Source organism: Arachis hypogaea, chromosome 19 (genome assembly GCF_003086295.3).
Source record: "Arachis hypogaea cultivar Tifrunner chromosome 19, arahy.Tifrunner.gnm2.J5K5, whole genome shotgun sequence".
In the NCBI taxonomy this organism is placed as follows: domain Eukaryota; kingdom Viridiplantae; phylum Streptophyta; class Magnoliopsida; order Fabales; family Fabaceae; genus Arachis; species Arachis hypogaea.
In genome coordinates, this window is record NC_092054.1 from 139,460,778 (window position 1) to 139,532,866 (window position 72,089).

General features: G+C 38.7%; 5 protein-coding genes across 9 annotated transcripts in view; 3 read left to right on the forward strand and 2 right to left on the reverse strand.

Annotated features, from left to right (window-relative positions):
* Nucleotides 1-12,530: 12,530 nt before the first annotated feature.
* LOC112778868 (uncharacterized) lies at nt 12,531-14,372 on the reverse strand. Its single transcript, XM_025823146.1, has 2 exons — nt 13,896-14,372; nt 12,531-13,805 (listed from the first exon to the last, which is right to left on the reverse strand). The coding sequence occupies exons 1-2, from the start codon at nt 14,370-14,372 to the stop codon at nt 12,531-12,533; spliced, it is 1,752 nt and encodes a 583-aa protein (XP_025678931.1).
* Nucleotides 14,373-33,342: 18,970 nt separating this feature from the next.
* Nucleotides 33,343-38,385, forward strand: LOC112779934 (probable protein phosphatase 2C 1). Of its 3 annotated transcripts, none has more exons than XM_072228727.1 (5): nt 33,347-34,555; nt 35,592-35,846; nt 35,933-36,050; nt 36,128-36,351; nt 36,766-38,385. In XM_072228727.1, exons 3-5 carry the CDS (start codon nt 35,978-35,980, stop codon nt 36,826-36,828), a joined length of 360 nt encoding a protein of 119 aa, XP_072084828.1. In that variant the 5' UTR covers nt 33,347-34,555; nt 35,592-35,846; nt 35,933-35,977; the 3' UTR covers nt 36,829-38,385. The 3 variants fall into 3 exon arrangements, with proteins under 3 accessions (XP_025680068.1, XP_072084828.1, XP_072084827.1); XM_072228726.1 differs by having other exon boundaries at nt 33,347-34,128; nt 34,390-35,846; XM_025824283.3 differs by having other exon boundaries at nt 33,343-35,846.
* LOC112778870 (chitin elicitor receptor kinase 1) lies at nt 38,385-42,765 on the forward strand. Its single transcript, XM_072228725.1, is given in 11 exon segments — nt 38,385-38,952; nt 39,269-39,297; nt 39,394-39,671; nt 39,748-39,935; nt 40,167-40,223; nt 40,226-40,256; nt 40,350-40,442; nt 40,520-40,671; nt 40,762-40,856; nt 41,150-41,465; nt 42,242-42,765. Coding segments are annotated over 9 exon segments (1,290 nt in total). The 5' UTR covers nt 38,385-38,952; nt 39,269-39,297; nt 39,394-39,616; the 3' UTR covers nt 42,545-42,765.
* Nucleotides 42,766-43,405: 640 nt separating this feature from the next.
* Nucleotides 43,406-45,949, reverse strand: LOC112778871 (SH2 domain-containing protein B). Of its 2 annotated transcripts, none has more exons than XM_072228728.1 (5): nt 45,607-45,949; nt 44,738-44,941; nt 44,094-44,190; nt 43,832-43,910; nt 43,406-43,734 (listed from the first exon to the last, which is right to left on the reverse strand). In XM_072228728.1, the coding sequence occupies exons 1-3, from the start codon at nt 45,622-45,624 to the stop codon at nt 44,173-44,175; spliced, it is 240 nt and encodes a 79-aa protein (XP_072084829.1). In that variant the 5' UTR covers nt 45,625-45,949; the 3' UTR covers nt 43,406-43,734; nt 43,832-43,910; nt 44,094-44,172. The 2 variants fall into 2 exon arrangements, with proteins under 2 accessions (XP_072084829.1, XP_072084830.1); XM_072228729.1 differs by having other exon boundaries at nt 44,094-44,323; nt 45,607-45,842.
* Nucleotides 45,950-70,006: 24,057 nt separating this feature from the next.
* The window catches only part of LOC112776657 (MLO-like protein 14), a 6,740-nt gene continuing 4,657 nt past the window's right edge, over nt 70,007-72,089 (forward strand). For both annotated transcript variants that reach the window (XM_072227052.1, XM_072227051.1), the window contains exons 1-3: nt 70,007-71,321; nt 71,752-71,809; nt 71,924-72,089. The exon at nt 71,924-72,089 is cut by the window's right edge and continues 70 nt beyond it. The gene's annotated coding sequence lies outside the window, so the exon portion shown is untranslated. The remainder of the gene's footprint in view (nt 71,322-71,751; nt 71,810-71,923) is intronic.

Sequence of the window (72,089 nt, forward strand, 5' to 3'; positions counted from 1 at the left end):
GGTGACTGCTAGTTCTTTTATCAAGCCTTGGATGAGAGATCGGCTTCCTACTCTCGGCTTTGTGCTTGCCAGCTTTGACAAGAGGTCTGTTCGCATGTTCCTTTCTCTCGGGGTGTGCTGCACGGAGACCTCCTCAAATTGCCTGGTCAACTCTCGGACCTTCTCCAGATATCTTTGTAGCAACGAGTCTCTGGCCAGATATGTTCCATTGATCTGCGAGGTCACGACCTGTGAATCACTACATATTTCTAATCTTGTGGCTCCGACCTCCCTAGCCAGGACTAGGCCGCCTAACAGGGCCTCGTACTCTGCTTGATTGTTTGATACCGAGAATTCAAACTTGATCGACTATTCATATACGACTCCCGTCGGGCTCTCCAAAATTATCCCGGCACCCCCGAATGTCTGGTTGGAAGCTCCGCCCACGTGGAGTTTTCACCGTGTACTCGGTGTCTTGGTCGGGTCCCTCGTGACTTCTACTAGAAAGTCGGCTATGGCCTGAGCTTTAATCGCATGCCTGGGTTCATACCGCAGGTCGTATTGGGACAACTTAATAGCCCAAGTCATCATTCTTTCCGCTAGGTCGGGTTTCTGGAGTACCTGGCGGATTTCCTGGTCTGTCCTTACGATCACTTGGTGGCATTGAAAGTACTGTCGCAATCTATGGGATGAGGTCAGGAAAGCGAGTGCCAGTTTCTCTAGCATGTTGTATCTTAAATCTGCTCCCTGCAGTGCTTTGCTCACAAAATAGATCGGTTGTTGGATTCTCCCTTCCTCTCGCACTAAGACCGCTGTCGTCGCTTCATCAGTAATGGCCAAGTACAAGTGACAAGCGAGACTTTTGTTGATAAAGAATTTCAAAATAAATCCTCGTTGCAAGTATAGTTTCTAAACCAACAAGAATCCCTTCGTGCAAAAGTTTTGGTTGCCACAAGTAACAAACCCCTAATAAATCAATAACCGAAGTATTTAAACCTCGGGTCATCTCTCAAGGAATTGCAGGGAGGTGTTCTTATTATTGGTTATGTAAAGGTATAATTTAGGATTTTGTGAATAAGAGATAAGAAGAGTGAATTGCAAAGGAAACGAACTAATAATTATAAAAGCTCATGGCAAAGAATGAAAATTGGAAGTCCTATCCTTGTTATCGCCCTCAATAGTGATGAGAATCGTTAGTTGCAACCACTTAGTTAACCCTCTAATTGTGAAGGAAAGTCAAGTGGATGAATCAATTTGATTCCTCAAGTCCTAGTCAACTCCTATGGAAAGACTAGCTTTAGTGGAATCCAAATCAATTAGCAACCTTCAATTGTCAATCAACTAAGGAGTTTGATAACTCAAGCGTCACCAATTACTCAACCAAAGCCAAGAGGAGAAAATCTAACTTAAAACTCTCCCAAGCATTTCATCAAACACTTGGAACACATAACACAAAATAGTAGAAAGGCAATAAGAGATAATAAGATCCACACAATCAATCGCAAGTATCAAAAACATAGATCAAAAAGAGCAATCTTAAATATGAAATACCTCAAATTGTATTAAATAGAGAAATCAACAAAAGGAATGTATAAACCAAAGTATTAGAGTCAATAAGAGTAGAAGAGAATTAAGTCAAAGAACATTGAACCTGGAGTTGAGGAGAAAATATATCTAAAATTAAGAGAAATCCTAAATCCTAAATCCTAAAACCTAGAGAGAGGAGAGAGAGCCTCTCCCTCTAAAACTACATCTAAACCTAAAATTATTTTAATGATTGTATGAATGTTCTCCCCCTTCATTCTGCTTCACTCCCAGTCTCTAATATGTGTTTTCTGGGCCTGAAACTGGGCCAAAAGGAGCCCAAAAATTGCTGGGGATGATTTTCTGCAACTGCTGTATGTCGCGCATATCACGCGTACGCGTGGGTCACGCGTGCGCGTCATTTGGTGAAATTCTTTATCACGCGTACGCGTCAGTCACGCGTACGCGTCGCTTCTCTTTTGCGCTATTCACGTGCGCGCGTCACTAGGGAATGCTCCGGATCACGCGCATGTGTGAGCCATGCGTGCGCGTCACATCTCGCTGGTCAGCTCCATTGTTTCTTTGTATTCCTTCCATTTTTGCAAGCTTCCTTTCCACATTCCAAGCCATTCATGCCCTATAAAGCCTGAAAACACTTAACACATAGATCACGGCATCGAATGGTATAGAGAAGGATTATAATCTAACAAATTAAAGGCTCTGGAAGCAAGTTTTCAATCATAGTATTAAATCAGGAAGGCAATTGTAAAACCATGCAATTTATATGAATAAGTGGATAAAGACTTGATAGAAACCACTCAATTGAGCACAAGTTGGACCATAAAATATCGGTTTATCAACCTCCCCACACTTAAACATTAGCATGTCCTCATGCTAAACTTAGGAGAAGCTATTAAGGAGTGAAGGCAAAATGGTAGGATGTATGAAATGCAATGCAGTCTATCTAGATGTGAGCTACCTACATGCATCATGCTATTCTAATTACTATTTCTCTCTATATATATATAAGCATACATGTGGTCAAAATTAGTCAAATTTCTAAGAAATCATAGGTATGCACAATCAAGGGCCAATTCATATCAAAACACTTTCACAATTGAGTTGAGTTAATCAGAAGAGTTCACAAACTTGCAAGACAAACAATGGTCAAATGTGGACAGAATGGAATGAGCAGTCGAACCCTCACTGGAATCGTATATGCACTCTAATCACTCAAGTGTTTGGGGTTAAACAACTCAAATCTCCTCCAATCATGCTTTCTAAAACTTGTTCTTCATCTAACCAATCAACAAAAATTTAGTGTACAAATGCAGACATCATGAGGTCTTTTCAAGGTTGTAATGGGGCTAAGGTAAGGGTGAGGATATATGTATGGCCAAGTGAGCTATAATATGAATCTTTGATTACCCTAAGCTTTCACCTAACACACACACTTTATGTAATTCTAAAATCATGCCTAGCTACCCAAGATTCCCATTCTTGTATATTTCACATATTCATGTACCAAATTTTCTTTTAATTTCACCATATATGCATTGATCTTTTATTAAACTTAGCATTGGGGTAATTTTATCCCCTATTTATTAAACTTAAAACTCTTTTTTTTTTTTGAATGCAAACACAAAATATCAATGCATATGGTTTTTCTGGTTTCACATTGGTAAGCACCCAAAATCCCAATAACTTGTCAATAAAACTTAACATTCTCTTATCAACCCAAGTTCCCACAATTTTCCCACACTTAGTTGGCACGCAATCTCTATCTTAAGCTAACCAAAGATTCAATGGGATAATCAATTGTTTTTCCGCTTAAGGCTAATGATGTGGTAAAGTACAGAACAAATGGGGATTAAAAGGCTCAAAGTGGCAAACAAGGGTAGTTGAAGTGGTAGGCTATTTGGGATAAGTGAGCTAATAACAATTAATGGCCTCAATCATATGTAAACATGAAAATACACTAAATAATGGACATATAGAATGGAACAAATTATAGAATACAATCATGGAGAAGAAAACACACAAGAATAAAATGTTATGGTTAAATAATGTAACCATGTAATTAAGCTCAAAACTCACGGATTGTGTGTTCTTAGCTCATAACCATGTTCCACTACATATACATGTCATGCAAATTACTAAGAAGTTTTAACTCAAGTCAATGTGAATGAATTTATGATTGCCTGTTCTAAGAAAAGGATATATTTCTTGAAAATTCATCAATTGACCAACATCTATTATTATATATATACTAAATGAGATGTTGTGAATATGAAAAACCAAAATATTTTAGTTTATCCCTATTTTCAATCATACCAAATGCTCATATGTAAAGCGCTAAACCAAACTTAATAATCTACATTTTTCCATATCACAACTAATATATATATATAGCTCAAAGTGTAAAATGCAACAAAGTAAAAATAAATAAGAGTACAATAAGGTAGAAATGTCCAAATACCAAGAGAAAAATAAAATAAAATAAAGAAAAATAGGATAAAACGGGTCTGAAATGGTTCACCAAAATATAATCAAACGCCAGAGATGGCGACCTCCCCACACTTATATAAAAGCATCGTCCTCGATGCTCAATCAAGCTGGGTGTGAGGAGTCGTCGTCTGCTGACGGGTGTGCTGCTGGCTCTGTATGTGCTAGTGGCTCAGGTTGTGGTGGCTGAGCTGGTGCCTAAGGCTCTGGTTATGCAAGCTGCTCAGGCTGAGGCTCCTCAGGCTGGGCCTGCTCCTGGTCCTCTGGCTGAGCCTCTGCCTCCTGCTCATCCTCTTCCTCCTCAGAATGCTCCGATGGTGTGTCAGGTTCAGAGGGGATGTCAGTGTGTCCTGACCTGATCATCAACTTCAGATGCTCATAGCGTCGCTTATTGCGACGCTCCATCTGATCAAGGTGCCTAAAGAGGCGGTGCACCAAATGGTAGATAGGTTGAGAGGCGAGTGATGGTGCTGCAGGAGAAGATGGGGCTGTAGAGGCTGAAGGTGCTGCGGAGGATGTGGCGGCGTCAGTAGGGGCGGTAATGGCAGGTACTCTGTGGCCTAGAGGACCGAACCGCTTGTCGTGTGGTATGATCTTCCTGCAATCGGCAGCTGGTGGTCTCTGATCCTCTGGCTCCCAAGGTACTGCAGCTCGGCGAGCCATCTGGGTGATCAGATACGGAAATGAGAGGGTGCCTCGAACATGCACTCTGGCCATATACTGCCTGATAAACCGTGGAAGGTATAGTTCCTTTCCTTCTATAACACACCAAGTGAGTATGATCATAGCAGCTGGCACCTCGGACTTGTGAGTGCTAGGCATAACATAATTGCTCAGTATCTGTTGCCATAGCCTAGCCTCATCATTAAGATAAATGATCTTAATACCTCTAGGAGTGACCGTCGATTTTCCCATAGCCCATGGAGCAGCAGGATCAATGGCTATGGTACATCGGACCGCATCCCAATCAAAACTCATGGTATTAATGGATTCAACAGCCTTTTGATAACCATCTGGACCATCGAGTTTAGGCTGGAAATGGAGGATATCCTCAATCGCCTCCTCAGTGACCAATATCTGCTTTCCTCTAAGCTGAACAGCATCAAAGGTCGTCTTATAGTAATTGCAGTAAAATTCACGGACCCATGATGCGTTTACCTCTGTCAGATTCCTCTCTAAAAATACCCAACCCCACTGTTTGATTTGCTCTTCAGTGTACTGCTTTAATTCATCAGGTATTTTGAGGGTCCTTTCCAAATGTAGATGCCTCTTTTCTGCAAAGACTGGGAATTTGAGTTCACAGTTGAGGTTTACAAATTTGATCGGGTCATTGGCTTGCATAGCCTGATCAGCTTTTTCTTGGGGGCTAAAGTTCTTCTCCTTCCAAGAATCATCAGAAAGGATATCCGTCAGAGAAACGGATGACTGGCCTCGCTTCCTCTTTCCGGTGGTGACCTTGGCCTTACCCTTTCCTTGCGGATTAGACATCCTAAAAACAGAAATTCCAGGATACAATTTATCAAATTAAAGCAAGGAAACAGAGAAACAGATAATATGCAAGCATTATATGCAGTGGATAGGAAAAAGAGGAATGAAAGCCAAAGCAAGAAGTGAGTCATGAAGTGGTAAAATCTTAGACTGAAAGAAATTTAGGATCCAAAGAAATCAATCAGAAATTACAATCCAAGAGTTTAAACAGTGAAGTACATAATGCTTGTTGGCTAAGAAATAACAATTAACATGCCAAGAAAGGGATCAAAAGAGTTAGTTTGAGAAAAGGTGGAAATGAAAAAGAAAAGTGAAAATGTCAATTCAGTTAAAAGTCAGAGAAGTGGGTTAGGATTAGTGGCATGGTAATGTAATTTCTAATTAAGAAAAGTTCAAAAGTTTAGAAACAAGCAAACTCACATTCAAGCATACAGAGCAGATTATTGATGATAAAACATGTAATGAAAGAAGCACAAAGAGGAATACAATCATCAACACTGCACGTCAATCAAGAAGGGAACCAAACGGAATGGGAATGCTAGCCCAGCATCTCATGAATTTTGCTTTGGTTTAAAGTCAGATAAGTCACAAATTCAAAAGCACCAAAGGCAATTCATGAGTGGAAGTTAAGTAAAACAATTTTTAGGAAAATTTGGGCAGCATTCCGGCAGTAAAATGGACATTCCCGGAAAATCAAACAAGCAGCAAAACTCATATGAAGTTCAGCAATTTGGCAAATAGCATGAAGAACAAGGCAATTCATACGGTTTAGGCATTATAAAGCAGAACAGAATGGGTAAATTTATAAGAATCTATCAATTGAGTTAATCAAGCAGTGATAAGCAATGATGTAATAATCAATTCAGCATAAGCAGCATGCTTTATTTGAGCAAGGAGCAATCAGGGGTAAACCATGGCACTAATGCAGCAAAAAATTGATTAACGAGGTTCTCATTAACTCAGAATTACGTCAATTAGGTGTGTGATTTTAGCAATGATGAATGTGCATGAGAGGGTACCAAAATAAGGCGGAAGCTAACCAAGTGACTTATGAATTGACTTTGGTAAGAGTCAAATAAGTTTCAAGTCCAAAAGTGTCAAGCTCAATTCCTAAGTTGCAAGTTCATTAACATTATATTTTTCAAAAAAAATTTTGGCAGCATGCCGGCTATAAATTGGACGTTCCCGAGTAATAAATAGCAGCAGAAAGATTATACATATGAACCAGATAGCATCGAACAAGCAAACAATCAACTAATTCATATGGTTCAGGCGTCATCAAGCAGAAAACATAAATTGATGTAGCAAGGCAACAGTAAAATAATGCATGTGAATCACAATTCATCATGGTAGTAACAAGATATACACAGAGCAACAATACCAATCTGCAGCAGTAAATACGGCTCAAGTGGAATGATGGCACTAAGCAAAGCAGCATTAAACAGTAGTGAAACAACATATTGGTAGCATCAGCAGCAAAGTAATTTCAAAACAGATAAATCAAGCAGCAAGAACGGCGCAATTATCAGACCTAAATCTACTAACCACATCCTAACTACCTAACCACCTAAAATCCACTAAGAACATGCATCTCTAACTATCCTAATGCTAACAGAATTTAACTTCAACGAACTAACTTGAATGAACAGAAGAGTGAAGCTAAGATGCAGAGATGGAAGCAGTGAAACCTAGTGAAAGCAGAAACAAAATTGGAAACAGAAAGGGGAAGAAAGGTGGTGCACGGTACTGCCAGCCTGAGAGGTGGTGGTGGCTCAACGGCGCAATGGCTACCGCGACGACGTGGGGTGGCGGGGTGTGAAACGGGCAGAGAGAGAGAGAGAGAAGGAGAAGGGAAGAAGGAAGGGGAGTGGTGGTGCTACCCAGTGACGGCGGCGACTCGACGGCGGCAGGGCTTCAATGGTGGTGATGGGGTTTGCGGCGGGTAGGAAGGGAGGAGAGGAAGGAGAAGAAAAGAATGAATGGGGAAAAAAAGGGTGGTCGGCGGCGGGTTGGCAGGGGCGGCGGCGATGGGTTTTGATGGTGGTGGTCGCGGTGGTTTGAATTTTTGGAGGGAGGGAAGGGGACGTTGGAGAAGAGAGGAAGAGAGTGGTGACGCGAGGGAGGATAGGGTTCTCGCGAGGTTAATGAAATCTAATCCACGCGTATGCGTGGATCACGCGTGCGCGTGGATCAAGCAAAAATGCATTGACACGTACGCGTCATGGACGCGAACGCGTAAAAAGGGATAAATGAAAATGACGCGTAAGCGTGAAGCATGCGTACGCGTCGGCTGAAATTGTGCTAAACGCACAGTTCCAGCGTCGTTTTCACATAACCCTCTGTCTTCTTCGAAGGGAACAAAATTCTTCATTTTACGTGTGCGCGTCGCACGCCCCCGCGTGATGTGCTAATAATGGAAGTGACGCGTACACTTCAGGGACGCGTACGCGTGGTGTGCTAATAATGGAAGTGATGCGTACGCTTCAGGGACGCGTACACGTGGCTCGAATTGTGCTTCTAGCACACCAGCCGCACAATTCCATCACAACTTTCTGGTCGTTGGATGGAAGCGTCGATTTGGTTTCGACGCCCACGCGTGCCTACGCGCACGCGTGGATGGCTTTTTTTTATATATGAAGTATGCAGAATGCAATGCAGGTGATGATGCATGAGTTATGATTTCTAAATTTTGACGAGTAAGCATGAAATAAAATAAAACTGAAGGTGAAAAGGGATGATCATACCATGGTGGGTTGTCTACCACCTAGCACTTTTAGTTATTGTCCTTAAGTTAGACATTGGATGAGCTCCCTGTCATGGTGGCTTATGCTTGAACTCGTCCAGGAATCTCCACCAATGTTTGTACCTCCAGTAACCTCCGGGGTCCCAAATCAGACGCATAACGTCTTTAAGCAAGTTGAAGCGAGCAACAAGACCCCAAAAATGTGGAATGCCAGATTGAATTCCGGGATCCCAAACCTTGCTTTTGCACCCATCTTTGCATTGATCTTTATTATTCCAACCGGGTGGCAAGAGAATTGAATAATCACTAGAATGTCCAAACAGCCTTCTAGAACCATGCATTCGAGCTCTGCACCAACCTTTGTGTCCCAACTTGAAACTTGTAACCGTACTAAACCTAGTCTTATTTTGCCAATCATTACTCTTAAAGCCACAAAGGGCTCGGAGTTGTCCATCCGTCTCAAGCAAACCGTATTCAAGTGGGAAAGCAAAGGTCGAGGATAGGGACTTTACACACTTGAATATCGTATTGGATGGTAATGGCTTAGGGATACGTGTTTCTAATGATTGTGCAAGCTCTGCTTTATGATGCTCATCTTGGAGTTCTTCTACCTCTTTGCAAACTTCTTCAACTTCATCTGCACCCTCACCAAATTCTTCAGACTCTTCATCGTCGCTCAGGTCATAGGTTAGAGGTTGAGAGAAATCTACCTCTATATTGAATTCAAATTCACTTGAGGAAGGTTCTTCAAACTCAAAGGGTTCAAATGCGGATACAGAGTTGTCATGAGGGGGGCTTAATGCTTGATCATCATCATCAAGGAAATTTTGTTGCTTGGTCTATTCCATCCAGTTCTTCATAAAGAGCATGTCTCGGAGGTTGTGCACTATCCTCTTCAACATCAATTTCAGGTTTATCAGGTGAATGTTCCACATCTCTAAATTCCCATGGAGGTTCGGCATCACCTAGGTCCTCAACCACTTCTTCCTCCTCCTTGGGAGGCATAGCTTCTTCCAATTCTTCCAACACAAAGTCATGCTCCTCACGGTCCACCGGGATCTCTGGTGTCTCCATCATGTTGCGTTTCTCATTAGATTTTCCATATGAGGGCATGGGGGCTTCTTGAGTGTCCAGACATCGAGAGTTTAATTGAATTACCACTTGCCCCAGCTGTTGAATGGTTGCATGAAGTCGGTCCACTGTCTCCTTGAGACGATCCTCCGACTCTTGTCCCTTCCGGATAACACAATTAGGTTCATGTGACTTTTGGGCCGATGGGTATGGACAAGATACATATGGAGGTGGTGGTCTTTGTGAGTGATTGCATTAGAATCTGGGTGATTGGTGATATGGGTTAGGTCGATATGGAGGTGCTTGGTGAAAAGGGGCTTGCGAGTGCGGTGGTTAAAAGCTACTTTGGAGAGGGGGTTCATAGACGTGTTGTGGTAGGTGTTGATTGTCACGAGACGGTCCACCATAACCATTGTCTTGGTATGCATCATGGAATGGTTGTTGCTTGTAGTACATTGGAGGGGGTTGTTGCCAAGAGGGTTGATCAAATCCTTGTGGCACATTCCATCCTTGATTGTTCCAACCATGGTGCATGTTGGCACTATAATCTCCTCTTCCTGTAACATAATTATAACCACGCTCATAGCCAGAGGGGTGAGAAGTCATAGTAGAAAAGAAAAACAAAAACTAATAAAAATAAGCAACTAAGTTCTAAACTAACAAAGACTAGCAAACAAGTAAAAAGTAAATATTTACAATAACCAATAATAAGGCGCACGTTTGCAATTCCCCGGCAACGGCGCCATTTTGACGAGCGAGACTTTTGTTGATAAAGAATTTCAAAATAAATCATCATTGCAAGTATAGTTTCTAAACCAACAAGAATCCCTTCGTGCAAAATTTTTAGTTGTCACAAGTAACAAACCCCTAATAAATCAATAACCGAAGTATTTAAACCTCGGGTCGTCTCTCAAGGAATTGTAGGGAGGTGTTCTTATTATTGGTTATGCACAGGTATAATTTGGGGTTTTGTGAATAAGAGATAAGAAGAGTGAATTGCAAAGGAAACGAACTAATAATTATAAAAGCTCTTGGCAAGGAATGAAAATTAGAAGTCCTATCCTTGTTATCGTCCTCAATAGTGATGAGAATCGTTAGTTGCAACCACTTAGTTAACCCTCTAATTGTGAAGGAAAGTCAAGTGTATGAATCAATTTGATTCCTCAAGTCCTAGTCAACTCCTATGGAAAGACTAGCTTTAGTGGAATCCAAATCAATTAGCAACCTTCAATTGTCAATCAACTAAGGAGTTTGATAACTCAAGCGTCACCAATTACTCAATCAAAGCCAAGAGGAGAAAATCTAACTTAAAACTCTCCCAAGCATTTCATCAAACACTTGGAAGACACAACACAAAATAGTAGAAAGGCAATAAGAGATAATAAGATCCACACAATCAATCGCAAGTATCAATAACATAGATAAAAAAGAGCAATCTTAAATATGAAATATCTCAAATTGTATTAAATAGAGAAATCAACAAAAGGAATGTATAAACCAAAGTATTAGAGTCAATAAGAGTATAAGAGAATTAAGTCAAAGAACATTGAACCTGCAGTTGAGGAGAAAATAGATCTAAAACTTAGAGAAATCCTAAATCCTAAATCCTAAAACCTAGAAAGAGGGCTACATCTAAACCTAAAATTATTTTAATGATTGTATGAATGTTCTCCCCCTTCATTTTGCTTCACTCTCAGCCTCTAATCTGTGTTTTCTGGGCCTGGAACTGGGCCAAAAGGAGCCCAGAAATCGCTGGAGACAATTTTCTGCAACTGCTGTATGTCGCGCATATCACGCGTACGCGTGGGTCACGCGTGCGCGTCGTTTGGTGATATTCCTTATCACGCGTACGCGTCAGTCACGCGTACGCGTCGCTTTTCTTTTGTGCTATTCACGCGCGCGCGTCAAGTGCGCGTGCGCGTCACTAGGGAATGCTCCGGATCACGCGCATGCGTGAGCCATGCGTCCGCATCACGTCTCGCTGGTCAGCTCCATTGTTTCTTTGTGTTCCTTCCATTTTTGCAAGCTTCCTTTCCACATTCCAAGCCATTCATGCCCTATAAAGCCTGAAAACACTTAACACACAGATCACAGCATCGAATGGTATAGAGAAGAATTATAATCTAACAAATTAAAGGCTCTGGAAGCAAGTTTTCAATCATAGTATTAAATCAGGAAGGCAATTGTAAAACCATGCAATTTATATGAATAAGTGGGTAAAGACTTGATAGAAACCACTCAATTTAGCACAAGTTGGACCATAAAATAGCGGTTTATCATCAAGTATAGCGGTTCGCCGTTCTTGGGCTTCCCGAGGACAGGTGGTGTTGCGAGTACCTCCTTGAAATGCTTGAACGCCTCTTCGCACGCCGGTGTCCATTTGAACGCTATCCCCTTCTTCATCAAGTTGAAGAATGGTAGTGCCTTAGCAGTTGACGCCTCGAGGAATCGGGAAAGCGCAGTGAGCCTTCCTGCCAACCTCTGGACGTCTTTGATGCACCCTGGGATCTTCATCTGGAGTATTGCTTCACACTTTTCCGGGTTGGGCTCCACCCCTCTTTGGGTTAACATAAACCCCAAGAATTTTTCCCGCTTCCATGGCAAAGGCACACTTAAGCGGGTTGAGCCTCATGCCGTGTTGCCGGAGGGAGGTAAATACATTCCCCAGATCGATTATGAGGTCCTCAGGTCGGGTGGTCTTTACTAGGATATCGTCCACATATACTTCCACCGTTTTGCCTATGAGGTCGTTGAATATCTTGTTCATCAACCTTTGGTAGGTAGCCCCTGCGTTCTTTAGTCCGAACGGCATTACCTTGTAGCAGAATGTCCCCCCTGGCGTTATGAATGCCGTTTTCTCCTCGTCGGGCCGGTGCATCGGTATCTGATTGTAGCCAGAGTAAGCATCCATAAAGCTCAGATACCGATATCCCGCTGCCGCATCGACGAGCACATCTATATTGGGGAGGGGATAGCAATCTTTGAGACATGCTTTGTTAAGATCAGAGTAATCCATGCACATCCTCCATTTTCCATTGTGCTTTCTAACTAGAACTACGTTCGACAGCCAAGTTGAGTAGTCGAGTTCCCAGATGAATCCGGCTTCGAGGAGGCTAGCCGTTTCCCTGGCCACCTCCTCTGCCCTTTCTTGTGACATTTTCCGTCTCCTCTGAGCCATCGGCTTGGCTTCCTTCTTGACGGCCAGGTAGTGTGACATGAGCTAGGGATCTATCCCCGGCATGTCGGCTGGCGTCCAGGCAAATAGGTCGCCGTTAGCCCTAATCATCTCCATCAGAGGTTCTTTCAGGTCATAGGGGAGGTTCCTGTTCACGAAGGTGAACTTCTCTTCCGAGTCGCTGACCCTGAACTTTTCCAGATTTCCTTCTGGCTCGGGTCTGGGTTTGTCGTCGACCCTAGCGTCCAGGTTGGCTAGGAATACTCCTGATGCCTCTTTGGATATCTTTCTCAAGGAGAGACTGGCATTGTCGCATGCGACTGCCGTTTCCAGGTCTCCCTTGATGGATCCCACTGATCCGTCATCAGCGATGAACTTCATTATCAACATCTTTGTACTAATTACTGCTCTGAGGTCGTTGATGGTCTTTCTTCCTAGGATGACGTTGTAGGCCATGGAGTCTCGCAGGACTACGAACTCCGCCATTACCGACCTTTTCCCCTGTCCCAGTCCTATGGATACTGGTAGAGAGATTATTCCATCAGGCTTGATAAAGTGGTCGCTCAGCCCTACTACCCCGTGCTGGTGAGTCCTTAGATCGGCATCTCGGAGACCCAAAGCATCGAAAACGTTGCGGAACATGATATTCAAGTCGGCGCCGGTGTCTACGAGAATTCGCTTAATCAGGCCGATTCCTACCTTGGCCGTGATGACCATTGGGGGGTTTTCCATGGCTTCGTCAAACCATTGGTCCCCTGGACCGAATGATATGGACGGAGTCTTCTTGAAGTTTGGCGCAGGGTGGGATGACGAGACCGCCAGAACTTTGGCGTCCTTCTTATGCGCCGATTTCGATCTTGGAGCCGCATCCCTTTCGATCACTACGTTTACTATCGTGAGGCCGGGCTCTTGGCGTCGCTTTACCGGGCGACTCTTGTCCTCTGCATCTCGGTCGCGATCTCGTCTTCTCGGCTCCCTGATGAGGTGGGAGAACTCGCTTAACTTTCCATCTCGGATCGCTTGCTCCAGCGCGTCCTTTAGGTCAAAAGAATCCTGTGTTTTGTGTCTATAGCCCTTGTGATAATCACAATATAGATTCTTGTTTCCTCCTGTTCTGTCCTTCAGAGGTCGGGGTTTCGACAAAATTCCCTTCTCGGCTATCTGCTGGTAGACTTCCACAATAGGGACTGCGAGGGGGGTATAGTTGGTGAACTTTCCAACTCGGGGGAACGGCTTGAAGGTCTTGGCCGGCACTCCGTCTTTGGGGTGCTCCTTCAGTCTTTCCCTGCTATCGTGTTGACGAGCTTGGTTGTAGGCGGGCTGACGTTTATTGGCCGCCACCACCTAACTGACTTCTTCGTCATTGATGTATTCCCTCGCGACGTCTTGGATTTCTTGCATCGTCCACACAGGCTTGGTGGTAAGATGTTTCCTGAAATCCTCGTTTCGGAGTCCATTTATCAAACATAAACTGGCCACCAAGTCGGTTAGACCGTCTATCTCCAAACACTCGTCGTTGAACCTGTCTATGTATTTTCTAGTCGGTTCGCCGGATCTTTGCGTCACCCCGAGCAGGTTGATCGGGTGTTTCGCCTTTGCGATGCGGGTGGTGAACTGGGCCAAGAAGGCGCGGCTGATGTCGGAAAACTTGGCCACGGAACCCTGCGGGAGGTTGTTGAACCACCGGATTGCAGGTCCTGCCAAAGTGACCGGGAAGGCGCGACATCTCACCTCGTCGCCAACTCCTTCCAAGTTCATCCTGGCCTCAAAGGCCGTTAGGTGCTCTTGCGGATCTTGGGTTCCATCATACCTCATGTCCGTTGCCTTATCAAAGTGTTTTGGCAGCCACACCTCGAGGACTGAGTGATGGAAAGGGGTTGCTCCCATGATCACGGGACGCCGGGTTGTTCTAGCCCTTTCTTCGTCGCGTTCTTTTTCCTGATTGTTCACGGTAGCTCCTTTCCTCGAAGATCTCGCGTATATCAAGGGATCGCGTCGCCTTCTCAGCGTCCCTCTGTTCTCCCGAGGGCTATCCGATTCCGATCAGGGGCTCGGCGTGCCCCTGGAACGACTTCTTTGCCGAGGGGACCGCGAGTGGTCGGGCTCGGGGGTTTGCCGACGTTGCCCGCGGTTCGCGAGCTCACGTTTTAGGTCGCGCTCCAGGTTCTGTACCCTGTGTCTCAGTTCCTGCATTATCCTGGTACTATCACTGCCTGTTCCCCCAAAAGGGCGTCTCTCCTGGGATCGCGAGGATTGCTCGGCTTGTCGCGGGGGGGACCTCGTGCGTTCACGTGAGGAAGCCACGGAGGCGTCCCCCCTTGGTTTGGTTGCGTTCCCTAGCTCCCCAGGGACCAATACGAAGTCCATCTATTCGGTCCCCACAGACGGCGCCAATGTTCGGTTGGTCGAGTACCGGACGGATCAAGGACGTTTCTCGGGTGAGCGGAGCTCTCGACTGGTAAGGGACCAGGGGGTTGGGTGGTGATGACGGGCGATGTTCCGAGCTTCTCGCAAGGGAGGGGTGTCACCTGCAAAGACACTCCGACGCTCAAGTCAGTCAGGTGTGCAGGTGAGAAAGTGGTAGAATAGTGTGTGACGTACCTTGGGGAGACGGGTAGGACCCTCCCCATATATACCCTGTCAAGAGTGGGTCTCGCGAGAACAGACCCACCTTCCTCGAAATTTCCCAATACAGGTGTAGCGGTGAGCTGTAAAGGACGCGTGTTCAGGTCGGTTCTCGAACGTCTCGTGCCCGCCCGTTCGGGTCGAGTAGCTTGTGGATTGGTCCCCAGCATGTCGTTTGGGTTGGGCCGTAACATAATTTTACCTAAATACTAAATTAAATCATGTAAACACTCAACTTAAATATAAAGAAAAGATACTAAAAGTACAAAACCAATCATTTCTAAAAAAAAAAAGAATAACTAAAAAATTAGTACACAAAATAAATGTGGAATCACAATACTCAAAATAGAACCTTACAAATTTTACTCTCAACAACTCTAACTATGCCTCATAACTCTTAATTAAAATGTCATACATAAATTTAAAACTAGACCACTTATTTATATTATTCTTGTGGTGAAAAGAAGACATCCAATCATGCAACTCTTTTATTTTTTTTAATTGTTTCATGCTTACACTTTGTACACGACTAGAACTTGTTTACAAGTTGGATATTGTTGATCATAATAGTTATCAGGATTAGTTATTATTTTCAACCATATCACAATATGATACCATTTTTTTAGATAAATTAGAGTAACTATTGACCACCTAAATAGTGGGAGAAGGACAAAGGTTCAAAACTATAACAAAGCAAAAACCAAACTAAAAATTTCAACACCAAAAGACCTAAATAACACCTACATTTCTAAATATTAACACCAAAAGAACATAACTCCTCCACTGCAAAAACAATCTAGAGCACTTTTTCATGCCTATGCCAAACTAAACATAATCAAACAAAAAGAACAACCCCTAATTACCATTTAAACCAACCTAACAATCAGTTATTTTCCTACGACATCGCCATCGAGGAGCAAAGATTTTGGTCTCATAGAAAGCAAACATAAATAAACATAACCAACACCTGATCAACACGAGTAAGCTCTATTACAACTAGGGGTGTGCATGGCCCGGCCCGGTCCCGAACACTTTAGGGGCTAATTTGATGTGATTTCATCGGGTCTAGGGCCGGGTATGGGTCTCAAAAGTAGACCCGGTCATTATTTCAGATTGGGTCCGGGCCATAGCTCGGGTCACCCGAAATGGCCCGGTGGCCCGGTCATCATACACAATTAATATTTTGTGTTATTAGTGATGGATGATGGCTATTATTATGTGAAATTTAAGTATTGTAAACTTTAATATTTTGTGTTATTAGTCATTATATATAAGACTATAAGTTAATGTTTTATGTTTAAAATGCATAAGACTTTAGACTAATGCATAATTTTATGTTATTTGTATTGATTTAAATATTTGGTGTTATTAGGCAATATTAGTATTGATTATGGTTATACTTTAATTTTAGAGAAGAGTTACTTCTTATTATATTTTTCTAAGTAAATTTTACCATGTCAAATAATGATTGGAGTCTTGGAAATTTGGATATTTTTACATGCTAACTTACAAGAAGGTATCAAGGTAATATAATGTTAACGGCCCGGTTTTTACCCGGTATAATCGTAGCCCGAAAGTGCATAAGTTTCATCGGGTCTAGGGTCGGGTTCGGGTCTAACAAATAGGTCCGGTGTATATTTCGGGCCGGGTCTGGGTCACATCAAACCCGGTTTTACCCGGCCCATGCACACTAGGGGTGGCAAAGCGGGCCGGCCCGCCCCGCCCCGCCCCGCCCCGCCTAGGCCCGCCCTATAAACGGGGCAGATCGGCCCGTCCCGCCAACTAAAATGGGTTCAAAATGCTAGCCCGCCCCGCTTTATGGCGGATTTGCGGGTTGGCGGGCTAGCCCACTTCTTTTTTTTTTTTTTAAATCAAATTCATTAAAATTAACCAAAAAATAATAATTAAAAAATCAAATACAAATAAAAAATAGTCAAATTATAATATAATTTTTTTACTATTTTTTTTTTAATTTTTAACTTCAATAAAATTGTTTAAAATAATATTTGTCAATAGAATCATCTTTATTTTAAAAAATAAGTCACATAATTTGAGCATATATACAAAATTGTAAAATAAAATAAATAAAGTTAATAACTAAAAGAAGAATAAAAACAAAAAATGAAAAAAAGTGTTTAAAAATTTTATAATTATTAATTTTATAATAGTCATCACACTTTTATTTAATAAAAAAAAAAGAAAAATAAAAATCTTCGACCCGGCGGACCGGCCCGCCCCGCCCCGCCAAAACCTGTCAATTTGGCGGTGCGGGTTTGGCGGGTTTTTTTAATTTGGCGGGCTCCAAATCCTAGCCCGATCCGCCTTTTTTAGCGGGTTTAGCGGATCGGCCCGACGGGCTCGACCCGTTTTGCCACCCCTAATGCACACCCCTAATTACAACTGATATCATACACAATCATTCTCCATTCCTCAAGCCAAATTGGACCATACCATCCACCCTTTTTACTAGCGCAGCAGTTATTGGACCTGTTTTAAGGACCCACTCTTCCTTCCACGTCTTCTTATTCTTATGCTTATCTCTTATTGCTTCTTTGTTTCTGTCAATGCTTTCTTGATATAGTCCATTATTGCTTCTTCCTCATTACATTTCAACATCAGTTGAGAGTGCACTCTCCACGTCCTTATCACTTCTTCTTTAGTGTCTTTAGCTTCGCTTTCGCTAATAGCTTTTGGCTTCGATATAGTTTGTCTCCCCTTCTTCTTGGACTCGTCTATACTGTGTTTTCTTCTCTGACCTTTCCCTTTCTTCTTTTATGGAGACTCACAGGAGATCTTTTTTTCTTTGCTGATTTACTTCTTTCTCTTATATCTTTTTTACACTCTCTTCTTTTCCTTTTTCTTACAGTACCCTTTGATCTTTCTTTATTATCCTTACAGCCACTTGATCCAAGCTTCCTCCCCATCCTGGTCTTGTTTTTCTGAGAAAGATTTTTTTGTATTACTTTTTCAAAGTCTAGTGAGTATTGCGGACCAAATGAAGATTTACTATTCTTATTCCCCTAATTCTCATTGCCTATATTTTCTTTCCCTTTTTCATATTTTAGTTTTTGGCCAAATTAAGATCTCATTCGAGTTTTCTAGATCACCTCCTCAAATATTCTATCATCCAAAAATTATTTTGTAAAAGAAAAGGATTTTTTATTGAGTTTTCTATGTGTTGTATGTCTAAGTAATGTATCCTTCTATCATGCTCTTCTTTCTCACAATACATCATCGTTTGCATTTCATATTTTGTGTCCATCATCTTATTATACTCTCTAATCCTCCCAAAGTCTTGCCTTTCATCATTTATTTCAGTCTCATGTTTCTGTAATTTTCTCTTTATTTCTTCCGGTTACTTGCCTATTTTTCCATCTTTCATGACTCTCATATTCAATGAGTTCTGTGATGGCCATACTTACGGTGGCTAAAGGTGACTTCTGTTTAATCAGCCAGTGGTAATATGGCACATGGTTGTGAAGAGCATCTTTTGAAATTTACATAACAGATAATAAATGCGACCAAGTTACTAAAAGGTCAATAATGTAAATGTAAGGGCAAAAAATATTTTATCTCATGTGGGCCTCATTTTATTTTTCCATAAGAATGATGCGGAAATTAGTGGACCTAAAATAGGAAAGAAAAAAATAATCTAGAGAAATTTCAGTCTTAATGTTAAAATGGAATAATGGAGAGTGACAGAAAAGAAAGTCGTAGAAAATAAAATATAAAAAAAAGTTGTGAAAAATAGTTTGAATTAAATTTATGATTTCAAATTCATTTCTTTTAAGAAGAGTTTTTAAATTAGATGTAAAACACAATAACAATGAGTTATAATGAAATGGTACCATTTTAACTCCAAGTGACATATATAGACACTATTATAAATAAAACATGAGTTAATTGTTACATGGTTTTTTTATTTTAAATTTGTCTTCTATTCCTATTCAGATGATTGCCATGAAGATTTTATTATTAGTCATCCATGTTGATAATAATCTTTAGATTTCTATTATGATAGTTTTGACTATAGATTTTTCTTTATTGCTATCATAATTCATAGATAGTTGCCTATGAGAACATACAACACGTTGAGCAGAAGCAATTATGCAGTAGTTGTAGAGAAGTGAGAGAACTATAGTTGAATTGTATTTATTGTAATGAATGTGAATGAATAAACTATTCTAATAATGACATGCATCTGATCTCTATACAACACTGGTACTAACTAATACCATAGCAGAACTAATAGAATTCTACATCAGTAACTATATAACAAAATAGAGAAGAGTAATCTTGATTATCTTGCTAGCTACGTAATGTTCTTTATATCCTTCTTATTCTCAACACCCTCATGGCAAACTCATGGCGTTTTAGGTAAGACCCTGAGTTTGGTTCTGAATTTCTGAAAACTTGTATAACAGAGAGGTTTGGTGAGAAGATCTATGACTTGGTCTTCTGCTGGGATGTGCACAACAATTAATTAATGCTGGTTTATTTTTTCTCGAACTGAATGCATGTCTAGATCAAAATGTTTGGTCTTGTTGTGCAAAATAGGATTTTTAGTGAGAATAACTGCACTAATATTGTCATTGTATAAGATTGGAATGCTTGAGCATTGAATGTGTAGTTCTATGAACAGAATTTAAACCCATCAAATGTCTGTTTTAGCAGCAGCTATGCTCTTAAACTCCACTTTTGCACTGGATTTGCTTATTGAGTGCTTCTTTTGGCTTGCCTAAGAGATTAGATTGGTTCTTAGATAAACACAGTATCTTGTGGTTAATCTTCTATCATCCATATCTGAACCTCAATTTTAATTTGCAAAGGCAAATAATTTAAAATTAGCATTGGGTTGAAAAAAGAGCCCTTGATCCATGGTACCTACCAAGTATCGAATGATTCTTCTAACACATTTCCAGTGGGATAAAAGAGGGTTATGCATGTACTGTAAAACTTTATTGAATGCATATGTAATATCTGGCCTGATTAAGGTTGCATATTGCAATGCACCAACAATAGATCTGTATTGAGTAGGATTCTTATATATTTCACTACCATGTGTAGATAATTTAGTAGTAGTGATCATGGGTGTTGGCATAGAATGTGATTCATGCATATGAGATTTAACTAGCAATACTTTGATATATTTGGTTTGAGAGAGGATATATGAACTAGATTCTGTCTTAAAAGCCTCAATACCTAAGAAGAAATTGAAGTCTCCTAAGTCTTTTAAGGCAAATAAAGTATGTAATTGTGATATCAATTTGGTGATTTCATTATTATCATTGCACGGAACAAGTATATCATCAACATAAACTAAAACATACATAGTAGAGGTAGAAGTAAAACGAATAAACAAGGAAAGATCTGACCTGGTATTCTTGACGTCAAATTGTGACAAAGTTGAAGCTAATTTAGTAAACCAAGCCCTCGGGGCATGCTTTAAACCATAAATAGATTTATTTAACTTGAAAACTGATATGATGGACCTTGAGGGAAGGATCATGGTTGCTGCATGTAAACTGTCTCTTGAAGTTATTCATTAAGAAAAGTATTGTTGAAGTCAAATTGTCGAATTGTCCAGGCTTTAGTAACTGTAGTTGTCAGAATAATTCTAATTGTTGTTGCCTTAATGACGGGACTGCACACTTAATCATAATTAATACCCTCTCTTTGATGAAAATCTTTAGCTATTAGCCTTGCTTTGTATTTTAGAATGGTACCATTAGGATGCTTTTTAATAGAATAAACCCAGCGATAACCAATAATGGTACTGCCAGGAGAAGGATCAACTACTATCCATGTGTTGTTTTTATGTAATGCACTAAGTTCTTCCTGCATTGCTCTTGTCCAATGATCAGTGGTGAGAGCTAATTTAGTTCTTGTTGGTATTTCATTAACAAGGTCTAGAATTTTCTTGGCACTTGCTTGTAGTGCTTTGGGTTTTAAGGGACCAATTTTTGATCTAGTGATCATAGAGTGAGTGTTAGTATTGGTGGAGGGATTGATAGGTGGTAATTGGATAATTGGGAGTAGGTTGTGTAGTAGGAGTGGTATTATCTGGCTATGAAGTCTCAGATGAGGTAGTAGAGGAAGAAAAAATTTGATTACGTAGTGTATCTTGTGTTGATAGTGGGGATTGTGATAAGGATGAATATGAGAAAATTGTGTGAGCGATCTCATTAGAGGTGAGGATAGGAACAGGTAAAATAGATTGAATTGTTGAATTCTTGGTTGGAGGTTTATAAACTTGTTGAAACATAGTATTATAAGGAAACAACAACTTATCAAACATGTCTTGTAATAAAAATCTTACCCATGGAATTCATACATTTATACCTTTTGTGTTGAGGTGCATAACCCATAAAAATGCATAAATTAGATATATATTGAAATTTAGATGAGTTTAAGGAGTTAGCAAGGGATAGCAACCACAACCAAAAATTTCAAGTAGATTATAATCTGGTGCATGATGATTAAGCATTTTAAATTGTGATTTATTAGAGAGAACATGAGATGGCAATCTATTAATTATAAAAGAAGCAGATAAAAAAGCATCATCCCAGTGTTTTAGTGGTAAACATGTAGTAGCTAGCATTAATAGTCCTACTTCAACTATATGTCTATGTTTTCTTTCTATCCTACCATTATGTTGATGTACATGAATATCTATGAAAAATGCCATTAGTAACTAAAAAATCTTGAAAATAATGTGATATATATTTTTGACCATGATCTGTTTGTATTTGTTTAATGTGATAACCAGTATATTTCTCCATCTATATTTTACATTGTTGGAATGCTGTAAAGACTTATGACTTGGAAGATAGCAGGAAGATGCACGAATATCATGATTAAGCATCAAGAAAAGATACATAGTAAAAAAAAACCATGATGAAAAAGGACAAAAGAGGGACACCATACATCAGTATATACCATTTCCAATGGTTGATTAAATTGATAAGTGTTTAATTGAAAAGGCAAAGCATGCATTTGAGACATACAATATAATTTGCATAAGGATGAAGAATTATTATCATTGTTATTTCTAGTTCTATCAAAAGAAATATTACAAGTATTAAGAACAAGTGAAATATTTTAGAATCACAATGGCCTAATTTTTTGTGCCAAACATCAAAAGTATTACAGATAACAATGAAAGCAAGAGGTTTAGATGTAATGATTGGTGATCTAGTTATAGCTACTCGTTCAAATTCATAAACTTCTTGCTTAGATGACCCTTATAGAAGGATCTGATTGGTGTCCTGAGATTTCACATAACAAGCATTAGGGTGAAATTCAAAATAACATTTATTATCTACTGTAAATTGATACACATTAATTAAACTGTGAGATATATCAGGGGAATCTAATAATTATTTAAGAATAAACCTTTTGTTACTATCCAAAGAAATCAGATATGAATAACCAACATCTGCAATAAGAGTTTCTGTGTCATTACCTAATACCACTTGTTCTTTTCTTTGAAAGTCGGATAATACTATCGTGCTAAAAGTAATTTTTTTCAGTACATGCTGAAATGAAGTGGCATGAGGAAATTGTTGACGCGTAGTTCACCTCTAGCCACAATCGGGGACAATGGCTGATGTACAACAAATGAGTGACAATCATCCGTAGTTAGAAAAAAATAATGGTGGCTACTCCAATGAAGATTTAATGATTGTTATCATGTGAATATACATCATTTTGATCATTGAATGATAGATTGTAGGGTTTGATTTTTATTTAAAGTAAAAGTGTTACTTTTATTTAAAGTGTTGTTAAACAAATAAGCTACACTTTTTAAACAAGAATCATCATAAAAAGATGTTTTTGGTATCTTCATGTGAGCAGTTACCAAAAATAATTAGTGATGTTTGCAGGATAAATTAATGCATAATTGGGAGATTAATTAATGGTCAAGGGAGATAATCTCTTTCTTTCTTTTTTTGGGTATGGTCATAGTGTTTGGACCAAGAAATACTCTTTTGAACATAAAAATCAAATTGGGCCATGAAATGCTATTATAGTAATAATAAACAATAACAATATAAAATCCAGGAGAATAAGTAATGATAATAATAGTAATAATAATAATCTTTTATATATATAAAAAAAAAGACAACTACGATTTTATTTATAAATCCTAAGTACAAATTTTATTTTAATAAATATATTAAAAAATTTTAATGTATGAATTAAAAGAAAATTTTAATTATAGTAAATTTTTTATTTTAATTTATACTTGTTTATTATGTATTATTTGATTTAATATGTATATTTTGTCCATAATAGATCGAAATTCGATTTTGTTGCGGCCTGGCCCAAACCCTCTACGGGTTGGCCCGATCCGGGCACCACCCGACCCAAACGGTCAAGGGCAGGGCGCCTTGCAGCCGATTCGGATACGCGTCCTGACAGCTCACCTATAGCTGTGAGGAGAACGCCTCGAAGAAAGTGGGCCTGTCCTTGCAGGGCCCACCTCTGACACGGTATATAAGGGGAAGGTTTTACCCTTCCCCCAAGGTACGACATGCACATTCTACCCCCCTTTTTCGCCTGCACATTTACTGACCAGAGCGTCGGAGTGTATTTGCAGGTGACACCCCCCTTTCCACGCGAAGTGCTCAGGACCTCGACTACGTCTAACCGGCAACCCACGACCAGACGAGGCCCCCATCACCAACCAGGATACCAACCCGAACCGTCCGGTACCCGACTTACCGAACATTGGCGCCGTCTGTAGGGACTCGACCATGGACTTTGTACTAGTCCAAAGTGGGACAGGCCGCGAGGCCGAGCCCGGAGGAGACGCCGCCGCGACTGATTCCCGACAGTATCTAAGATCCCCCCCGAGAAACGCAACACAATCTCACGAGAGACGCCCCTTCGGGGGAACTGGCAACAATCACGCCAGAATAATGCAAGAGCTGCGCCACAGAATGCAAGACTTGGAACGCCGGCTAGCAGATAGAGAACACGATCAGCACACCCCAGAACAAAGTCACTCCCGCTCTCACTCTAGGAGCCACTCCAGACGCATGCTCAGCCCCCAGGCTGAGTCCGAAAGTGATGGGGAAAGAGGACGCGCGAGAAGACGCCATGACCCCGTCATCTATGCCCGGCAGGAGAGGCGGCGTACAACGGATCGCGGGCACGAAGACGCTCGTCGGGAAGACGACGAAGGAAGAACGGCGAGAACCCGGGGACCCGTGATAATGGGAGCGACCCCATTCCATCGTTCCATACTCGAGGTCCAGCTGCCAAAACACTTTGACAAGCCAACGGACATGAGGTACGACGGAACACAAGACCCACTGGAACACCTCACGGCCTTTGAGGCCAGGATGAACCTAGAAGGAGTGGGAGACGTGGTCAGGTGTCGCGCTTTCTCGGTCACTTTGGCGAGACCTGCAATACGGTGGTTCAATAACCTCCCGCAGGGCTGGGTGACCGGTTTCGCGGACATCATCCATGCCTTCTTAGCCCAATTCACGACCAGGATCGCCAAAGCAAAGCACCCAATCAACCTACTGGGGGTGACTCAAAGACTCGGCGAGACGACCAGGAAATACCTGGATCGGTTCAACAACTAATGCTTGGAGATTGACGGGCTGACGGACTCAGTAGCAAGTTTGTGCTTGACGAACGGACTCCTGAACGAGGACTTCAGAAAGCATCTTACTACGAAACCAGTCTGGACAATGCAGGAGATCCAGTGTGTAGCGAGGGAGTACATTAACGATGAAGAAGTCAGCCGGGTTGTGGCTGCCAACAAACGGCAGTCCTCTCACAACCAAACTCGGCACCACGAGAGCGGAGAAAGAACAAGGGAGCACGCCAGGGACGGTGGTGCGAACAAGACAACAAAGCCATTCCCCCGAGTCGGGAAGTTCACTAATTACACTCCCCTCACGACCCCGATCATGGAAGTTTACCAACAGATAGCCGAGAAGGGAATACTGTCGAAACCCCGACCTCTGAAGGATCGAACAGGGGGAACAAAAGCCTTTATTGTGAATATCACAAGGGATACGGGCACAAGACCCAAGACTGTTTCGACCTGAAGGATGCACTTGAGCAAGCAATCAGGGACGGGAAACTTGCCGAATTCTCCCACCTCATTAGAGAGCCGAGGAGACTGAACCGCGACCACGAGGGCGAGGATAGATCCCGGGCGACAAGACGACGCCAAGAACCAGAGGGAGACGACTACGGACTCACAGTGGTAAACGTAGTAACGGCGAGGAATTCAGCCCCAAGGTCGAGATCAGTACAGAAGAAAGACGCCAAAATTCTGGCAGTCTCCTCTTCACCTGCGAGAAGTTCCCAGAGACTCCCATCCATCTCCTTTAGTCCAGAAGACCAATGGTTTGATGAGGTCCCGGAAAGCCCCCCATGGTCATCACGGCCAGAGTCGGAACCGGCCTCGTCAAACGAATCCTCGTGGATACAGGGGCAGACTCAAACATCATGTTCCGCAACGTATTTGACGCCTTGGGACTGCGTGACGCCGACCTAGCGACCCACTAGCACGGTGTGGTAAGGTTGGGCGATCACTTCATCAAACCCGATGGGATTATCTCCCTCCCGACCTCCATGGGACAGGGACAGAGGCGAAGGACAGTAATGGCCGATTTTGTAGTTTTGCGGGATTCCACAGCCTACAACATTATCCTGGGGAGGAAAACCATCAACGACCTTGGGGCAGCGATCAATACGAAGCTGCTCGTAATGAAGTTTGTTACTGATGACGGATCCGTAGGATCCATTAGAGGAGAGTTGGAAACGGCGGTCGCCTGCGACCACGCCAGCCTCTCCTTGAGGAAAAAATCCAAAGAGGCATCAGGGGTGTTCCTCGCCGACCTGGATGCCAGAATAGACGACAAGCCCAGGCCCGAGCCAGAGGGGGACCTGGAAAAATTCAGAGTTGGGGACGCGGAAGAGAAATTCACATTCATAAACAGAAATCTCCCCCATGAATTGAAAGAACCTCTGATGGAGATGATTAGAGCCAATGCTGATCTGTTTGCTTGGACGCCATTTGACATGCCGGGGATAGACCCCCAACTCATGTCGCACAGCCTGGCCGTCAAACCGGGAACCCAACCAGTGGCCTAAAAGAGGAGGAAGATGTCACAGGAAAGGGCAGAGGAGGTGGCCAGGCAGACGGCCGGCCTCCTCGAAGCAGGGTTCATCCGTGAACTAGACTACTCCACTTGGCTATCGAATGTGGTTTTAGTAAAAAAGCACAATGGGAGGTGGAGAATGTGTGTGGACTACTCCGACCTCAACAAAGCGTGCCCCAAGGACTGCTATCCCCTCCCCAACATTGATGCGCTCGTCAATGCAGCGGCGGGGTACCGGTATCTGAGCTTCATGGATGCCTACTCCGGGTACAATCAAATTCCGATGCACCGGCCCGACGAGGATAAGACGGCGTTCATAACGCCAGGAGGGACCTATTGTTACAAGGTGATGCCATTTGGCCTAAAAAAAGCTGGCGCCACATACCAGAGGCTGATGAACAAGATATTCTGCGGGCTCATAGGCAAGACGGTGGAAGTCTACGTGGACGACATCCTCGCGAAAACCACACGGCCTGCCGACCTCCTAAGCAACTTGGGGGGCGTGTTCGCGTCCCTCCGACAACACGGCATGAGGCTCAACCCGTTCAAATGCGCCTTCGCCATGGAGGCCGGGAAGTTCCTCGGGTTCATGATAACCCAAAGAGGGGTAGAAGCCAACCCTGAGAAATGCCAAGCGATTCTCCAGATGAAGAGCCCGGGTTGTATCAAAGACGTCCAGTGATTGGCAGGAAGGCTGACTGCGTTATCCCGTTTTCTCGGCGCATCGGCAGCAAAAGCCCTGCCCTTCTTCAATCTGATGAAAAAGGGGATAGCGTTTGAATGGACTCCTGCATGCGAGGAAGCATTCAACCGCTTCAAAGAGATCCTAGCAACACCTCCGGTGCTCGGGAAGCCTAAGACCGGAGAACCACTCTACCTCTACCTAGCCATAACAGAGGAAGCGCTTGCAACAGTGCTGATACGAGAAGAAGGGAAGGCTCAGCAACCAATCTACTTTGTGAGCAGGGCGCTACAAAGAGCAGAGCTGAGATACAACAAACTGGAGAAACTGGCGCTGGCACTCCTAACCTCCTCCCGAAGGCTGAGGCAATACTTCCAGGGCCACCGTGTCATCGTGAGAACGGACCAAGCAATTCGCCAAGTACTCCAGAAGCCTGATTTGGCTGGAAGGATGATGACTTGGGCCATCGAGCTCTCCCAATATGACTTGCAGTACGAGCCCCGACATGCAATCAAGGCACAGGCGATGGCAGATTTCTTAGTAGAGGTAACAAGTGATCCCCAAAAGGAAACGGGCACACGGTGGAGGCTCCATGTAGACGAGGCCTCCAACCAAACGTCTGGGGGTGCCGGGGTCATTTTAGAGATCCCGGCTGGGGTCATATACGAGCAATCGACCAAGTTCGAATTCCCCGTATCAAACAACCAAGCGCAATACGAAGCCCTCTTGGGTGGGCTAATTCTAGCCCGGGAAGTCGGGGCGACAAGGCTGGACGTGTGCAGCGACTCACAGGTCGTCACCTCACAAGTGAACGGAAGCTATCAAGCCAGAGACCCGCTGCTGCAAAGGTACTTGAAAAAAGTTAGAGAATTGACCAGGCAGTTTCAGGAGGTCACGATCCAACACGTTCCGAGGGAGAGGAACACACGGGCAGACCTCCTATCTAAACTAGCAAGCACGAAGCCGGGAGCGGGCAACCGGTCTCTCATACAGGGCATGGCAAAAGAGCCAACGGTGGCCTTCCATTTGGCAAAATCAAACCCCTCCTGGTTGGACCCCATCACAAATTTCCTGGAACGTGGCAAACTACCTGACGATGAGAGAGCAGTCAAAACACTGAGGAGGGAGGCAACCAAATACGCAATCATACAGGGACAACTATTCAAAAAGGGACTCAGCCAACCCCTATTGAAGTGCTTGCATCCCGACCAGACGGACTACGTACTTAGAGAAGTTCATGAGGGATGCTGCGGCCACCACATCGGGGGCAAAGCCCTAGCAAGGAAGCTAATCCGAGCTGGGTATTACTGGCCATCAATGATGAAAGACTCCGGCGAATTTGTGAGAAAATGCGTCAAGTGTCAAGAGAACGCCAACTTCTACAGAGCGCCGGCTTCCGAGCTGAGACTACTGACGTCCTCCCGACCCTTCGCACAATGGGGAGTCGACCTATTGGGACCCTTTCCAGTCGGCCCCGGACAAGTCAAATACCTCATAGTCGCCGTTGACTACTACACAAAATGGATAGAGGCTAAACCACTGGCTAGTATATCGTCAACCAACTGCAGAAATTTCATGTGGAGGCAGGTGATAACGCGGTTCGGGATCCCGGAAGTCGTCATCTCGGACAACGGAACGCAATTCGCCGACAAGAAATTCACAGAGTTCTTCACTGGCCTGGGCGTAAAACAGAAGTTCTCCTCGGTGGAGCATCCCCAGACGAATGGGCAGGTTGAGTCTGCAAACAAAATCATCCTGCTAGGCCTTAAGAAACGGCTAGACAGTAAAAAGGGGGCATGGGCCGACGAACTCGCCTCCGTTCTATGGTCCTACTGCACAACCGAGAAAAGCTCCACAGGCGAAACACCCTTTCGTCTGACATACGGAGTTGATGCAATGATACCAGTAGAGATCGGCGAGCCAAGCCCGCGATTACTCCTGAAAGGAGTGGAAGAGGCGGTTGAGAAGGACCTAGTGAATGAGGCCAGGGAAATAGCTCACTTGTCGGAAGTAGCACTGAAACAAAGAATGGCGCTGCGCTACAACACCAAAGTGCTCAAAAGGGAGTTTGAAGAGGACGACCTCGTCTTGCGACGCAACGACATAGGGCCACCGACACCAGGAGAAGGAAAGCTGGCGACAAATTGGGAAGGTCCTTACAAAATCAAAGAGGTGCTTGGCAAAGGCGCCTACAAATTGGAAAGGCTCGACGGCAAGGAAATCCCGAGAACATGGAATGCAGGTAACCTGAGAAGATTTTATTCGTAGCTCAGGCACACTGGCCAAGCGGCCTGATAAGCTATATAGCCCATTGTTAATTCCCAATGGTTTATTTTTATCAAATATCTACCATGTTCATAAATTTGTTTAGCTAACGACTAATGCTTACTTATTTGAATCCTCCAATCTACTATCTCCCAATACGAATCCCACACCATCGCGCTCGTAAACGGCAACCCGGGATTGATCACCCCGGGAAGCCAACTGAACCATAGCCATAACGAACGGCCGTGATAATAAGACCATAACAGTTTCAATCGAGTTACCTACGTGAACGGCAAAACATACACAAGCAATAAGTTCGCCTCAAAAAGACGGTAACAAAATACAAACGCTACCAAGCAAGATAAAGGCAATAACAATAAGCCGACCAGGCGACCAATAAAGTATAAAGTTAATAGTTGCAACAAAGTATTCAACAAACCCATACAAAAGCCAAAGTTACAAGAGTTCATTTTCGGTGTCAACAATCTTGCAGTGCTGGATCGTTTTGAAGACCCCAATAGCCGACGTATCGAAGTCTGGAGCCACGATCTTCACCTGAGCCTTCAGAGCCTCCTCGGTCATGAAGATCGCATTCTTCCCTTGCTCCTTCGTCGCCTTGTGCTTCCTCTTAAGCTCGTCGACCTCGGCTTTAGCAGCTTTAGCCGACGAAACGGCCTGGTCGCGTTCCTTCTCCAAGGCTGCCACCCGACCCTGCGCGGCACTCAGCTGGCTCTCTAGGGTCATCTCCCGCTCGGTTAAATGGGACACAGTCTCATCGGAAGCCTTCAATTTCTCCTCGGTAGACTCTGTTTTCTCCTCAGCAGCCTTGAGCTTTTTCCCCACCTCGGACAGCTGCCCCTGAAGCAGCTCGACTTGCACCTTGAAGTCATTGTTCGCCTTACCAGAAGATTCAAGCTTTCTTCGAAGAGCCTGCATTTCCGACAACTTGAACTCGGCCTTCTGAGCTATCACGGCCCCACGGAGCAGCGTCCGATACATCCACCTCGCCTACCCCGCCAGGTCGATGCCAAGGAAATGTTCCTCCATGCCAGGGATCAGGTGGGAGTCGATGAAAGTCCCAGCATCAAAATTTTTCTCCATCACGATAAAGGTTCCTTCCGGGCTGGCAGATGCCCTCCGCCTCTTAGGAGTATGAATAAGTTCCACATCATCGTCATCTTGGCGGGTAGAGGACGAGTGTCCGGCAATGGCCGCCTCTTCGGGAGTGGGGGAAACCTGCACCCCGGCCGAATTCATTGCGGTATCTTGGGGAGAGGGCACGGCCTGATCCTTCTTCTCCTCGACAGGATCTTCAGACTTCCCGTCGACCTTCTCGTCCGTCTTCTCCTCGTCACTATCCTCTAAAAAGGTCTTAACCAAACCCTCGAGCCCTGTCACTGAAGCAGACATCTCTACTACAACAAAGAAACAAATGCGTCATTCGTGAAGTCGGAAAAAGCAAATTAAATGATAAGCAACACAAGAACACAAAGGCAAAATAGCTCACAAATATAATTCCGGGCGACCTCCCGGTCACCCATAAGGAGGTGTGGGTTCACGTGGTTTTTTTCCGAAAACCGCGAACAGCACGTCGGCAATCCTCTTATTTTCAGGGGACATCACCTTGTAGGTCACCTTGATGAAAGTATTAGACCCCGCCCCGAAGCTCCAATACGTCGGGATGAGGCGTTCACCCTCTAGCGACAACCAAAAAGGATGACGACCTTTGACGGGACGAACCTTGAAATACTTGTCTTTGAACCCATGGTAGGAGTCCTCGAACAAGCCAAATATCCTCCGACCTTGGGCAGATCAGAAAGACAGGAACCCTTTCTTCGCTTTCCCCTCCTTGGAAGGGTTAGTGAGATTGAAGAAGAAAAGAAAGACATTCACCGATACCGGCAGCTCGAGATATTCACAACCCATCTCGAAACAATGGATAGAGGCCCAGCTGTTCGGATGAAGCTGCGATGGCGAGACGGATATCCGATTAAGAAGCGCCATCTGGAAGTCGAAAAACGGCATGCGAACGCCCACCTGGGTGAACATGGCTTTGTAAAACCAAATCCAGTCGGCAACCCAGGGGGAGTGAAAATTGATCTCGTACAGCCGCTCATGGGGGGCAGGAACGAAGACGTCATAGTTGGCCTTCTCGTCTGTCCCTCTGCAGAGATACTCGGCTTGTCGGAATTCGGTCAACTCCCCTCGTCCATCTGGTTCAGGGAGTCCTTCAAATCGGAAACAACCCAAGCATAGGGGTCGTAACCCGCAGCAGAGGTGGAAGCCCGTGAAACGACGCGAGGCATACCTACAGCGGGGGTACCACTCCGTTAGTCTATGAGGTCGGGAATCCGGGAAAAACCCAGGAACTACGTCCATTCTATTCAACAGTTAAGATCAAGCATGGCTACATATATCTATCATGCAAGCTACCTAAAAGCCTACCCTGGAATGGTACCCTTCCCCTAATGCATCTATCTGGCACTAGAACACCATCTACCAACAAAATCAAAGACCAACAACAGCAAAAATGCAGAACAAACACAAGCAACAAACATACAGCAGTAAAGCACAGGAAGGCAAAAATCGAGAGTTACCTGAATTGATTGCAGGAGCTTAGGAGGGAAAGGAGAGGCACAGGAAGGCTCGAACGAAGTCTTGGATATCAGGGAGTGAAGAAGATGAGAGTAGCAAGAATGGGAGAGAGAGAGAAGGAAGAAACTATTTAAAAACCGCTACACAAAGCGCGAAAGGGCCAGGGGCAAAATGGTCTTTGCGCGCAGGGTTTTGCAACTCATTATGAGCATTTAATGCTCAGCGCAAAGAACGAAGCGACGAACGGTCGTCTCAATAACCAAGAGACACGCGCGTAGGGGGCACGTCCTTCCCACGGGTGGCCGACCTGACGACAACGCACGGAACGAGAAATAACACGCCACTAATAGCTTTCACGACTATTACTGGCGCGTGGGGGCACTGTTGCGGCCTGGCCCAAACCCTCTACGGGTTGGCCCGACCCGGGCACCACCCGACCCAAACGGTCAGGGGCAGGGCGCCTTGCAGCCGATTCGGATACGCGTCCCTGACAGCTCACCTACAGCTGTGAGGAGAACGCCTCGAAGAAAGTGGGCCTGTCCTTGCAGGGCCCACCTCTGACACGGTATATAAGGGGAAGGTTTTACCCTTCCCCCAAGGTACGACACGCACATTCTACCCCCCTTTTTCGCCTGCATATTTACTTACTAGAGCGTCGGAGTGTCTTTGCAGGTGACACCCCCTTTCCACGCGAAGTGCTCGGGACCTCGACTACGTCTAACCGGCAACCCACGACCAGACGAGGCCCCATCACCAACCAGGATACCAACCCGAACCATCCGGTACCCGACTTACCGAACAGATTTATATGTAAATACCTAAAAATCGAGTTTGTCCTATTCGATTTATATAGATCTGTTTAGGACATGTATAAAACCAATTTCTATTTAAGACATCTGTGCAATTTTAGTCTCTAATTAATTTATTAATATAAATTATCCTTATTTTTAAATCCAATATATATATATATTTTTTTAGTTTTATTTTCTCATAAATTCACTATTCTTTTAAACTTTTAATGATTCATTAATTACTTTGTATTTACTGAAATCTTCAATTTTTTTATAAAAAATAAATGATCAAAATCATTAAATTACAAAATACTAACAAAAATTATTTATCTTTTTTAATTTCTGAATATAATTTTACTTTACTTACGATTGCATATTTAATACAAAAAAAAATAAAGCATATCAGATAATAATATTTTAATTCCTGAATATAATTTAATTCTTTATTAACATGAAAAAATTAAAATATAAAAGTAAATAATATCATTATTAGCATAAATAATAATAATGCAATAATTAAAATTAAATATATCAAGATTTGATTATTATTATTGTCACAAATTAAATACTCAACAAAAAATATAAAAATATAATTTTTTTATTAACGTGAACTGATTAATATTAAACACAAAAAATAGAATTTTTTTTTCATTATCAACATAAAAAATCTAAACATTTTTTTTACCAAAAATAAAAAGATTCCAATCTGCAGCCTTAAAAAAAAAGAGGAAGACTCGTATAAAGATTGGCAAAACAACTTTTTTTTAAGTTACTGATGTGTCACTCTCTCTCATTTTTCGTATCTCATTACGCTTGCCCAAGTTTTCTCCTTCTATCAGCATTGGTCTCTCTCACTGTCTCCGACAAGCTCATCGTCGGTCTCTTCCTGTCTCCGATCTCGCGTGCCTTCCTTGCCCTCTTCGTCACTGGCGGCAGTGGCAGCAGCTCCCTGACCTAGACGTCGTCGCCGCTCCATGTCTTGTCACTGCCTCGCAGTCAGTCTCGCGCCGTCATTGCGTTCGTCGACGTCGAGACAGAAGCAGCAGGTCCCCGACTTCCTCCTCGCCTTCAGCAACTCCTCGACTTCCTTTGCACAACCTACTCCCAACGTCTCTTTTGTATTTGGTTGTTGTGTTTGATTTTTTTTGTCAAAAATAATCACATTGAGTGAAGATCACCAATATGGGCACATGGGTATTCATAAAAAGATGAACTGTATGAATGATTGAAGCCAAAATTGGGATTTTTACTATTTTATTAATAATTGTATAATTGGGATCAAACAGAATTAAATGGGTTATGCAAAAAACTGGTAACTAAAATTAAAATGGATTTTGAAATAAGTAGTGATGAAAGGGACAGTAATATAAAAAAAATATAATGGCAGAGGTAAAATTGAAACGGAAAAGGAAATGAAGTAAAATTCAATTGAGAAAAGTAATACCAAAAAAACAATATTACATAGCTAGAGTTCCTGTCCGAATTTAAAGTGCTAGAAAGATGCCAATCATATACAGAACTCAAAGAAGAAGAAGAACAAGAAGAATTTGGAGGTGTAGTAGCACTAGTAGTGTTCCAATCACTAACACTCTTGTTCTCCTCTTCATCATTTTCATTATTATTATCACCATAGTTTACAAGCATACCACCCTCAAACATGTAACTAAGTTTCATAATTTCATCATCTAACCATTCATATGCTCCCAACTCCTCATCATTAAAAGCTTCATCATGATCAGCATTATTCTTTTGAATGCTTGGTTGCTGAAGCATTATCACCTCTTTTGTGTCCCTTAACTCTAAGTTCTTATTAGGTGCAGTAGATCGAGTAGGTGCTCTTCTCTTGGAAGCTTTTAATGCAGCAATGTCAATGGTGGGAGGGAAGGAGGAATAATCATTCAAAGATTTCATGAAGCAATAAATTTTCCTCCTGAGATTGAGAGTTCCAATAGTTCTTTATCTCATTGTCTGTTCTTCCTGGTAAATGCCCTGCTATCACTGACCACCTACAATTATTACATACCAAACAAAACATCATCAAAATAGAATTAACTATTTCCCACTCAGATACAAGAAACTACTTTGGTAAATTATGATTTACTCATCGTTTGAGCATTTTAGGCAATTTAATACCTTCTGATATAGGTGCAGTAACAGATTGTTAAACTGATTTATTTTCTTTTTTACTTTCCAATTGTCATGACAGGTTTATTGTCTTAGTTGGCTATGAATATTTCAATAACAGATTAAATATGCAAATATTTCTTGTGTTTTACATCAAGCCTCATTAGTTTTGATAATAAAATTTGAATATTCTCAATCCAAATCCATATCATGGCTTGTAATTAAAAGCCAGACATAATGGATAATTCGATCTGGATATAGTGATTAGCACTTGCTGGATGATACAGCATTATGTGGTTTATTTATATATGAGGTGTGACTCTATCAATGCTTATGCTAATTTATTTAAGGATATTTCTTCTTGTATTTTGTTTCTCATTTCTACATTTTATAAATTGGTGTCCTTTCTTGTCTGTGTATATTTTAGGCCAAAATTGTTTGCTTTTTGTCTAAAAAAGATTGGTTTTTGTTCCTTATATTCTTCCTCCTCCTTGCTATGGAATGAGAAAACTTGGAACTATCACAAGTGTGTTGCCTTGCTCTTTATTTTGATATTCTATTCTATGAAGATTTATGTTCTGTTCTGTGAAAGAAAATGCATAGAAATTTAGCTGTTAACCCTTTTGAAAATTGAAGCCTCTTGTGTTCTCTGCTTTTTCTACTTAAGTTTAGTTTTCCAATGCATAGTTTATGGATTAAATTAATGTCAGGAGCCTCAGAGTTTGATGTTGTCAATGTGATTCTTGAGGAGGGACCAATCATCCTACATATTTTTAGTATATTCTATCACTTGGTTTCACATGTTAGTATTTTAAGATTCATATAGACTGATTATTTTAGTCTTATCTGTTTTTGTTCTTTTCATGCAACAATCGCTTGATTCTTTGTTTAGACTATATGCCAAGACTATTCTTTGTTTAAACTCATGGTCACCTTGCTGCACGCAAAGTTAGGGATTCCCTGCCTATCAAACTTCTTTCTTTTTTGCATTCCGGTGAATCGAGGCGAAACGGATCAGGATAAACTAAATTCCATGTGGAGACAAGCTTTCATGAAGGCATATAAGGCCATGGACAAAGAGCTGAGGTCTCATCTGAATCTGGATTGTTTCTGTAGTGGGAGCACGGCTGTAACCATAGTGAAGCAGGTAGCAGCTCAATGAGTAGTGCATTCAATTGCTGCATATACTTCATTGCTTCTTTCACTGACAGTTCTATGTTGTTCACTTTCCAGGGATCAAATCTGTTCATGAGCAACATAGGGGATTCCTGAGCAATCATGGGATCCAAAGACAGTAATGACTCCATGGTGGCAATTCAGTTGATAATTGATTTGAAACCTGATTTGCCAAGTTAGTTTTGTCATCATTGTTCATCCTTTCTCAGTCTATGTTTTTGCTTTGAGATAGCTTATCTGAATTTTTTACAGGGGAAGCTGAAAGAATCAAAAGGTGCAAGGGCAGGGTATTTGCCTTGCAAGATGAACCAGAAGTTCCAAGGGTGTGGTTACCTTTTGATGATGCACCTGGATTAGCAATGGCTAGAGCATTTGGCGATTTTTGTTTGAAGGATTACGGTGTCATTTTTATACCAGAATTTTCTCACCGGCTTCTTACAGACAAAGACGAGTTCATTGTTCTTGCCTCGGATGGAGTAAGACTTTCGAAAATATATCTGCTTTTATTTGTTCTTGTGGTCTCAGTTGCCACAGTAATATTACAATTATCGCTAAAGTCTCGCAGCATAGAGCATTTGCAACATTTTCTGTTTCCTAGATGCATAGTTTTTTCTTGTTTTGTTGTTTTGGTCCATGTGAAAGTCATCAAATCAAAGTAACTTAGTTTAAGCTATGTATAACTTGCTGTAGGAAAATTTTGCTATGCATAATAGTTCTACCCATGTAAGCAAGAAAAGCATGTCATTCTCATCTATGTGTATGTTTACTTTTGTAAGTGAATAGACATATGATATGGTGAATTTGAATCCAACACTTGAAAAATTTTAACTAGTTCTTGTGTTTCTTTTTAGGCTACTTATGCTTAATATCCATCTTGGTATTTTGTGCAGGTTTGGAATGCGTTAAGCAATAAACGTCGATTTTTGGCGTGGAAAATATACTATTTCTTCTAATGCGCTTTAAACAGAATAGATTTTTTATTAGTTAAATAATACAAAAAATAATATAAAAATTTTAGTTAAATAACACATAACCTATTTTAAACTATACAGATTTTTCTTTTTTTTTTTATGTTTTGTCGTTGATACAAAGTAGTTGCTATTTTTTTTTTCTATGTTTCTTTTTAAACATAGCAAACTTATTCAAATAATTAGTTTTAAGAGAAATTATACAAAAACATAACAAAAATAACAAACAAAATACAAAAAGTTTTAACTACAAATATATAAATTATTTTAAATTATGCAAAATTTTAAAGAAAATTAAAAAGATCTAAGAAAAAGAAAAAAAGGTAATAAAAACTAAAAGAAGAAGAATACGTATAAAACAGAAAAAAAAAGATGCATACTAAAAAAAATTGAATCATAATTCTAATTATTAGTTACAATATTATTATTCTCTCCTAATTATATGTAATAAATATTAAAAAAATAAAAATATAAATTAAAAAAATAAATGGTAAAAATTTGAAACTACATAAAAAAATTGAAAAAGTGTATATATAATAATAACAAATTTTTTATGTGAATAATATTACAGGATTATTCTTAAATTATATTTAATTATAAATTTAATATATTTTTTATAAAAAATTTTATAAATTTATATAAATTATATTATTTTATTAATTTTATTTTTTGTAGAATAAAAAAGTATAAAGAGATACAGAATGAGAGTGAAAAGAGAGAAAAAAAATAAAGAAGAAGAATGAGAGAGAGAATTTGTTAATTTTGGAGGGAAATAATATTTTATTTTAATTGTAATAAAAAAATATCTCATGATACATTTTGATTTTTCAAATTTGTAATATAGAATATAAATTATAAGTTATATATAGAGTGAGAAGGGTAGAGAGAAATAGAAAACGGAAGAAAGGTAGATAAAACGATGGAAAGAGGGAGTTTATTAATTTTGAAAAAAATTATTTCATCCCAATTTTAATGAGAGGGTGTTACATATGTGACATTGACATATATATCTTGCTTGTTAAATTAATAATATAATATAGTTATATTTTAATTTTAATTTAATTTTGATTACAATTAAAGAATATCATAATGCATATTTTAATTGTCAAATTTGTAATTAGTAATTGATAATAATGTATAAAGCTGTTTGTTACGGTACGATGATAAATTCATACGTATCGATACGTTTAAAATATGGACAAATAACAATAAGACATGTGGAATTTATTTTTCACGTCAGCATTTAATTTTTTCTTTTTTAAATATATAATATATCACCACTTTTACTAAAACACCCTTTTAATTAAATAAAAATAAAAAAATATTAATTTATTTAATTTTATAAAAAGACTTAAACATCCTTCCTTTATTTGATTAAACAAAAATACCCTTTTAAATTAATCAAATTTTAGAATTTAATTAATCTTAATTTTATAAATTTAAATAATTAAAACAACAAAATAAAAACATATTAAAAAAACAAAAAATCAAAATTTTTCTTCATTTTATGTTAAATATATTAAAAAAACAAAAAACTAAAATTGTTCTTCATCTAGAATTCAAAAACCTTCTCATTCACCCATATGAAGAATTCAGTCTTCTTCCTCTTCTTCTCTCCTCTTCCTATCCTCTCTCTCTGTCTCTCTCTGCTCCTCGATCTCTCTCATCTGTCTCTGCGTCGCACGCAAGACGCCAACATTTTGCTGGGATGCCCTAGCCAATTACCCAACCTAGCAACCTTAGCTCCACACAACGGCTAAAGGCGAACCCATCCTTCCCATCACCCTCGAGCTCCTCCTTCCTCTCTCCGTCATCGATCTCACTCCTTCACCTCCGTCCATCTCCCGCCGCCGTCGCCGAAACGAGCTTCGAAGCCACCGTCGTTATCGTGCAGCTCTGTTCCACCATCGTGCAGCTACTGTTTCAGTTTTGAAAGCACCACGCAGCTCGGTTCCATCGTCGCCGGGCTCGCCTCCTTTTTCCGTCGAGCAGCTCTATTCCATCGTCGCCGGCGCTATCTCTGTTCCACCTGTTATCCCTTCGGTCGTGCCCTTGTCCCCCTCTTGCTCAGGATCTGCCCTGCTCTGTTATAGGGCTTCTAGATTCTAGGTAATTTTTTTATAACAATTATTGAATAATTGTTGTTAGTTAATTTGTGAACTTGTTATGGGTTGAATAATTGTTGAATAAGTGTTAATTAATCTCTAAATCTTACTGTTTTTACTGTGAATTACTCCATTGTTAATGATTCTGATAATCCATTGGTGAATAAGTGTTAATTAATCTGTCTCTAATACTGTCAAGAGTATGCTTAACTTATTGGCATCATTCTTATAGTTGGATCTTTCAAATTGGTTTCCGAGGAACTTCAAAATTTTGAAGTGAATAATATCTCACATTCTCCTTTCATTTCGCTTTTTTACAGACGAAAATGGAAGCTATGTGCCCTTCAAGGTAACTTTTCTCTTAACCTTACTGTCCAAGCTATTTAAATTTCATTTTTCAGTGATCTTCTAAACTTAATGACCATGTTTTCATTTTCCTTTTCAGCAATGGAGGTTTGACAATCTCAGCACAGTTTTTCTGTCATTGATCATTCTTTTCATTTGAGTTTGATATCAAGACAGTGAAGGTAAGGACTTTGTGCTGTTCTATTGTTTCTGCAGGGAAAGGTCTATCCGGTGGCGTTATTGGTGGAATATCTGTTGGAATAGTAGCAGCACTTCTGTTATTGGTATTTTGTGTTTATGTTAAATGTTATAGAAGAAGGAAGATGTGGAACAAAAAATTGGTAGCTAAAGATTCCAGCGAGAACTTTGTTCTCCAAGGTATATGGATTTCGACTTATATTTTATCTAATAGCATGCTTGGATTAGTAACTCTTATACATTGTCCCTCTTTCAGGCGAAACCTCTCATAATGCCAAAAACAGAACTTCAGCTTCTGATGATACTAGTATTATAGGTGTTAAGGTAGAAAAATCAGCAGAGTTTTCGTATGAGGAACTAGCCAATGCCACAAATAACTTCAGTTTGGCTAAAAAGATTGGTCAAGGTGGTTTTGGTGAAGTCTATTATGGAGAAAATGGCGAGGTTCATAATTTCTCTGTGTTGCTAGTTTTGATTACAAGTATTTGAAAGAAAAGTTGCATATATTTTTTTATTAATGAGAAACTAAATTGCAGTTCTTTTAGTTGAATAGATGCTGCATGCATAGTCAAGTTTTATGTATGATAATACTGTTAGGACTTAGGATAACTAACATTTCAATTGTTACTTTCTTCTATCTTTCCACTTTGGCTGAAGTTTTCTCTGATAACACAGAGAGCTGCAATTAAGAAGATGGACATGAAAGCATCAAAAGAATTTTTGGCAGAACTGAAAGTGTTGACGCGTGTTCATCACTTAAACTTGGTAATCTTTCTCACATATTCCATAGATTGTTTCCAACTATGTTCATATGATCTTTCTGTTTCAATGTTTCACTATTTTTCGATAACAATATAGGTACGCTGATTGGATATTGTGTCGAGGGCTCTCTTTTCCTTGTGTATGAATATATCGAAAATGGAAACTTAAGCCAACATCTGCGAAATTCAGGTAATATAAGCACATGATATGATACATATCTATGTTCAGAATTCAGTGCTTAATGATAAACTGTTATCATTTACCAGATAGTGAGCCTTTACCATGGTCTACCCGGGTTCAAATTGCTCTGGACTCGGCTAGAGGACTTGAATACATTCATGAGCATACAATGCCTGTATATATCCATCGCGATGTAAAGTCGGAAAATATTTTATTAGACAGAAACTTCCGTGGAGAGGTACGATACATCTCAATAAATTCAATGAACTTGTTACCTTTTTTTGTTTTCTTGTATAATTCTGAGATACTGCATTGCATTGTTTTGCAGGTTGCGGATTTTGGACTGACCAAGCTGATTGATGTTGGAAGCTCATCAGCTCCAACTGCTAATATGGCTGGCACATTCGGCTACATGCCACCAGAGTATGATGAACTGTTTTCTCTCTATTCAATTTCTTTTGGCAAACTAAGGATTAGAGTATGCTAACTATTATACATTAACTAAACTTGCAAAGTGTTGGTAGTTCTTTTTTTTTCCCATTAATTTAGTACATAGTTATGAGTTTATGAATGTTGAAAGAGTATTCCTTGATCTTCATCTCCTTGTTTCCAATAGCAATAAAAGTAGAAGTTTTTCGGTCTTAACTTCACACATTCACATTCTAGAAAGGAAAGTGAGCTTTTTAGATTTAATAATAGGATTCTCTTATTTGCAGATATGTATATCGAAGTGTTTCTCCCAAAATAGATGTATATGCTTTCGGAGTTGTTCTATATGAGCTTATTTCTGCAAAAGAAGCTTTGATGAGGAGTGGTGGTGCATCTGGTGCTGAATTGAAGGGCCTTGTGGCTTTGGTGATTATTAATGACTTTGCTATGGAGTTGCTTCAGATCGAGAAGCAGCGCAAGGACGAAGCTCACAGAGAAGCCCTTAGAGTTCCCAATGAGGAGCGCAAGAAGCTCAAGGCCGTAGCTGCGCAAATCAGGGCTCAGGAGCACAAGATCGCACAACAAGAAGTCAGAGAAACACTCGTGCGTTTTTCTTTTTCTTCTTCCCTCCCTTCTATGAATTTCGCTGTGCACACCAAGTGTTCGATGGTTTGCTTATTTGTTGGTTTGAGCTAATATGCACGTCAAATGTTTGTTAATTAGTCTCAATGGATAATTAGGTAGATATATGTGCTCAATGTTGTGTTCGTGCAGACGAGGTGCTTGATCTAATGACTGAACTACTTTTGAAATAAGTGTTGTTTTCTTTCTTTGGAGCCATAATGGCTTGTTGTTTTCTTTTTTTGAAAATTGACTAGGCCTCAATCTGGCTTTGATTTTCCTTTCTGTGATATTCTTTTGCTTGGGCCAAATGTAAAGGGTTAGATTTTATCTTTTGCATTTGTATACCACACTATTGATTGACCCTTGTTCATTGTCATTGTTCATTACTTAGCTACCTAATCAACATTTCTAATATGATTGCATTTATGGTCTTTGTTTTGTATTTAGCTGTCAGTTGGTTCATTCTGGTTTATACTTTACATTGCTAATCTGTCAAAAAATCCAGTAATAAAATAGGAACTAGTTTCATATTTGATTATGCAACATGTAGAAACAATAAAATAAGTCAATAATCAGCTGACATGGAGTTTGGAGGTATAGTTTTTATATTTTGGAAGTCTAGTTTTCGAATCTTTCAGGTGCGCTAAAGAGATACTTCGACCTATTGTTGCACACAGCCTTGGTTTCATGTGTTTAAGTTAAACCTCTTATAGTCTTTTGATGTGCTTACTGATGTGTCATTCTTATGAATCCAGTTAAAAGAAAGAGCTGAGAAACTTGAAAATTGGAGGATGAAGGTCAAAAAGCATGGTGAGAAGATGGCAGAAAAGAAAGAGTTATTGCGTCGACAAAGCTCAATGTGGATCGATGAAGCTAATCTTGAGGCACAAATGATGAAGCTAATCTTGAGGCACAAATATTGGAATCCATCGTTTCCTTTTGCTGAGTCCCTTATATTTCCACATTTGTTATGGTTGGGATCAGTGTTGTGTTATCTGTTACATAGAAGTTATATTTTTGTCCTATGTTCAATCAAGGTTGCATCATCATGCAAATAACTTATGCATTTGGAGTATGGTTAACCACTGCCACATTCAAGATGCATAATACACATGGAAATAAGTCTGGATATTTTGGGTTAGTCTGGGATTATAGAGCAAGTACTAACGTACCAAGTTTGCATGCTTGAGTGTACAATGATTTTTCTTTTTTTCCCAATAGACGTGACTTGCTAGTGATTGCACTTGATGCATATATGGTATACCCTAATTTAGAACCATTGCAAGAACTAGTATTTTTCTTTTAAGCTTACGCGATTTAGATTTTCCTTAACCCAAATGTTGTTTTGCTCACGGTTTCTTAGCGTGTAGAATCAATCAAACTACGAGCACCGCCAGTAAATGATGATAGCGAGATAATTATTTAGCATAAAGCTAGGTTACATTTTCCTTAAGCAATCAGGTATTCAACATAGATTTACATTTCACGTTAAACTTCAGTGAATTATTATGCAAATATTCTCCGTCAATGATTTTTGTTATTATTTTTTCTTTGTCAATTCATAGCTTTTTGCTTTTCAGCTATCCACTGCTCACAACAAAGACCTTTGCTTTAGTGTTACACAGCGACTGAGCCCAGATATGAATTGAATTCACACCACTTTGTTAAAAGACCTAGTGAGATAATCACTAAATCACATTCTATGATTATAGGTAGATATTTTCATCTGACAATAATTTATTTGGTGGAGAAAGACAGACACAATCCATCACCCTCTACAATCCATCACCCTCAACAATCACGTTCTAAGATTTTAATAACATAACTATTTGTTCCATCTTTTTCAAGTTTCCATAGCCTTCACTTAATAAAATAAGTTAAATGAAGTTAGAGAAAACAAAGCTGGGAAAAATTACGGCTGCAGAAGAATAAAAGCACCTATCGATTTCTTGGCATCTATATTTTCCAGTCAATGGTCTGAAATTAATAATCTACAGGCAGTATGGTTCACGAGGATCAATAATAAAGCTAAGCAAATAAGTATTGACATTGCCACTTCTCCAAAGAGTTCAGATGATAAGCAACGACATCAAAGAAGCATAGCTTGTGAAGATGAAACAGAACCATCTTCTTAGTCTTCAAATTCATTCTGGTGATCCAAAAGATAGTTGGCTGCCAGGTCCTCGTTTTTGTTGCATGCAAAGAACACCTCCAACACAAGATCTCTATCAAATCCCATATCTTGAAGCTGCAAAAGAACAACATAGGGACAAGAATAAGATACTAACACTAGCAAGTAGTACATCATAAACAAATTTCAACGGAGAGCAATCTCAATGGCTTACCCTTTGAATAGCCTCATTCTCTTCTGGGGTGACAGTGATGGTCTGGGGCACTGCAGAAGCCAACTCACTTGGTAGATTCCTGATCAAACAATTCAAAACAACCTTAGCATACCCATGTCTTATGAAGTCAATAAAATCCCAGATACATTGGGGACTCTGCATTTATACACGCGGGGATTATAGGATGTGTTTACTCATACAATCTGAATATGGAAAACTTTAAAAAAAAAAAGCTGCAGACTTTAGAAATTCATCATCTTACTCTTCTCCATCAGGTTCATTTATAAATTCAAACAGCTTTTTCAAATCTTGACGGCCCGAGCGAGATTGCAAAACAGGTGCTACAACATAAGTGGGATCTGAAAGAAGTGATCAATATTTCAGGCATTCAATAAGCCCAACAACACATGAAGTCAGTATTTTGTATTAACAACTCCTGGAGAGGCAGCAGCTATGTATGAGCGTGAGAATCCATCAACCCAGATAAAGGAGCTTCAAAAATGAAGAATGTATGAACTTGAGAACTACACAGATTAATCTAGCACATTAATTGTCAAAACAATTTAAATATGCTGTGACAGTGAAACATGCAAGTTAAAAATTTTGCAACTTTCTTATGCTTGTGTGATTCATACAAGAAAGTTGTAACAGAATATATCATTACATTCGCAACTACTGGCCAACGAAAACAAGGTCACCATGGTAATGATACAATTTCAAGCTAAATATCATTAAATTAAAGTAACTAATCAAGAGTGTTTAAGAGCTAACTTAACCCTCTTTCATATCAGGAAAAAACCAACCAATGACACAAACAACAATTCTAAAAGCACAACGCCATAACCAGAAGCGATGAAATTTTTTCCATTCTTGCGAGAGAAAAAAGGCCAAAAAAAAAGCACATACCTGCTGAATAATGGTAGCAGGAAACGTAGTTGAGTTGGCCAGATAAACCCAAAAGCAGAGAGAAAAAGTTCCATCCTTCACTTCAATTTCAGCTCTTAAATCTTTCAGCAGAGAGTACCCTGCATTCCCTATTGCATCCGTGAACATAATTTCTTCTTTTTTTTGTTTTTGCTCTCTGTAAAACTTTGGTCTCTCAAGCATAGCCTAATTGATTGACAAATTGTGAATGAAACTGAAGTCAATGAAGACGCATTAATCAAATTTAATTGATTGTACAAAAGAAACCCAAGGTAGAAGCATTCTTTCGTAGTCACAGAGAAATTTAGCATTGTATTCTGTAATTGAGTATTTACAGCTCCATACCAAGTAAGAAACATACTGAATTTATTTGAATCATTTATGTCGGTCTCACCTCATATTCTTCATGGTTTGGTACAGAATTAAAGAGACAAAATGTGTTTGATATTCTATGATCATCTTAATTCATAGAGGGAAAAAAAACAACTGAATTGGAAGCTTATCTCAAGCTTATCTCACAATGATATTCTAAGTGTATCATATTTATAATCCAATGATACTCTTACTTCTAATTTGACAAACAGTACACTTGCATATCTTACTTATTGGTTTTTAACACAAGAACAAAATCAGAATACAGAACATAATAACTCAACAATTATATGAAAATTAAAAAAGGAACAAAAGAACAAAACTATCCTCATACATTAACACCAAAACTAATTTCAGTTCTCAATCAATTGATTCAGCGCAAAATTAGCTTCTTAAGAAAATAAAATTAACTCAAGAACAGAACAGAAAAACAAATAGAAGCAGTGAAAAATCAAACAAAAAAAAAATCAAGAATCAACCTGAGTCAGAGGCTCCATTCTTGATGATGCAGACAGAGAGTGACAGAGTACAGGGAGGAGTGGAGGAAGACGTGGTGGCTGCCAGAAAGGGAGAGGCGCTGGACGACGACGGCTGGACGAGGCTCGACGATGGAGGGCGAAGGGACATTCAAAGAACTTCCATAGAGGAGAAAGAAGCAGTATTTGGCCAGTGGTTTAGCCTTCCTTCTCCTCTTTTAGGTTCTTTAAATTTCGTGAGTGACTAGTTACTAAGATCAATGTAGTCAATTATTGTTAGGGTTTTGCCGTTTTGGTTTGCTTTAGAGGGGAGGGGGCACGAATGATATTGGAGAGGATGAAGAACAGATTGATTTTTTATATTTTTGATATGTTTTGCTTTGCTTCAAAGGAAGATGAATGATTAGGGGAATTAGAAAAACTGAAGAACGATTGATTTTTATTTTTTTTAATATGTTTTTGTTTTGTTATTTAAATTAATTGAAATTATAAAATTATGATTAATTGAATTCTAAAATTTGATTGATTTAAAAGGGTATTTTTGTCTAATCAAATAAAATAAGGATGTTTAAGACTTTTTATAAAATTAAATTAAAAATATATTTTTATTTTTATTTAATTAAAGGGGTATAATAATAAAAGTGTTGATATAATATATATTTAAAAAAGAAAAAATTAAATGTTGACGTGGAAAATAAATTCCATGTGATTTGTTACTACTTGTCCATAGTTTAAACGTATCGGTACATATAAATTTATCATCGTACCATAACAATCACCTAATTTTTATCTCTACCAAAATCTCTCTTTCTAATCTTCTCCAATTCTCTCTTTCTGCAGATTCCAATTCTCCAAATTCCAATTCACTAACACTTTCTTCTTCACTTACACCTTCCTCCTCTTTCATTTCTCTCTTTCACTCTTTTTTTTCAAGTTTTTCACTTTTCACCTTTAGACTCACCTGATGAGAAACTAACGACCACAAAATTTCACAATCTGTGTAGTTTATTTCATGTGTAATTCATGGAAAAGATCAAAGTTATGAAGCATTTATTTACTATACTTTTGTAATATTTATATTATATAGATTAAAAGGGTACTATAGTCTATATAGATTCGTTGATAGTGGTGGCAACAAGGACAAGTTGGATTATACAAAAGAAAGAAAGATAATGAGGAAACACGTGCATGCTCCATGAAGATTCAGTTTATGTATATTTTGAGGATATCTTATATTATATAGTTATATCTTATATATATTATATAGTTATATCTTATATGAATAATGCTAGGTAGACAAAAAAAACAGTCAAAATTTGCTTTATTTAACATTTATTAATTGTCGCAACAATTAATGAATGTTAAATAAGGCAAATTATGGCTGTTTTTGGCTGATTTTATTTGGTTACCAAACATTTCCGTATTATATTATATATATCCTTGTAAACGTGAAAATGTTGTAGTCTTATATTTTATTCATTACATAATTTAATACGTACGTTATTCTATTAAAAAACTATAATGGAAGTACCAAAAAAGTGCTAGCTTTAATTATGACTACATCATATGCATGTTTTGTATTATATTTTGGTTTGTAATGGAAGTACCAAAAAAGTGCTAGCTTTAATTATGACTACATCATATGCATGTTTTGTATTATATTTTGGTTTGTGTACACTCTAAATTTTCTGTATGAAAAGTGTTAGGGGTTAACACTTTTGTTAAATTATGACCAGCACTTAATTATCAAAAGAAAATTGAATGATTCTATACTATTAGATATAATTTCACACCATTAAAAATATCATTAATGGCTAAAAACTACAAAATCTGCTAGTCCCCTAAAATTTTTCTTTCTGTATTATATAAAGACAAAAATATAAAAATAATGAAATATAGAGGATGAAGTTATTCATCTTGATTAAAACATAAAAAATAGCATACAAACGAAAATTTCATATTGTGAAATATATATAATTTTTGGATATTTTTTTAATTTTTAAAACTTTTTTAAAGTGAAAAGACCAAAAAAATTAAATAAGAGATTAATTATTATTGAATTTATAATTTTTATCACATAAAAATTTTATTATTTTATTGTGATTAAATATGTATTTTTTTATTTTACAAAAAAATTTAATTACTTGAATAATATTCAATAGAAAGATGTACAAATATTTTGCAGTTGAATTCTGAGCATAAATATTTTATTCAATTCTTTAATCACATTTGATTTTTTAAATAATTATTTACGCTGTTAAAATAAAATATAATTATTTTTTACGATATAATTTCATATAATTTGATATATGTATAAAATTATTTTACATTAAAAATATATTAAAATTAAATTAGATTAATAGTTAAATTTATTTTTAAAAAAGGTCATTTTTTAAATTCGTATTTAAAAAAATTTATCAATTAAAATAGTTTTTTAAAAATGACAAACTAATCATTTTTGTCATTTTGTCGCTCTATTAACATTTTTTGTCAACGATTAATAATGTGAAATATTAATTGACAATATACATAATTTTTAACACGTTCAATTGAACACTAATTAGATATATTTATAAAATTCTATCACTTTAGTCTATTTTTTCAATTATATAAACTCTAATTTTAATATAATCTAGTGACTAAATTAATAAATTTGTTAAACACATTTATTTAACGTCTAATTAGATATACTAGATATCATATATGTCATCAATTAACATTTTATATTATTTTGATAAAAAATTAAATACTGTTAATAGAGTGATAGAAAGATAAAAATAAATAATTAAAAATCAACGTATTTTTTAAAAATTAATTTGATTATTAATCTAAAATAAATTCTTATATAAAATTTAAAAAAATAAAGATTCACATATATTTATTTTTATATAAAATTAATAATTAAAAGTTATTAAATAATAATATAATAAAATTTATTAAATTATTTAATAATTTTTAAATATTAATTTTACATAAAATAACTTCATGTTAATTTTTACTTTTAAAAAAAATCTAAGATTTTGAAGTGACACGAAAATAACTTGATCCAAATAAAAAATCTCTTTCTTTTATTTTTATTTATGGTTCTAAGAATCATACCGATTTGTTCGGTTCAATCACATTAATTGAAAATCAATTATTAGGTAAGTTCAATTCAAATAAAAATTTAGTGGATAACAAATCATTCAAAGAATAAACCGATTAACCCATGAAACCAGTGCAGTTTTTTGTTAGCAGTTTTACTTGAGTATAATATAAGGAGACACTTAGATAAAGATATTTAAAACGTTTTTTTTTTAAAATATTTTTTAATAATTAAATTTAATATATATAATTAATTAAATCTTATTATTTATATATATATATATAAAAAGAGTATTTTAGTTATTTTTTATAATAGAGATATTATAGTCATTTTTTATAAAAAAATATTAATTTAGATCAGTTCAAAATTTAATTTATTAGTTTTTCGACTAAATTAATTTGTTTGATCTAATTTTAATAAAAATGTATATGATATGGTCGTCATAAATGAGCTATAATTCGGCATGATCCGTTATAGCTCCTCCATTCATGAGCCATAACTCAGTCAGATAAATGCTCCCATCATAACCGACGACAAAACGGTACACAATTAAGATACGTTACCCACCTTTTCGTAACCGACCTTAATGCTAAAAACGTAACGGCCGAACAATTTACCATATAAAGCAAGGTAAAGTATTTTCTTCGGTAAGTGACAAATAGTACAATATACTGACTTAAGCTTCGGAGTGCCTTTGCAGGTACACTCCCTCCTCATTTGTTCGCACGGTTCACGTCACATTGAGAAGAAAGCTCGGACTCAAGGATTGGACGCTCAGCCACCGAGGTGATAGCTCGGCAAGCATTCATCACTAAAGGCCAATCTATTTTACAAGCAAGAACAATTGGCGCCCACCGTGGGACCGAAGAAATAAGTCTTTTCTTTTGGTCCTTCCACCTTCACTTATGCTCATGGCTGACGTACCACCTCCTTCACCATCCGAACTTCTGAGGATGGTAACCGAGTTACAACAGGCTAATCAACGTATGGCCGAGGAAAACCAAAGAATGGCCGCCCAGATTACCGAACTGAACAACGCTCGGATCGAGAATAACGACACTCATCACCAACGACCAGAGGATGATGAACATCATTCTGGCCCTTCCCATGTCTCGGAGACCATCCGGGTTGAGGGAGCTCAACCTGAAGATGAAAACGCCGAATCCGACGAGCTCATGGGTCCTTTCACGCCAGAAGTAATGAACTTTGAGCTACCGCGAAGGTTTACCTTACCACTAACTCTCACGCCTTACGATGGGCTCGGAGATCCGAAGAAGTTCCTCAAGAAATTCCGATCAATAATGATCATTAACGGTGCATCAGATACTGTCTTATGCCGTTGTTTTTCGAATTATTTAGACGGCCCTGCACTTGATTGGCTTTGTGCTTTGCCTGCAGGTTCCATCTGACGATTTCAGCAACTGGCCAAGCTGTTTGAAGAACACTTCGCTGGATCCACAATATATCTGCATGACTCTGACTATCTGAATACCATCAAGCAGGGGCAAAACGAAAGTTTGAAGGACTATATGACTCGTTTCACAAAAGTCGCCATCAACATACCCGACCTCCACCCCGAAGTCCATTTGCATGCAATTAAAAGTGGCCTCCGACCTGGAAAGTTCCAGGAAACAATTGCGGTTGCCAAGCCTAAAACCCTTGCCGAGTTCCAGGAAAAAGCCAAAGGCCAAATCGATATCGAAGAGCTCAGACAAGCTCGAAAGTCTGACAAAACAAGCTACAGAGACGATGATAAAACTCCAAATAGTAAGAAAGGTTTTCAACTAACACCTCATTTTGATTCTTATACGTAGTTTAACACTAAGCGGGAGGATATCATCAAAGAAATTCTAAATTCAAAACTCATCAAACCACCAAGAAAGGCCGGCACCTACCAAGACACTAAGAACGTAGACAAATCCAAATATTGTGCCTTCCACCAGAAGCACGGCCACACCACCGATGACTGTGTGGTAGCAAAGGATCTCTTAGAATGGTTAGCTCGGCAAGGCCATCTCGATAAGTACATTGGAGGTCACATTCAAAAACGTTCCTGATGAGCGGATAATTTATACGCTTTCTGGCATTATTTTTACATAGTTTTTAGTATGATTTAGCTAGTTTTTAGTATATTTTTATTAGTTTTTAAATAAAAATCACATTTCTGGACTTTACTATGAGTTTTTGTATTTTTCTGTAATTTCAGGTAATTTCTAGCTGAAATTGAGGGACTTGAGCAAAAATCTGATTCAGAGGCTGAAGAAGGACTGCAGATGTTGTTGGATTCTGACCTCCCTGCACTCAAAATAGATTTTCTGGAGCTACAGAAACCCAAATGGAACACTCTCAATTGCGTTGGAAAGTAGATATCTAGGGCTTTCCAGCAATATATAATAGTCCACACATTTCCCGAGTTTAGATGACACAAACTGGCGTTCAACGCCAGCTTTCTACCCTATTCTGGCGTTAAACGCCAGAAACAAGTTGCAAAGCAGAGTTAAATGCCAGAAACAAGTTACAAACTGGCGTTCAACTCCAAGGAAGACCTCTACATGTTAAAGCTTCACTGCTCAGCCCAAGCACACACCAAGTGGGCCCGGAAGTGAATTTCTGCATCATTTACTCATCTCTGTAAACCCTAGTAACTAGTTTAGTATAAATAGGACTTTTTACTATTGTATTAGGGTCTTGGGAGACCACCTTTAGGGTCTTGGTTATTCTGGTTCCCCTCTGGGGCCGAAGCCAATGAACACTATTATCACTTATGTATTTTCAACGGTGGAGTTTCTACACACCATAGATTAAGGTGTGGAGCTCTGCTGTTCCTCATGAATTAATGCAAAGTACTATTGTTTTTCTATTCAACTCAAGCCTATTTCTTCTCTAAGATATTCATTCGCACACAAGAACATGATGAATGTGATGATTATGTGACACTCATCACCATTCTCACTTATGAACGTGTGCCTGATAAACACTTTCGTTCTACATGAAAACAAGTTTGAATGCATATCTCTTAGCCTCCTGATTTATGATCAGAGTCTTCGTGGTATAGGCTAGAATTATTGGCGGCCATTCTTGAGATCCGGAAAGTTTAAACCTTGTCTGTGGTATTCCGAGTAGGATCTGGAAAGGGATAGTTGTGACGAGCTTCAAACTTGCGAGTGCTGGGCGTAGTGACAGACGCAAAAGGATTACTGGATCCTATTCCAGCATGATCGAGAACCGACAGATGATTAGCCATGCGGTGACAGCGCATTTGGACCATTTTCACTGAGAGGACGGGATGTATCCATTAATAACGGTGATGCCCAACATACAGCTTGCCATGAAAAGGAGTAAGAAGCATTGAATGAAGGCAATAGGAAAGCAGAGAATCAGAAGGAACAAAGCATCTCCATATGCTTATCTGAAATTCCTACCAACGAATTACATAAGTATCTCTATCCTATTTTATATTTTATTTATATTTTAATTATCAATTTACCATAACCATTTGAATCCACCTGACTGAGATTTACAAGATGACCATAGCTTGCTTCATACCGACAATCTCTGTGGGATCGACACTTACTCACGTAAGGTTTATTACTTGGACGACCCAGTGCACTTGCTGGTTAGTTGTGCGAAGTTGTGAAGAAGAACTAAGATTATGAATGTGCGTATTAAGTTTTTAGCGCCGTTACCAAGGAATGAACGATCACGATTTCGTGCACCATGTTTTTGGCGCCGTTGCGGGGGATTGTTCGAGTTTGGCCAACTGACGGTTCATCTTGTTGCTCAGATTAGGTAATTTTATTTTATTTTTAAGCTTTTTGTTTTCGAAAAAAAATTTTCAAAAAAAAATATAAATTAAATAAATTATTCTATGGCTTCAGAATTTTGAGAATAAATTCTAGAGTTTCATGATGATCTGTTGAAGTCTGGCTGGCTGTAAAGCCATGTCTAATCTTTTGGACCGAGGTTTCAACTCATCATCACAAGAGCTTGTTAATTTCTATCAACCTTGTTGTTGAATGTAATGATCTGCTAAAACTTTGCTGGCCATTGGCCATGTCTAGTGTTTTGGACCGAATCTTTCACTGAAAGCTTGGCTGGCTAGTAAACCATGTCTAATTCCTGGACCGGAGTTTTAGACTAACATTGCATGATTCCTGGAATTCTTATTAAAAATTTTGAATTTCCTTATTTTCTTTCTCAAATTAATTTTCAAAAAATCCAAAAAAAATTTTAATAAAATCATAAAAACAAAAAATTTGTGTTTTTGTTTGAGTCTTGTGTCAAATTTTAAGTTTGGTGTCAATTGCATCTTTTTAATTTCTTTAAATTTTTGAAAACTCATGCATAATGTTCTTCATGATCTTCAAGTTGTTCTTGATGAATTTCCTTGTTTGATCTTTGCATCTTCTTGTTTTGTGTCTTTTCTTGTTTTTCATATGCATTTTTAATTTGTTAGTGTCTATAGTTTGAAAATTTCTAAGTTTGGTGTCTTGCATGTGTGTCTTTTCTAAAAAAAATTTCAAAAATAAGTTCTTGATGTTCATCTTGACATTCAAAGTGTTCTTGGTGTTCATCTTGACATTCAAAGTGTTCTTGCATGCATTATGTGTTTTGATTCATAATTTTCATGTTTTATGTCAATTTTGTGTTTTTTTCTTTCCTCATTAAAAATTCAAAAATAAAAAAAATATCTTTCCCTTATTTGCAAATAAATTTCGAAAATTTGGTTTGACTTAGTCAAAAATTTTTAAAATTTAGTTGTTTCTCATGAGTCAAGTCAAATTTTCAATTTAAAAAATCCTATCTTTTCAAAAATCAAATCTTTTCCATTTTTCTTTCATATTTTCGAATTTTTTTTTTAAATTTGATTTTCAAAATCTCTTTCTTAATTTTGTTTCATAATTTCAAATTCTTTACTAACAATTAATGTGATTGATTCAAAAATTTTAAAGTTTGTTACTTGCCTATTAAGAAAGGTTCAATCTTTAAATTTTAGAATCATATCTTTTAGTTTCTTGTTAGTTAAGTAATCAACTTTAATTTTCAAAATCAAGTCTTTTTAAATTTCTTTTTCAAATCTTTTTCAAAATAAATTTCAATCATATCTTTTTCAAAACTTAATTTCAAAATCTTTTCTAACCTCTTCTTTTTTCAAAATTGATTTTCAAATCTTTTTCAATTAACCACTTAACTTTTTGTTTGATTTTTAAAATTCTTATCTTTTTCAAAACCACCTAACTAACTTTCTCTCTCCAATTTTTGAAAATCACTAACCTCTTTTTCAAAATTTCTTTTCATTAACTAATTATTTTAAATTTCAATTTAATTTTATTTTCCTTTTTGATTTTTGAATACTAACTAATATTTAAAATAAAAACAAAAATATTTTTGATTTATTTTAATTAAATTTGAATTCTTCCTTCTCTCATCTCCTTCTATTTATTTATTCATCTACTAACACTCCTCTCTCACTCATAATTTGAACCCACTATTCTCCTCTGTGTTCGAGTTTTTCTCTTCTCTTTCTTCTATTCTTCTCTTCTTATACTTACACAAGGAATCTCTATACTGTGACATAGAGGATTCCATATTTTCTTTTCTATTCTCTTCTTTTTCATATGAGCAGGAACAAGGATAAAAACATTCTTGTTGAAGCTGATCCTGAACCTGAAAGGACTCTGAAGAGGAAGCTAAGGGAAGCTAAGGCACAACTCTCTGGAGAGGACATGACAGAAATTTTTGAAAAAGAAGGAGACATGGCCGAACCTAATAACAATGGTTGAGATGCAAGGAAGATGCTTGGTGACTTTATTACACCCTCTTCCAACTTCTATGGAAGAAGCATCTCACTCCTTGCAATTGGAGCAAACAACTTTGAGCTTAAGCGTCAATTAGTTTCTCTAATGCAGCAGAACTGCAAGTTTCATGGACTTCCAATGGAAGATCCTCATCAGTTTTTAGCTGAATTCTTGCAAATCTGTGAAACTGTCAAGACCAATGGAGTTGATCCCGAGGTCTACAGGCTTATGCTTTTCCCTTTTGCTGTAAGAGACAGAGCTAGAATATGGTTGGACTCTCAACCTAAAGATAGCCTGAACTCTTGGGATAAGCTGGTCACGGCTTTCTTAGCCAAGTTCTTTCTTCCTCAAAAGCTAAGCAAGCTTAGAGTGGATGTTCAAACCTTCAAACAGAAAGAAGGTGAATCCCTCTATGAAGCTTGGAAAAGATACAAGCAACTGACCAAAAAGTGTCCTTCTGACATGCTTTCAGAATGGACCATCCTGGATATATTCTATGATGGTCTGTCTGAATTATCTAAGATGTCATTGGACCATTCTGCAGGTGGATCCATTCACCTAAAGAAAACGCCTGCAGAAGCTCAAGAACTCATTGACATGGTTGCAAATAACCAGTTTATGTACACTTCTGAAAGGAATCCTGTGAGTAATGGGACGCCTCAGAGGAAGGGAGTTCTTGAAATTGATACTCCGAATGTCATATTGGCTCAGAATAAAATATTGACTCAGCAAGTCAATATGATTTCTCAGAGTCTGAATGGATTGCAAGCTGCATCCAACAGTACTAAAGAAGCATCTTCTGAAGAAGAAACTTATGATCCTGAGAACTCTGCAATAGCAGAGGTGAATTACATGGGAGAAACCTATGGAAACACTTATAATCCCTCATGGAGAAATCATCCAAATTTCTCATGGAAGGATCAACAAAAGCCTCAACAAGGCTTTAATAATGGTGGAAGAAACAGGTTTAGCAATAGCAAGCCTTTTCCATCATCCTCTCAGTAACAGACAGAGAATTCTGAGCAGAATCCATCTAGCTTAGCAAATATAGTCTCTGATCTATCTAAGGCCACTCTAAGTTTCATGAATGAAACAAGGTCCTCCATCAGAAATTTGGAGGAAGAGTCACTGAAACCCCTCCTAGTACTCTCCCAAGCAATACAGAAGAGAATCCAAAAAGAGAGTGCAAAGCCATAACCTTACTTGGTGTGGCCGAACCCAGAGAGGAGGAGGAGGACGTGAATCCTAGTGAGGAAGACCTCCTGGAACGTTCACTGACCAATAAGGAGTTTCCCTTTGAGGAACCAAAGGAATATGAGGCTCATCTAGAGACCATAGAGATTCCATTGAACCTCCTTTTACCATTCATGAGCTCTGATGACTATTCATCTTCTGAAGAAGATAAAGACATTGTTCAAGGGCAAGTTGCCCAGTATTTAGGAGCAATCATGAAGCTGAATGCCAAGCTATTTGGTAATGAGACTTGGGAGGATGAGCTTCCATTGCTCATTAATGAACTGAATATCTGGGTTCAACACACTTTACCTCAAAAGAAATAGGATCTTGATAAATTCCTAATTCCCTGTAACATAGGCACCATGACCTTTGAGAAGGCTCTGTGTGACCTGGGGTCAGGCATAAACTTAATGCCACTCTCTGTAATGGAGAAACTAGGAATCTTTGAGGTACAGGCTGCCAAATTCTCATTAGAGATGGCAGACAAATCCATGAAACAGGCTTATGGACTAGTAGAGGACATGTTAGTAAAGGTTAAAGGCCTTTACATCCCTGCTGATTTCATAATCCTAGACACTGGGAAGGATGAGGATGAATCCATCATCCTTGGAAGACCCTTCCTAGCCACAGCAAAAGCTGTGATTGATGTTGACAGAGGAGAGTTGGTCCTTCAATTGAATGAAGACTACCTTGTATTTAAGACTCAAGGTTTTCCTTCTGTAACCATGGAGAGGAAGCATGAGAAGCTTCTCTCAGAATAGAGTCAAACAAAACCCCCACATTTAAACTCTAAGTTTGGTGTTGGGAGGCCACAACCAAACTCTAAGTTTGGTGTTGGGAGGCCACAGCCAAACTCTAAGTTTGGTGTTGAGAGGCCCCAACATTGCTCTGATTATCTGTGAGGCTCCATGAGAGCTCACTGTCAAGCTATTGACATTAAAGAAGCGCTTGTTGGGAGGCAACCCAATGTTATTTAATTATATCTATTTATTTTCTATTGCTATTTTATGTTTTCTTTAGGTTGATGATCATGTGAAGTCACAAAAACAACTAAAAAATCAAAAAAGAATGAAAAATAGCATTAAAAACAGCTCACCCTGGAGGAAGAGCTTACTGGCGTTTAAACGCCAGTAAGAAGCATCAAACTGGCATTTAACGCCAGAAAGAAGCATCAAGCTGGCGTTAAACGCCAGAAACAAGCACCAGACTGGCGTTTAACGCCAGAACAGAGCATGGAATTGGCGTTTAACACCAAGAATGGGAGAAAAGTTGGCGTTAAACGCCAGAAACAAGCAGCAATCTGGCGTTTAACGCCAGGATTGCACTCTAAGGGAGTTTACACACCTAAATGGAGCAGAGATGATAAATCATTGACCCCTCAAGATCTGTGGACCCCACAGGATCCCTACCTACCCCACCTCTCTCTCTCTCTCTCTCTCCCACCTTTTCATAACACTCTTCCCTAAATACCCCTCACCAATCACCTCCACTTCTCTTCCCCATCACCACTTCACCAAACACCTCCACCACTACTTCCCTCCTAAACCCACCCACACATGGCTGAACCACTCACCTCCCTCAATCTCCTCCATTATCTTCTTCTTCTCCTCTCTTCTTTCTTCTTTTGCTTGAGGACGAGCAAACATTTTAAGTTTGGTGTGGAAAAAGCACTGCTTTTTTGTTTTTCCATAACCATTAATGGCACCTTAAGGCCGGAGAAACCTCTAAAAAGAGGAAAGGGAAGGCAATTGCTTCCACCTCCGAGTCATGGGAGATGGAGAGATTCATCTCAAAGGTCCATCAAGACCACTTCTATGAAGTTGTGGCCAAGAACAAGAAATCCCTGAGATGCCTCAAGGGATGCACTTTCCTCCACAAAACTATTGGGAGCAAATTAACACCTCCCTAGAAGAATTAAGTTCTAACATGGGACAACTAAGGGTGGAGCACCAAGAGCACTCCATCATTCTCTATGAAATTAGAGAAGATCAAAGAGCTATGAGGGAAGAGCAACAAAGGCAAGGAAGAGACATAGAGAAGTTCAAGAACACCATTGGTTCTTCAAGAGGAAGAAGACGCCACCCTCACTAAGGTGGACCCGTTCCTTAATCTCCTTGTTCTTATTTTTCTGTTTTTCGTTTACTATATATCTATTTATGTTTATGTCTTTATTACATGATCATTAGTATTTAAGTGTCTATGTCTTAAAGCTATGAATGTCTTATGAATCCATCACCTTTCTTAAATGAAAAATGTTTTAATTACAAAAGAACAAGAAGTACATGAATTTCGAATTCATCCTTGAAATTAGTTTAATTATTTTGATGTGGTGACAATACTTTTTGTTTTCTGAATGAATGCTTGAACAATGCATATGTCTTTTGAATTTGTTGTTCATGAATGTTAAAATTGTTGGCTCTTGAAAGAATAATGAAAAAGGAGAACTGTTATTGATAATCTAAAAAATCAAAAAAATTGATTCTTGAAGTAAGAAAAAGCAGTGAATACAAAAGCTTGCAGGAAAAAAATGGCGAAAAAGAAAGAAAAAGAAAAAGCAAGCAGAAAAAGCCAATAGCCCTTAAAACCAAAAGGTAAGGGTAATAAAAAGGATCCAAGGCTTTGAGCATCAGTGGATAGGAGGGCCCAAAGAAATTAAATCATGGCCTAAGCGGCTAAATCAAGCTGTCCCTAGCCATATGCTTGTGGCGTGAAGGTGTCAAGTGAAAAGCTTGAGACTGAGCGGTTAAAGTCGAGGTCCAAAGTAAAAACAGAGTGTGCTTAAGAACCCTGGACACCTCTAATTGGGGACTTTAGCAAAGCTGAGTCACAATCTGAAAAGGTTCACCCAGTTATGTGTCTGTGGCATGTGTGTATCCGGTGGTAATACTGGAAAACAGAGTGCTTAGGGCTACGGCCAAGACTCATAAAGTAGCTGTGTTCAAGAATCAACATACTGAACTAGGAGAATCAATAACACTATCTAAATTCTGAATTCCTATAGATGCCAATCATTCTGAACTTCAAAGGATAAAGTGAGATGCCAAAACTGTTCAGAGGCAAAAAGCTACTAGTCCTGCTCATCTGATTGGAGCTAAGTTTTGTTGATATTCTGGAATTTATAGTATATTCTCTTCTTTTTATTCTATTTGATTTTTAGTTGCTTGGGGACAAGCAACAATTTAAGTTTGGTGTTGTGATGAGCGGATAATTTATACGCTTTCTGGCATTATTTTTACATAGTTTTTAGTATGATTTAGTTAGTTTTTAGTATATTTTTATTAGTTTTTAAATAAAAATCACATTTCTGGATTTTACTATGAGTTTGTGTATTTTTCTGTGATTTCAGGTAATTTCTGGCTGAAATTGAGGGACCTGAGCAAAAATCTGATTCAGAGGCTGAAGAAGGACTGCAGATGCTGTTGGATTCTAACCTCCCTGCACTTGAAATGGATTTTCTGGAGCTACAGAACCCAAATGGCACGCTCTCAATTGCGTTAGAAAATAGGCATCCAGGGCTTTCCATCAATATATAATAGACCACACTTTGTCCTAGTTTAGATGACGCAAACTGGCGTTCAACGCCAGCTTTCTACCCTATTTTGGCGTTAAACGCCAGAAACAAGTTGCAAAGCAGAGTTAAATGCCAGAAACAAGTTACAAACTAGCGTTCAACTCCAAGGAAGACCTTTACACGTGAAAGCTTCACTGCTCAGCTCAAGCACACACCAAGTGGGCCCGAAAGTGGATTTCTGCATCATTTACTCATCTCTATAAACCCTAGTAACTAGTTTAGTATAAATAGGACTTTTTACTATTGTATTAGGGTCTTGGGAGACCACCTTTAGGGTCTTGGTTATTCTGGTTCCCCTCTGGGGCCGAAGCCAATGAACACTATTATCACTTATGTATTTTCAACGGTGGAGTTTCAACACACCATAGATTAAGGTGTGGAGCTCTGCTGTTCCTCATGAATTAATGCAAAGTACTATTGTTTTTCTATTCAACTCAAGCTTATTTCTTCTCTAAGATATTCATTCACACACACGAACATGATGAATGTGATGATTATGTGACACTCATCACCATTCTCACTTATGAACGCGTGCCTGACAAACACTTCCGTTCTACATGAAAACAAGCTTGAATGCATATCTCTTAGCCTCCTGATTTACGATCAGAGTCTTCGTGGTATAGGCTAGAATTATTGGCGGCCATTCTTGAGATCCAAAAAGTATAAACCTTGTCTGTGGTATTCCGAGTAGGATCTGGGAAGGGATGGTTGTGACGAGCTTCAAACTCGCGAGTGCTGGGCGTAGTGACAGACGCAAAAGGATTACTGGATCCTATTCCAGCATGATCGAGAACCGACAGATGATTAGCCATGCGGTGACAGAACATTTGGACCATTTTCACTGAGAGGACGGGATGTAGCCATTGACAACGGTGATGCCCAACATACAGCTTGCCATGGAAAGGAGTAAGAAGGATTGAATGAAGGCAATAGGAAAACAGAGATTTAGAAGGAACAAAGCATCTCCATACGCTTATCTGAAATTCCTACCAACGGATTACATAAGTATCTCTATCCTATTTTATATTTTATTTATATTTTAATTATCAATTCACCATAACCATTTGAATCCGCCTGACTGAGATTTACAAGATGACCATAGCTTGCTTCATACCGACAATCTCCGTGGGATCGACCCTTACTCACGTAAGGTTTATTACTTGGACGAAGGAATGAACGATCACGATTTCGTGCACCAGTTTCACACCTTCCAGAAACGAGGACTCGTCAGAACAACAGCACCGAGGAAAAGAAAGGACAACACCAAATCAATATGAAAAGCCCAGAGGTATAATCAATTGTATTTCAGGGGGATACGCCGGTGGAGGGTCCTTAAGCTCGGCCAGAAAGAGATCACACCGAGCTATATGCTTGGTAGATGGCTTCCAGCGCGAAGCTACACTCGCAACACAACTCTCCCAAGTGACGTTCACACACGCCGACTTTAATTCAAACATACTCAACTTGGACGACCCTGTGGTAATCATCCTTCAATTGGGAGATCTGTTGGTAAGGAAAGTACTTCTGGATCCCGGGAGCTGCGCCGACGTCCTATTCTACTCAACATTCCAAAAAATGAAGCTCAGCGACAACGCTCTCCAGTCAATAGTAGGAGACCTTGTCGGGTTCTCGGGTGAGCGAGTGCCGATATTGGGATCAGTGTGGTTACAAACCACACTGGGTGAGCATCCTCTTTCAAAAACATGTGATATTCAATATTTAGTTGTAGATTGCTTTAGCCCATATAACCTCATACTAGGCCGACCTTTTTTGAATAAGTTTGGCGCAATTGTATCTACAGTTCACCTGTGTGTTAAGTTCCCTTTGCAGGACAACCAGGTTGTAACAATCCATGGGGATCATAAAGAGGCACGCCAATGTTACAACATCAGCATGAAACTACCAACCCGTTCCAAACAACAAGTCAACAATCTCCACCACGTCGCCAAAAGCTTGGCGTTAGCCGACCTCGATCCACGAGCCGACTTCCTTGAACGACCTACACCATCCAGGACTTACAGAAAGTATATTTCCATAATAATCCTAACAAATTTACTTATGTAGGTACATCCCTAGACTCAGTGGAACTAAAAGCCATCACCACCTTTTTACAAACACAAGCCGACCTATTCGCATGGACACCTTCTGACATGCCTGGCATCGATCCATAGATCATCAGCCATAAATTAGCAATAAACCTGTCTGCACGACCAGTGCAACAGAAGAAACGAAACCTCGGCGATGAAAAGAAAATAGCATCATTAGAAGAAACTCAAAAGCTGATCCATGCAGAGTTCATCAAGGAAATCAGATTTACTACCTGGCTGGCAAATGTGGTAATGGTAAGGAAAAAAAATGGTAAGTGGCGCATGTGCCTCGACTTTACTGATTTAAACAAAGCATGCCCGAAAGACTCTTACCTTTTACCATCCATAGATTCTTTGGTGGATAATGCTTCTGGCTATGCTACCTTGAGTTTTATGGATGCTTATTTGGGTTATAATCAAATCCTCATGCATCCCTCTGATCAAAGTAAAACAGCATTTATCACTGAATTCGGTAACTACTGCTATAAAGTTATGCCCTTTGGACTAAAGAATGCAGGGGCAACTTACCAGTGCCTTATGGACAAAGTCTTCGCCAAACAAATCGGCAGAAACATAGAAGTGTATGTCGACGACATGGTCGCCAAGACACAGCTCGGGAAAAACCATATTGACGACTTATCAGAGATTTTTGGCCAAATTCGCAACTACAACATACGTCTAAACCCAGAAAAATGTGCCTTCGCAGTTCAGGGAGGTAAGTTCTTAGGTATTTTACTAACAAACAGGGGCATTGAGGCGAATCCAGATAAATGCCGAGCAGTTCTGGAAATGACGAGCCCAAAGACCATAAAGGAAGTCCAACGCCTCACCGGAAGGATCGCTGCACTATCCAGATTTATCCCATGCTTAGCTTCAAAATCTATTCCTTTTTTTCAAACGATAAAAAAGAAAAATAAATTTCAGTGGAATGATGATTGTGAGAGAGCTTTTAAAACACTAAAAACAACTCTCTCACAACTGCCGATCTTACAAAAACCCCATCAAGGGGAAGATCTATTTCTATATTTGTTAGTCACTGATTGGGCTATAAGCTCTGCTCTTGTTACAAAACAAAACCCAGCATCCAGTATACTTTGTCAGTAAAACCCTTCAACACGCCGAACTCAATTATCCCAGAATTGAAAAGCTGGCTTTAGCACTAGTTTTCTCAGCAAGAAGACTCCGACCTTACTTCCAAAGTCATGCTGTCTATGTCAAGAGTGACCACCTATTACGCCAAGTGTTACATAAACCAGAAATCGCAGGCAGACTTATTAAATGGTCAATAGAATTGTCAGAGTTCGACATCAGGTACCAATCAAGAGGACCGATTAAGTCCCAATTCTTGGCAGACTTCATTGCAGAACTTACTATTCCTTCAGAAGACGATCATACAAAACAATGGATCTTATACGTCGACGGCTCGTCGAACACTGAGGGCTGTGGTGCCGGCATATGTCTAGAGTCTGACGATGGCTTTATTCTGGAACATTCATTACACTTATCTTTCAAGGCTAGCAACAATCAAGCCGAATATGAGGCCCTCGTTGCAGGACTCCGACTTTATTTAGATCTCCGCATTTCCACTATAAAGGTATACTGTGACTCCTTATTGGTAGTACAACAGGTAAACGACCTCTTCCAAGTAACGGATCATCTCCTTTCTAAATACTTATTATTAGTGAAAGATTTTACTTCAAAGTTCTCAAATTTTGAAATTCAACACATACCACGAGAACAAAACCACAGGGCTGATATCTTATCTAAACTCGGCAGCACACAATCCGACTTATCCACACTGCATCAATCCAATATTACATCCCCAAGTGTAAGTTTAACAGATGTATTAAGTGTCACACAGGAACAGGGTTGGCAAGACGGTTACATACAATATCTGAAAATAGGTCAAATACCAGAAAAGGTCGGCAACACAAAACGATTCCGAAGACAAGCATCTTTTTTCACTTTGCTCAAGGAGACTTTATACCGCCGAGGATATACTCGCCCGTTGCGGAACACATATAGGAGCTCGGAGTTTAGCTTCAAAAATCCTCCGCGCAGGTTTTTTTTGGCCGACCTTACAACATGATAGCAAGACTAAGGTTCAGACTTGTGAAAATTGTCAGAAACATGCACCACTCATACACCTACCTGCCGAGCACCTACATTACTCTGACGTTAGTTGGCCTTTCTATCAATGGGGCTAGACATCCTCGGTCCATTTCCAACGGCACCGGGGCAGGTAAAATTTTTAATAGTTGCAATTGATTATTTCTCAAAGTGGGTTGAAGCCCAACCTCTAGCCAGAATCATATCACAACAAATGATTTTTTTCACTTGGAAAAATATTATTTGCCGTTTCGGCATTCCTCACCACATCATCACTGACAATGGTCACCAGTTTGCCGACCATAAATTTCAATCCTTTTTGAAGAACCTTAAGGTCAAACAACATTTTGCCTCCGTTGAATATCCTCAGACAAACGGACTAGCAGAGGCAGTGAACAAGATCATACTACATGCCTTAAAGAAAAAGTTAGATGATGCCAAAGGACTTTGGGCCGAACTAATACCCGAAATCCTTTGGGGATACAACACAACACCTCAGTCATCAACAAAGGAGACACCATTTCGCCTGGTATATGGCTCTAAAGCTATGATACCTTTAGAAATCTCGCACAACTCGGTCAAAACTCAGCTCGGCAACCAGGATGAAGCTCGGCGAGCCGAGCTAGATCTCATTGAAGAAATAAGGGAAACAACAACACTCTGACAACGCGCGGCTCAGCAAACAATTGCCCGACGACATAACAAATCGGTCAGAAACCGATCATTCTAAACAGGCGAGTTAGTTCTTCGGAAGACGGAAACTGCGCGCTGACCTCCATCCCATGGAAAGCTCACAGCAAACTAGGACGGCCCCTACCGGGTTAAAGAAGTTCTCGGCAACGGAGCTTACAGACTAGAATCCATGAATGGTACAACACTACCTAATACCTGGAATATTTCCTCTCTAAAGAAATTTTACAGTTAAACATCAGGGACAGGCTTGTACTCTTTTTCCTATTACTAAGATTTTTCCCAATGGGTTTTGCTTTGAGAGGTTTTAACGAGGCTAGCCTACCTGAACCTTTGTATCCAAAGGATTACCAATACTACTGTATGTAATAAATCTATCTCATTTTATACAAACTCTGTCACATTATGATGTTTGCTTTTACAATCAACAATGCTTGGTACAATTCCATCTATGGTCAAATCACATAATGACGAACATCTTCGTCTAACATCCGAACCAAGCATATTCGGCAAACATTAAAAGGAATATTCTTAACAGAAATTCCAATCAATCGCGCAAAATGCCGTTCAAATATTCAAAACAAATCGGAAACGAATAAAGACAAGGTCAAACAACTCTATTAATGACCTCTAAAATAGTTACTGTCAATAATGTATCATCAATTACATTACCCAATAAAAAAGTTTTAACAAAAATAAAATTACATTAACATACTAAATATTCTCTGCCTCATCTTCGGCAACACCATCATCTTTAACCATCTTCCCATCTCGGACAATCTTACCAGGATCCAACTCAGATAGATCAACACCTGGAGCAAGAAACTTCGCCTGTAAGGCCGCCCTTTCAAAACCCTCTACAAACGAATCCAAAATTTCATCGCTTTTCTTCTTATTCATTTCCTTCAGCCGAGCAGTAACATCAATCAGCCGAGTTTTCATGCTCGCTAAATCAGCTTCCTTCTTCTTCAAGTCCTCAACGTCCTTAGCATAGTTATCTTTCGTCTCCTTTAACCGCTTTTCAGTATCAGCCAACTTACTCTGCAGCTCAGAAACAATATTTTTGCTCTTACTCAATTCCTCTTTCATTACCAAAACTTCATCCTTCTCCTCCACCACTTTCTTATGCCTCGGCTCCTGGCTTCGCCCCAAACTGGCCAACCTCAACCCAACAACCTGCAAACCATGACAACAACAAGAAAAGTAAAATACATAAAAATGTCTTAACCAGGATAAAAATTACACCAAAAGGAAGACTTTACCTGCATATATTGCCCGACAGCTACTTCACCAACCTCTTTCGCAAGAGAAACATCAGCTTCAGATTGACAATGTTCATCTACCGCAGTCATATAAGGATACTCTTTTTCCCACACAGAAACACCCTCACTAAGCTCAGACATCTCATGAAGTTTTTTTCTGATTCCCAACAAAAGCTTGAATCTCTTCCAGGGACACTCCATGTTCCTTCCCACTAGAGTCATCGGACAAATCCACCACACCCGACTTCCTTTTTCTCGCAATCACCTTCCTACGCCCCTGACGAGGCTGGACAACCTCTCCAGCCGTTACCACTTTCTCACGGTTCGACGATGAAACCTCCTTTTTCAAATTCTTAATTTTAAAGCGTGACCTGAGAGTAGCAGCTGAGACCCCAGGGTACTTCCCACCTGCAATACAAATACAGAACACGTCAGAAACTCATACAAAATCAATATACAAAGAACAAAAATCCCAAACTCACCCAGGTAATTTATCACTGCCTCCTTATCGTCTTTCCATTTGAGTAACTCATACATAGATATAAGATCTTTACGATCAATACCCTCAACCAAAAACTCAATCAAACACACATTCCTCGGTGATATGACTTCAGGACCGAGTATATTTTGCGGTTCTGAACACCACCACAAAGGAAACTTCTCGACCAGATTCTCATCAACATAAAAGGGAAACTCTTTTTCTACACTCCTAACCTTAAGATACATTTCTTTAAAATCCTTGAATGAGAATTTATACAACTTGAAAATAGCAAACCCAAGGGTGCTATTGAAATTTATTCAACCCCCTTTCCATACCCCCCTTTGCTTGAAATAAAGAAAAGAACAAGTCAACTGATGGCGTCTCCTCAAGATATTCCATCAAAATCTCAAAGGAGCGCAGAAACACCCAGCCATTAGGGTGAAGCTGAGACGCAGCACAGTTCAACTGTTTCAGAACCTGACACTCAAACTCTGTAAATGACAATTTCACCCTCAATTCCTCAAGCACACAGCTGTGCATGTAGAAGAACTCAAAACCCTGCCCTCGATGATACACCCTATCATCGTTGCTACATGAAAGCAACTCAACCTGAACCCCAGAACCAGCCCTAACGACTCTTGCTAAGTTCACTTCCTTTACAGCAGACTCATCACGAAATAGGGAGATTCAGGATTTCACATCCTCACCAACCCAGTCATAAGACCAGTCAATCTCACCCTTTTTCTCCTTCTCCAACCCCATTAAGACACAACAGCAAGCACACAAGAAGAGAAAAGAGAAAGAAGCAGTAAATCAGAAGCAAAGAGACAAAGTGTACATACCTCTTTTGCTCATTCTGTTACCAAAATGAAAAACCCAAACACCAAAAAAAACTAGAGTTTAACTTCTAGCAGTAACCCAACAATGGTTCGAATACTGAAACTGTCTCCCAATAACATCTAAAATGACGCAACTACTTTGGAATGGCAACAAGCCTTTAATGCGTACATTAATCTCTCTCTCCTCCCCAAAACAATGCCACGACTCCCCACGTCATAGCAAATAATACTTTTTTAATGAAGTACGTTGAATTGGGGGCTCACTCAGTAACCTATCCAACCGAGTTATAACTCCTCAAGAAGCTCAACCTGTTTCATTAAAAATTCTCCACAGGCCAAGCTTGGGAGCTGTGATATGGTCGTCATAAACGAGCTATAACTCGGCATGATCCGTTATAGCTCCTCAATTCATGAGCTATAACTCGGTCAGATAAATGCTTCCATCATAACCGACGACAAAACGGTACACAATTAAGATACGTTACCCACCTTTTTGTAACTGACCTTAATGCTAAAAATGTAAAGGCCGAACAATTTACCATATAAAGCAAGGTAAAATATTTTCTTCGGTAAGTGAGAAATAGTACAATATACTGACTTAAGTTTCGGAGTGCCTTTGCAGGTACACTCCCCCCTCATTTGTTCGTACTGTTCACATCACATTGAGAAGAAAGCTTGGACTCAAGGATTGGACGCTCAGCCACCAAGGTGATAGCTCGGCAAGCATTCATCACTAAAGGCCGATCTATTTTGCAAGCAAGAACAGTATATATATTAAATTTTAATTATTAAAAATATTTAAAAAAAATGACATTTTTAACATCTATCTGAGTGACTTCCCTATAATATAATGTTGTGGTTTGTATTTTGCATTGCATGTTAGGTACATTAAGTGTGTGTTTGGATTACAGTTTGCAAACGGGAGTTTGTATAAAATTGATTTTGTAAAATTGATTTTGATGAAAAGTAAGTTTGTGTTAACGTGATTTATGTTTGGCAATCTTTATATCAAAATTGATTATAGTAAAATAAATGTTGTTTGGATTATATTACTCAAAATCACTTTTAGATGAAAAATTACTAAAAGAGACATCAATTTAAATAATTTTTTTATATACATGCAAAATCAAAACGCTAACAAAAATAATATAAAAAATATTTATCATATAAATAAAATAAATACAATAAAAAATAAAAATATGAAAAAGAGTACTATAAATTTTATAATATTAAACAAAAAAAAAATTTTCTATAATTTTTTTAGTACGGTCAGTACTCTTTAATTTAGTATTATTTTAGACTATAATCCATTTTCTTTATTGTATCAACTATTTTTCATTATCTATGACTCTATTGTTACTTATAATTAGTTTTTATTTATTTTGTCTTTTTTTTATAAGATCATAATTTATATTATAAAATTTTGATAATAAATGTAGTATACAATAATTACAATTACAAATTTTATAAAATCAGAATAAAAAATAAAAAAATTAATACAAAACAAAAATAGAGTACATCAAAGAATAAAAAAATTGATACAGATAGGAAATAATAAAAATGTCATAAAACCAACAACATATATCATATGAACAAAAAAAATACAATAAAAGGTAAATAAAATTCATATGAATAAAATTAAATAAAAAAATAAAAAAATTTCATACATAACATAAATACAATGCAGTAAAGGAAGATAGAAAAAAAAAATTCATATGAACAAATAATAATAAAAATATCATAAAATTAACAAAATATCTAAAAATTAGAACATAATAAAAAAATCAACAACATTTGTCAATAAATAAAAAAATACAATAAAATAAATAAAAATCACATGAACAAAGTAAAAAAAAAATAAAAAATTTCATAAAAAATATACATATAAAAAATAATATAGTAAATGATAAAAAAAACTCATATAAAAACATAACATGAGAAATTAGAATACTACACAAATAATATAAAAGTATTTATCCTATAAATATAAAATACAATAAAAATATAAAAATTAAAATATGAAAGTGAGTACTAAAAATAATTAAAAAAATTAAAATATTCACTTTGCTAGTGATTGAAACAAATTTGAACCATTTTGATGAAAAACAATTGGAACTAAGAACAAGTAGGAAGAACTATAGAGAACTGTGATGGTAATAGTTACTAGTATCCTTTGTATAGAAGAAAATGAAGGATAGGATTGGTAAAAAAGAAATAAAATTTCCACCTAATTTTCTAAGATAATCAGCCACTATGAACGTGAAACGCAGAAGCTACAAATTTTAGCTTCTCCTGAAGTACGTTTAAAGGCAGAATCACTTCTGCGTTCAGAAGAATAAAAGTTGCCAAACATAAAAGTGAAACTTTCAAGAGACTCAAACGTGCTTCTTTCCTCCTCAACGCGTTTGCCAAACACACCCTAAGTATGTGTTTGGATTCACGTTGGGTAAAAAGTTTGAATGGAAGTGATTTTGTAGAATTGATTTTGGGTAGAAGTGAGTTTGTGCCAACATGATTTATATTTGATAATTTTTACTAAAATTTATTTTGATAAAATAAATATTGTTTGGATAATATTAGTTAAAATCACTTCTAAATAAATAATTAATTAATTACTAAAAAATATAATATTAAATTATAATATTATTTTTTAAGTATATTTAATTTTTTTATATTTTTTAGTATTTTTTATATAATATTTTTTTATAGTACTCTATTTTAATATATTATAATTTTTTATTATTATAATAAAAATTAATATTTATTTATTAAATTAAAAATAATATATAAAATAATATATTTTAGTACTCTTTTTAAGTATTCTTAATAATCTTATTTTTATTATTATTTTAAATTCTAATTTTTTACAAGTTATATTTTTATTATTATTTATAATTAATTTTTTATTTAATTTATTATTTTTAATAAGAAGAATAATACATATTATAAAAAATTAAAATAGTAATCAATACACAAAAATTAGAATAATTGTTTTAATATTTTCAGTATTTATTTATAAAAAATTATGAAAAAACCAATAATAACTAGCAACAACCTAAACGTGCTTTGAGTAAACGAAGAAGCTATAATTTCTTGTTTCTAGTGAACGAGCTTTTGGGATGTTGGCGTTAAAAAAAAATTGCCAAACATCAAATAACAGCACTTAAATAGTGAAACGCACTTTTTTCCTCTCCAACGTGTTTCACAAACACACCCTACATAGTTTGCAATTGAGTTGGCATGGAGAGAGACAACTGTGGCCCAGTGAAGAAGCAGGAAGATTCATGTTACGACATTGCATTCTGTGTTGCCATTGCAGCTGTAATACACGCGCTTTGCTTTCCCCCTTTCATTTTGGAATCTTAAATGTTGTTTTTTCCGTTGAACTCATTCACTGTACTTTAGTTGTTATTAGGTAATTAGGTAATAGGTAAGTTGTTTGGTTTTGCTACATTTTCATAGCTCTACTCTCTCTCTCTCTCTCTCTCTCTCTCTCCCTCTCTTTCAGCCTTTGAATTGTGACTGTCACTCATAGGAGAAAGAGAGAGAAAGAGAGGGAGATCTGTGAAGTCTTCATTGTTTTCTTCAGCTGATTTTCACTTGTAATGGTGAGACAGGTTCCATTGTGTGAGTTTCCTAGGTTCCTGACAGTGTTTTAAGGTGGTGGGGTGTTTGATGTTGGAATAAAGCTGTGACCTTTTCACTATGATTTGAGGATGTTCCCTGACTCCTCTTGCCACTGTTGCTGAACCATGACAAAAAGGGTAGCATCTTTTTTCTGAGATACAGAAATCGTATTCCATGTGTTTGATGAAATGTGAGCTTGATTTGGAAATTGGGTTTGCTCTAATAGTCTTAAAGGAGCTTCCTTGAAGAAAGAAGAAGAAGAAAATAATCTCCCTTTTGTTGTTTTCCTTCTTTTGAAGTGATTGTACTGGTGGAAAACTAAAACAGGCCAAAAGGGTATCCTTATTTCACCTTGTGTGTGGGGTTCTAAATTTGTTTTTTAGACTTTTGAATTTATGTGGAGTGAAGAACCACTAAAGTTCCTTTGGGGGTGCTTTGCCTTGATTCTCTTTGTTGGCCATTGCCCTTGGTCAAACGTGGTAGACTGGTAGTTAAGGGTATCTTATATAATCTGTGTTGGAGACATTAGAAATAACAGGATCTTCCTTCTTTGTTATATCTAAATTAGGGATCAAGCTAACTAGCTGCTGATCAAAGACAGAACCAATTAGGATTTCTATTTGTGGGATTCAGTATTATCCCACTTAAGTTATAGTTTGATTAAGCACTGAATGTTTGTACAATTTGCATAGTTGATCTTCAATGAGACCTTTAAATTTAAGTCAGTAAAGTCTGAATAGGTTGGCCTGAGGTTTTTTAAGGCATAGTCATATTTGAGGTTTGGTCTGTAAATTTGGTTACTTCAATATGTCGGATAGTGTGCAAGAAGCGCGGTCGCTTGCCTTGACTCCTACATGGTCTGTTCCCACTGTGTTGACCATCTTTGTTGCTGTCTCTTTGCTTGTGGAGCGCTCCATTCACCAATTAAGCAATGTAAGTTTTCTTCTTAGAAGTTTTATTCAGTTTAGGATTGGTTTTGATGTTAACCTCTGTAACAAGGTTATCAAACTTGAGAGTTTACCTAAACTCGGGAGTTTAGACCAACTTGAATTGTGTAATCAACAAGCAAACTTGTAACAGTTTGCTTGTAAAGTTGTAAACTTGACCAGCGACCTAAACTTACAAGTTTACGAGTTAACTTGAGAGTTTGATAACCTTGTTCTTTAGTGTAACAAAGATTTGCATAGCGAAAATTGGAAGCCTGTTCAAGACATTAAGCAAACACAAGCTGTGGAGTGGCAATGGAGGAGCTATTGTAGGACCCGTTTTATGAATTGGAATGAATAAGCCAAATTTTGTGTTCAGTTTTGACATGAATTCTGATGTCTGTTTTCTTTGCTCCTCTGGGTCTCTGGGGCTGCAGTGACTGCGGAAAACTAATCGAAAACCATTGCTTGCTGCTTTGGAGAAGATGAAAGAAGGTACAATGCACTGAATTTTTCTTCATTGTGTTAATATTTTTGTTACATATCTCTTTTTGACTAATCAACTTGCTTTTTTCTTTCCTTTTGTGTTTTATATTTTGCTATCTTCAGAGTTGATGTTGCTTGGATTCATATCACTCCTACTAACAGCTACCTCAAGAATTATAGCCAATATTTGCCTTCCATCAAAGTTCTACAACAGTGCTTTTGCTCCATGCACAAGATCTGAGATTGATTAAGAAATGGAAGATAATGGCTCCGAAGGACGTAAATTATT

Bases quoted from the DNA above. Each gene is read 5' to 3' on its own strand.
- LOC112778868 (XM_025823146.1), bottom strand. From the start codon at position 14,372: ATGGGAGCAACCCCTTTCCATCACTCAGTCCTCGAGGTGTGGCTGCCA. The intron at 13,806-13,895 runs GTGTGGACGATG...AATAAACGTCAG, and splicing joins AACATCTTACCACCAAGCCT to CCCGCCTACAACCAAGCTCG.
- LOC112779934 (XM_025824283.3), top strand. From the start codon at position 35,978: ATGGGATCCAAAGACAGTAATGACTCCATGGTGGCAATTCAGTTGATA. The intron at 36,051-36,127 runs GTTAGTTTTGTC...AATTTTTTACAG, and splicing joins TTTGAAACCTGATTTGCCAA to GGGAAGCTGAAAGAATCAAA. The intron at 36,352-36,765 runs GTAAGACTTTCG...TATTTTGTGCAG, and splicing joins TTGTTCTTGCCTCGGATGGA to GTTTGGAATGCGTTAAGCAA.